The 71423-nt window shown below is 43.2% G+C and overlaps 5 protein-coding genes and 1 long non-coding RNA gene across 6 annotated transcripts in view; 5 read left to right on the forward strand and 1 right to left on the reverse strand.

Annotated features, from left to right (window-relative positions):
* Window positions 1-85: 85 nt before the first annotated feature.
* LOC123743803 (uncharacterized) lies at window positions 86-6706 on the forward strand. The gene is made up of 7 exons (XR_006770698.1): window positions 86-275; window positions 391-468; window positions 563-1538; window positions 1651-1740; window positions 1970-2056; window positions 2167-2187; window positions 5705-6706. It is a non-coding gene; the product is annotated as an uncharacterized lncRNA (long non-coding RNA).
* Window positions 6707-18050: 11344 nt separating this feature from the next.
* On the forward strand, window positions 18051-24291 carry LOC106609803 (23 kDa integral membrane protein). Its single transcript, XM_045722420.1, has 9 exons — window positions 18051-18249; window positions 18565-18624; window positions 18883-19005; window positions 19848-19922; window positions 20034-20129; window positions 20457-20594; window positions 22611-22685; window positions 22920-23003; window positions 23704-24291. The coding sequence occupies exons 1-9, from the start codon at window positions 18190-18192 to the stop codon at window positions 23821-23823; spliced, it is 831 nt and encodes a 276-aa protein (XP_045578376.1). The 5' UTR covers window positions 18051-18189; the 3' UTR covers window positions 23824-24291.
* A 5647-nt stretch (window positions 24292-29938) lies between these two features.
* LOC106609724 (tetraspanin-9-like) lies at window positions 29939-41113 on the forward strand. Its single transcript, XM_045722421.1, has 9 exons — window positions 29939-30457; window positions 30687-30743; window positions 30842-30961; window positions 31232-31306; window positions 31621-31716; window positions 32493-32624; window positions 34074-34115; window positions 40470-40553; window positions 40739-41113. The coding sequence occupies exons 1-9, from the start codon at window positions 30398-30400 to the stop codon at window positions 40841-40843; spliced, it is 771 nt and encodes a 256-aa protein (XP_045578377.1). The 5' UTR covers window positions 29939-30397; the 3' UTR covers window positions 40844-41113.
* Window positions 41114-54194: 13081 nt separating this feature from the next.
* Window positions 54195-59378, reverse strand: LOC106595720 (tetraspanin-8). The gene is made up of 9 exons (XM_014187079.2): window positions 59092-59378; window positions 58671-58739; window positions 57928-58044; window positions 57489-57563; window positions 56529-56624; window positions 55934-56050; window positions 55678-55734; window positions 55266-55349; window positions 54195-55132 (listed from the first exon to the last, which is right to left on the reverse strand). The coding sequence occupies exons 1-9, from the start codon at window positions 59149-59151 to the stop codon at window positions 54965-54967; spliced, it is 843 nt and encodes a 280-aa protein (XP_014042554.1). The 5' UTR covers window positions 59152-59378; the 3' UTR covers window positions 54195-54964.
* A 1057-nt stretch (window positions 59379-60435) lies between these two features.
* Window positions 60436-64036, forward strand: LOC123743804 (uncharacterized). Its single transcript, XM_045722422.1, has 2 exons — window positions 60436-61864; window positions 63789-64036. Exons 1-2 carry the CDS (start codon window positions 60536-60538, stop codon window positions 63819-63821), a joined length of 1362 nt encoding a protein of 453 aa, XP_045578378.1. The 5' UTR covers window positions 60436-60535; the 3' UTR covers window positions 63822-64036.
* Window positions 64037-70095: 6059 nt separating this feature from the next.
* Window positions 70096-71423, forward strand: part of LOC106609810 (protein tyrosine phosphatase receptor type R) — a 117833-nt gene continuing 116505 nt past the window's right edge. Inside the window, 2 exon segments of the mRNA XM_045722423.1 lie at window positions 70096-70247; window positions 70350-70509. Coding sequence (XP_045578379.1) covers window positions 70497-70509 — 13 coding nt within the window. The 5' untranslated portion in view covers window positions 70096-70247; window positions 70350-70496.

Genomic DNA, 71423 nt, shown 5'->3' on the forward strand with positions numbered 1-71423 from the left:
TAACAACCTGGGAGGGACTAACTGAACCTGTCCAATAAAAAAACACTTTAGTTTTTTCTATGATTTGCACCAATGAATACCATCCTGATGTCTGAGGAACTCAGTAAAATCACTGTCAAGACACCTGTCAGTTACAGGAAATGACATAAAACCCAGAGTTCTTCTTTCAATGCACATTCTCTCAGAGAGCGAGTCAGAGGTGAGACCAGAGCTACAACATGTGTTGTTCCTGCTCTGCTTGAGGCTGGCTGCTTTTCTTCACAATCCTACAACTGGTAATGCAACACTTTAATATGTTATTGTATTTATTTTAATCAATCTATAACGGATACTTTTTTTTTAAATCTAAAAGTGGTGTCCAATATTTTGAATATATTTATTTTATAATAGTTATTCTCCCAGAATGTCCTTCAGATTGATGGCATGGGTTTCATTGTCACCCTTTGGATGTCTTGCAGCAGTGAAAATGTAAGCAACATTTTCTAACCTGATATTTTAATCTTGTATTAACTGTATTGTAACAAACTACAACTGTTGATTTCACTGTGTGTTAATGTTGAAGGACCTAGATGAACGTCTGTCTCCAGTCAGATGGGTGTGTGTTAATGGTGAAGGACCTAGATGAACGTCTGTCTCCAGTCAGATGGACTATCTTCACAGCAGGTGTGGTCTCCTTTCTCCTTGGCATCACGGGTCTGCATGGAGCTCGTAAGAAGAACAAGAACTTCCTGATCATGGTACGTTCAGTTCTTAAAGGGGCAATCTGGGATTCAAACATTGCCATCATCCTTCTGCTATTTTGTAAACCGCTGAGGGATGGGGCTTGAAAAATGTAACCACACTCAAACCCTAAGATGGTTGAACTACGCTCCTGAGGCCTTTATAAATTACATTCTTCAAGAATAAATAGCTACATATCATTAATTTGAAAGTCCAAAATCTGGTTTATCAATCCCAGATATCCCCTTTAATAAAGCCCAAATTTCATTGGTAATGTCAACAAATGAAATACTTTATTATTTGATCCGTTTATTACTAAGACCAAGTTAAGTATACTGTATCACTTAGTACAGTGTATTTCCCCCAATATAATGTTTATTATTTACTATATTCATGTGGTGTCACGTCCTGACCAGCAGAGGGAGGTAGTGTATCAGTTGTGGTCAGGATGTGGCAGGTGGTTTGTGTTTGTTAAATGTTGTGTGGGTGATTGGACTCCCAATTGAAGGCAGGTGTGTTGAGTTGCCTTTGATTGGGAGTCCTATATAGGAGTGTGTGTTTTTCTTTGGGGTTGTGGGTAGTTGTTTGTGATCACTGCTTGTTTAGCCTGTCACACTGTTGCTGTCGTGAGTATTGTTTTGTTGGTTTTCATGTGGATGCTCTACTTGTTTCTCATCAATAAACATGAGTATCCACATTCCCGCTGCGCCTTGGTCCATTCGTAACGACGGTCGTTACATGTGGTGATGTAGTATTCTGTTGGATCTTGTCTTGGATGCATTGGACTCAGGTTTCTGGCCTACTACCTTCCACCACAGGTAGGACAGAATTACAAGTTAGGCCATAACATTTTTATTAAACAAATATTTAAAAACAATGTTGGTATTTATTTAATTCTGTGTCCCATCTCTCCTTCCTAAAAATCCTCAGCTTCCAAATATAAAAGCCTTGTATGAAGAGTACATCCCATTGCACACAAATGGAAGAGATCTGGTAGGACTGACGGTACTGCAAACCATTGTAAGTTATTTTCTAACAGGATGTGGTTTTATATGATCAGTTAAACTGGTCTAAACTAGATCTTAACAAACCGTCCACAGCCATGTAATTAAATGTTTCACTTTAATCAACAGCAAACAATCAGAAAAACTGAAAAGTTCTCCTGAAAGTACTTTTCAAATACTTCTGTTAAATATTTAATGAAACGTGTATTGCCTTGCCGTTTGTCTTGTTTCACTCGTCTGAACAGGGGGGATGCTGTGGATTGGTCAACGTGTATGAAGATTGGGGTTCTAAATGCTATCCTCTCTGACTAGAGTCCTGTGTTCTTACTGAGGTCAGACTGGGTCTTACATGTACAGAAATTACACTAGGACTGTCTGTACATTCACTTTATACTTGTATGGACTGAACACTGAAATGCATGTATTTTCTCCCTATATACAGTATGGCTATGTGTACAAACAAGTGAGTATTGGTTTTCCTGTACATACAGTAGTCTAGTTATTCTAATTTAACAGCTATACATAGAGCTGTTGGTGTTATTATTCATTTTTGTAATTCCTTTGTTGGTATTATTTCAGCCTTGTCTTGATCTAGTTGTGAAGATTTACATGAATATTGTGAGGAGCATCTATATTTGCCATGTGGTCTTCACAGTGAGTGCTGGACTTGTACCGTAGAAAAACACCATTGTTCTCCCTCACTTCACATGGATCAAATCCACCATATTGAATCAGTGATTTAGTGCTCAATTTCAGAACCCTAACGCAATGGTCAATCTAAGCGTAGGTGTTAGCGCTATAGGTTCGATGACACAGTTGCTGGGTTTTGATGAATTAACAAGTCTTGCCTTGGAATCAACTCCAATTCCAATGTCTAAATACACTTACAGGCACAATATAGTAAATTCAGAAAGTGTTCAGATCCCTTGACTTTTTCCACATTTTGTTATGTTACAGCCTTATTAAAACATGGATTAACCCCCCCTCAGCAATCTACACAATACCCCATAATGACGAAGCAAACAGATTTTTACAATAATAAAAAAAAATCTAAATGAATGTATTCAGACCCTTTACTCAGTACTTTGTTGAAACACCTTTGGCAGCGATTACAGCCTAAAGTCTTCTTGGGTATGACACTACAAGCTTGGCACAACTGTATTTGGGGAGTTTCTCCCATTCTTCTCTGCAGATCCTTTCAAGTTCTGTCAGGTTGGATGGCGTCACTGCACAGCTATTTTCAGGTCTCTCCAGAGATGTTCAATTGGGATCAAGTCCGGGCTCTGGCTGGGCCACTCAAGGACTTTCAGAGACTTGTCCTGAAGGTACTCTTGCATTGTTTTGGCTGTGTCCTTAGGGTTGTTGTCCAGTTGGAAGGTGAACCTTCACCCCAGTCTGAGGTCCTGAGCACTCTGGAGGAGGTTTTCATCAAGGATCTCTCTGTACTTTGCTCCGTTCATCTTTCCCTCGATCCTGACTAGTCTCCCAGTCCCTGCCGCTGGGAAACATCCCCACAGCATGATGCTGCCACCACCATGCTTCACCGTAGGGATGGTGCCAGGTTTCATTAAAACGTGACGCTTGACATTCAGGCCAAGAGTTCAATCTTGGTTTCATTAGATCAGAGAATCTTGTTTCTCATGGTTTGAGAGTCTTTAGGTGCCTTTTGGCAAACTCCAAGCGGGCTGTCATGCCTTTTACTGAGGAGTAGCTTCCGTCTGGCCACTCTTCCATAAAGGCCTGATTGGTGGAGTGCTGCAGGGATGGTTGTTCTTCTGGAAGGTTCTCCCATCTTCACAGAGGAACTCTGGAGTTCTCTACTTTATTGACGGTCTTGACTAGCTTTCTTAATTACATTGGGCAGGAAAAAAAGAAACAGCCTTCACTCCAGAGTGACCATCGGGTTCTTGGTCACCTCCCTGACCATGGCCCTTCTCCCCGATTGCCCAGTTTGGCCGGGCAGCCAGCTCTATGAAGAGAAACATCTTCCATTTAAGAATGATTGAGGCCACTGGGTTCTTGGGGACCTTCAATGCTGCAGAATTTTTTTGGTACTCTTCCCCAGATCTGTGCCTCGACACAGTCCTGTCTCGGAGCTCTACAGACAATTCCTTCGACCTCATGGATTGGTTTTTGCTCTGACATGCGCCGTCAACTGTGGAACCTTATAAAGACAAGTGTGTTCCTTTCCAAATCATGTTCAGTCAACTGACTCTACCATAGTTGGACTCCAATGAAGTTGTAGAAACAGCTCAAGGATGATAAATGGAAACAGGATGCACCTGAGCTCAATTTTGAGTCTAATAGCAAAGTGTCTGAATACTTATGTTAATAAGGTATTTCTGTTTCTTTTTTTCCATTCATTTTCAAAAATGTCTAAACCTGTTTTCGCTTTGTTATTATGGGTATTAAAACAATTTAATAAACTTTAGAATAAGGCTGTAACGTAACAAAATGGTGAAAAAGTCAAGGGGTCTGAATATTTTCCGAACACACTGTAATTGCTCCCTGAGCTGACAAGGTAGAAATCTGTCGTTTTGCCCCTGAACAAGGCAGTTAACCCACTGTTCCTAGGCTGTCATTGAGAATTTGTTCTTTACTGACTTGCCTAGTTAAAGGTAAAATACAAATAAATACAAAATAACATTAAAATAACGTAGACTACGGAGAGTTTTGTTCACAGTAGCTGGACAAAGATCCAATATAAAGAGAAAGGGAGAATGTCCACTCACACTAATACTGCTTCCAAATATAATGTTTTATAGACATATCTTGTTACAGATCTCATTCACACTTCTCCATGCACGCCACGGATATTCTCACCCTAATACCAGGACAGTGAATCATTCTAATAAGTTTGCTTGTTTTTTGTAGAATTTGATTAAAACCAATTTAAAAAATCATTTCAACAACAATAAATACATGTAAAATGTAGCCAAATGATGTCATAAAATGTCTGTTGAACCAGCCTTTGTTATAGTAGGCCTAAGGTCAGGGGTTTTTGACTTTTTAAATATGAAATGGTTAATAAACAAGAAAAATAACTTCTAAATAGAGGTGGTATTCACCAAGATGTTCATCTGTCGTTTCATGATGGGCAATGACACGTGTAGTCTACATCATGGAGGGGGTTTTACACACGTCCAAAACAGGAGCTGCAGTGCTAAAATAATGTAGACCTGCCTACAACACATAGATACACAGGTAATGTCACTGTTCTGCTCCTCTCAAACTTGATATTGTAATGAAGCTTTGATGATGAAGAATAATTTCCAAGTAGTGTCACGAGCTTGACTAGCCTACTTGATTAGCAGGATAAAAAGGAAACAGCCTTCATTGAGAGGAAGGGAAGCTATGCTTGGTTTTTAATAAAATAAAATAAAGGGGGGGGAATTGTTCTGTTTCTAAATATGAAGTATACAGGCACCAAATCACATCTTGTTCCATACACATGTTGGCAGTGTGCGTCCGGCTGGATAGGATGCGTTTCCTGCGTTACCGCTAAAATATTGCCACCCCTCCCACCTGAGCGCAAGCTATCATGATGTTAGACGTGGAAATAGCTGAACCTGGCGTTAGGGCTGGAAAATGCCAGGGCGACAGTTTTTACATGGCGGAATTACAAACTAAAATGCATTTGACACTAGCAATGCCTTAAAGGAAAATTCCAGCCAAAAACGATATTTTGATATTTGTTTCATTTGTCCTTTGTTGACATAGTCACAAAAATGTTTTGCGTATCAGCTCTCAAGTTAAGATATGTAACTTTCAAAATAGAGAAATCATCCCCTTACGATGCATATCTTGAAAACTTGAGTGCTTTATCGCCAGCCGAAAATAGACCCCCATAGTGGATATATTGTGTCTGTTCTTTGAATACTGCTTAGGCAATGAGTATTAAATAAAACCTTTGCTTAAAATATACAAGCCATGTCTCATCGGTTAAATATAAAACTAATTTCATTGTCTCTTACTTGCAGGCCATTGAAATGCTTCTGGCGTTGGTAATGACCCGTAGAATCCAAAAAGCCTCCTCGGCTGAGGTGACCGTGGCTCTTACTTATAGAAACGCAACCAACATGGAAATGGCAACTACTCCTCATCTTTACACCAGCGCTTATTATCCACCACCTCCGTACCAGTACGATGGGAAAACTAGAGGGACGTGACTGACCAGTGAACCCATGTTGAATTTCCTCATTGGTAACGGCTGGACTAGGGCTGGGTTTAAGACTAGGGGTAAAGTTAGGGTTGGGGTCAGTTTTAGTGTTTTCCTTCTTCAGACTGCCAATGTGTTGCACTCCAATATGCCTTAATAAAGGCTGAGCACTGCTGTTTAATGTGAGACAATGTAGAAGTTTGTGGGTTCTGGAAATAACGTGGCCGAGGGAAGGGGTCCATTACATTGTCAAACAATCACCCACGTGAAGCACCAGTTTTCCTGTCTGGTAACTCCAATAACATCAAATAAACTTGGTCTCATTTTCTAAAGTTCTAAACTCTAATGTTTAATTCAGTTAATCATTTGTTGGCTTTCAGTGATGTGTATAAAGGGTTAATTCTTTTTTTTCTTGTGGAGGTTGTCAGGGCTGCTTTGTAATTTCCCATCATCCTGTTCCAACAGTATTATGCCTCGCATGCACGTATACACAGTACGTGCAGATCAGTGCTGTAAAAAATACAAAACCACAGTACAGCACATTGTTTTCAAAGGAATGGAAAACTATGCTTGTCGTGAGAATTGTAACCACAAGAGTGTAGATGGGACACACTTCCAACTATTGAAAAAGCCCCTTTGTTTTTACTCTGTTTAAATGTAAGACTGTATAACTGAACTGCAACCTGGCGGAAGTGATTACTGTGGTCATACTAAAATGCAGGTGTCACGTCCTGACCAGTAAAAGGGGTTATTTGTTATTGTAGTTTGGTCAGGGCGTGGCAGGGGGTGTTTGTTTAGTGTGTTTCAGGGTTTTGGTTTATGTTCTATGTTTTCTATTTCTATGTGGTTTTTCTAGTTTTCTATGTCTATGTTGTGTTTTTTCAATGACCTCCAATTAGAGGCAGCTGGTTGTCATTGTCTCTAATTGGAGGCCATATTTAAGTGTGTTTGTTTTCACTTGTGTTTGTGGGTGGTTGTTTCCGGTTTAGTCTGTGCACCTTACTGGACTGTTATCGTCGTTATTTTGTTTAAGTGTGTTTACCTTCAATAAATACGAAGATGAGCAATATAACCGCTGCATATTGGTCCGATGATTTCTCCTCTTCAGAAGAGGAAGAATATGACAGCAGGGCTGCATCCTAAATTGTACCCTATACCCTACATAGTGCCCAATGGGCCCTGGTCAAAAGTAGTGTACTACAAAAGTATTTGATCCCCTGCTGATCAGTCTATCATTTTAATGGTAGGTTTATTTGAACAGTGAGAGACAGAATAACCACAAACAAATCCAGAAAAACGCATGTCAAAAATGTTATAAATTGATTTGCATTTTAATGAGGGTAATAAGTATTTGACCCCATCTCAATCAGAAATATTTCTGGCTCCCAGGTGTCTTTTATACAGGTAACGAGCTGAGATTAGGAGCACACTCTTAAAGGGAGTGCTCCTAATCTCAGCTTGTTACCTGTATAAGACACCTGTCCACAGAAGCAATCAATCAATCAGATTCCAAACTCTCCACCATGGCCAAGACCAAAGAGCTCTCCAAGGATGTCAGGGACAAGATTGTAGACCCACACAAGGCTGGAATGGGCTACAAGACCATCGCCAAGCAGCATGGTGAGAAGGTGACAACAGTTGGTGCGATCATTCGCAAATGGAAGAAACACAAAAGAACTGTCAATCTCCCTCGGCCTGGGGCTCCATGCAAGATCTCACCTCGTGGAGTTTCAATGATCATGAGAACAATGAGGAATCAGCCCAGAACTACACGGGAGGATCTTGTCAATGATCTCAAGGCAGCTGGGACCATAGTCACCAGGAAAACAATTGGTAACACACTAAGCCGTGAAGGACTGAAATCCTGCAGCGCCCGCAAGGTCCCCCTGCTCAAGAAAGCACATATACATGCCCGTCTGAAGTTTGCCAATGAACATCTGAATGATTCAGAGGACAACTGGGTGAAAGTGTTGTGGTCAGATGAGACCAAAATGGAGCTCTTTGGCATCAACTCAACTCGCCGTGTTTGGAGGAGGAGGAATGCTGCCTATGACCCCAAGAACACCATCCCCACTGTCAAACATGGAGGTGGAAACATTATGCTTTGGGGTGTTTTTCTGCTAAGGGGACAGGACAACTTCACCGCACCAAAGGGACGATGGACGGGGCCATGTACCGTCAAATCTTGGGTGAGAGCCTCCTTCCCGCTGCCAGGGCATTGAAAATGGGTCGTGGATGGGTATTCCAGCATGACAATGACCCAAAACACACGGCCAAGGCAACAAAGGAGTGGCTCAAGAAGAAGCACATTAAGGTCCTGGAGTGGCCTAGCCAGTCTCCAGACCTTAATCCCATAGAAAATCTGTGGAGGGAGCTGAAGGGTCGAGTTGCCAAACGTCAGCCTTGAAACCTTAATGACTTGGAGAAGATCTGCAAAGAGGAGTGGGACAAAATCCCTCCTGAGATGTGTGCAAACCTGGTGGCCAACTACAAGAAACGTCTGACCTCTGTGATTGCCAACAAGGGTTTTTCCACCAAGTACGAAGTCATGTTTTGCAGAGGGGTCAAATACTTATTTCCCTCATTAAAATGCAAATCATTTTATAAAATTTTTGACATGCGTTTTTCTGGATATTTTTTGTTGTTATTCTGTCTCTCACTGTTCAAATAAACCTACCATTAAAATTATAGACTGATCATTTCTTTGTCAGTGGGCAAACGTGCAAAATCAGCAGGGGATCAAATACTTGTTTCCCTCACTGTACATTGGGAATAGGATGTCATTTTGGATGCAGGTGTAGTCTTCGTGTGACCTAGATGAGCATTTGCATGTTTTCCAATAAAGAAGGAAGTGGTTGGAATGTTGACTGTCGTCTCGCTCAGGGTGAAGTTTCCCCTAGGTACAGATCTAGGATCAGCTCCCCCTCCCCCAATCCTAACCTTAACCATTGGTGAGGAAAATGCTAAACAGACCCAGGATCGGAGTCTCGAGGTAACTTCACCCTACAGCCTGTAATCTCTATGAGGGGCACACTCCAACACTCCAACATCATTTACATACAAAGCCTTTGTGTTTAGTGAGTCCACCAGATCGGAGGCAGTAGAGATAACCAGGGTTGTTCTCTTGATAAGTGTGTGAATTGGACCATTTTCCTGTCCTGCTAAGCATTCAAAATGTAATGAGTACTTTTGGGTGTCAGGGAAAATGTATGGAGTAAAAAGAACATTATTCTCTTTAGGAATGTAGTGAAGTAAAAGTTGTCAAAAATATAAATAGCAAATGTGAAGTACAAAAAACAACTTAAGCAGTACTTTAAAGGGTTTTTACTTTTATATTTTATATTTCTCCTTTATTTAACCAGATGGGCTAGTTGAGAACAAGTTCTCATTTACAACTGCGACCTGGCCAAGATAAAGCAAAGTAGTGTGACACAAACAACACAGAGTTACACATGGGATAAACAAGTGTACAGTCAATAAAACAATACAAACAAAAAAAGAATAAAGTCTATATACAGTGTGTGAAATTGTGTGAGGAGATAAGGCAATACATAGGCCATAGTAGCAAGTAATTACAATTTAGCAAATTAACGCTGGAGTGATAGATGTTCAGATGATGATGTGCAAGTAGGAATACTGGTGTGCAAAAGAGCAGAAAAGTAAATAAAAACAATATGGGGATGAGGTAGGTAGATTGGTTGGGCTATTTACAGATGGGCTATGTACAGCTGCAGTGATCAGTTAGCTGCTTGGATAGCTGATGTTTAAAGTTAGTGAGGGAAATATAAGTCTCCAGCTTCAGCGATTTTTGCAATTCGTTCCAGTCATTGGCAGCAGAGAACTGGAAGGAAAGGCGGCCAAAGGAGATGTTGGCTTTGGGGATGACCAGTGAGATACACCTGCTGGAGCGCGTGCTACTGGTGGGTTTTGTTATCGTGATCAGTGAGCTGAGATAAGGTGGAGCTTTACCTAGCAAAGACTTATAGATGACCTGGATGGAGCCAGTGGGTCTGGCGACAAATATGTAGCGAGGGCCAGCCAATTAGAGCATACAGGTCGCAGTGGTGGGTGGTATATGGAGCTTTGGTGACAAAACAGATGGCACTGTGATAGACTGCATTCAGTTTTCTGAGTAGAGTGATTGAGGCTATTTTGTAAATGACATCACCGAAGTCGAGGATCGGTAGGATAGTCAGTTTTACGAGGGTATGTTTGGCGGCGTGAGCGAAGAAGGCATTGTTTCGGAATAGAAAGCCGATTCTAGATTTAATTTTGGATTGGAGATGTTTAATATGAGTCTGGAAGGAGAGTTTACAATCTAGCCAGAGACCTAGGTATTTGTAGTTGTCAGGGAATCAGGGAATCACCCACAGCAAGAGCAACATTGTTGATATATACAGAGAAAAGAGTAGGCCCGAGAATTAAACCCTGTGGTACCCCCATAGAGACTGCCAGAGGTTCAGACAACAGGCCCTCCGATTTGACACACTGAACGCTGTCTGAGAAGTAGTTGGTGAACCAGGCGAGGCAGTCATTTGAGAAACCAAAGCTGTTGAGTCTGCCGATAAGAATGTAGTGATTGACAGAGTCGAAAGCCTTGGCCAGGTCATTGAAGACGGCCGCACAGTACAATCTTTTATTGATGACGGTTATGATATCGTTTAGTACCTTGAGCGTGGCTGAGGTGCACCCGTGACCAGCTCGGAAACCGGATTGCACAGCGGAGATTCGAAATGGTCAGTGATCTGTTTATTAACTTAAGTTAGCTTTGCAACCAACATGGAAATGGGAATTATTCCTAAAGCTCCTCCCATGCTGCCTTCAACACATGCTCCTCCCCTACGCCAACGTTTATCACCCGCCACCTCCTCCGTACCAAGATGTCGGGAAAAACTAAAGGGACATGACTGACCAGAGAACTAATATTGAATTTCCTCATTGGTTTAAAATTAAGGTAGGGTTTGGGGTTAGGAAGTGTCACATGTTTCCCAGTGGAAACAGTTTGCGCATATATAATGACAACATTTTGTTACGTTTCTCTTCTTTTTGGTGTTTGGCAGGGATTTTTTCCGGCTGTACAGGCACACAACATTTTTTCTTGAGGCAAGTTGAAGTTCGGTAGCCGAAGTCTACGCCCCTTCATTGGTGATTGGTCAGCAGTAGTACTCCTAGTAGGAGTGGATGGGATTCCTCAATTAAGTGTTTGTTGTCATTTACGGAGTGATGGCTAGTTTTCATGCACATTTTTTCATTGAGAAATACTGCAACAAACATCTTAGATAGATGTAAAATTGTGTGACTAAGACCTCTGCAAAAATGTCTAAATGCATTACAGATTTCTTGGCTATGAGTCAGAAAGTTACAGGCACACAAATATCATAGCCCCAAGACATGCTAACCTCTCACCATTACAAAACTCGGTTAGATCTTTTTCAGAGCTGATCTGAAAGGTCAAAAGCATTGGGCTGCCTGTGTAAACACACCCAAAGTGCTGCAGTGGCCTTGACTAATCTTATCCCACCCCTACACATACTCTCAAAGAGGTGTCTGTCTGCACTTGTGGCGTTGATCCGGAAAAATCTAAAACTTCACTTCAATGCTACTGAATTTGGCTACTATGACTGAAATATGAATCTTTTAGAAAATAATTAAATTGAAGGGTGTTTATGTTTCTGTTTAATGGCAGTGCCTTGACTTGGACGTCTGATTACAAATGACATTCCTATCTGAACTCGTCAGCTCATTGTTATGCTGTGCAGAGCAGAGTGAAGGATCCAGCTTCTTTACAGAGTACGGTACTGGACTTGTATATCCACTGAAAACAAATATTTGCTTTTTCAACTTACTATTTTAAGTTATTGTGCTGCATCATGTATTCTGAGTTATATCAACTTTAAATGTTCAGATATCCTAACCTACACCACATTTAGTTTGATTAATATAGAGTACCAGTCAAAAGTGTGAACACATGTCACAACTTCCGGCGAAGTCGGTTCCTCTCCTTGTTCTGGCGGCGTTCGGCGGTCGACGTCACTGGTCTTCTAGCCATCGCCGATCCACTTTTCATTTTCCATTTGTTTTGTCTTGTTTTCCCACACACCTGGTTTACATTTCCATCATTACTTGTCGTGTATTTAACCCTCTGTTCCCCCCATGTCTGTGTGTGAAATTGTTTATTGTTGAGGTTGGCACGCTTCCGGCTGGCTTGCACCGGGTTCTGTTTTATACCCGTGCTTTGTGGCAGCCTGTACTTTGTACTTGGGTTTTTGTACTTTGTGCTGCCTCACTTGTTCATTAGGCATTTGTTTTGTTGACGCGGTAGCGTTCTGTGCAAATGATTGCCTAAGTAAAGTGCTTTGCCCACTCATCTCTGCTCTCCTTCGCCTGACTTCTATGCACCAGCTACACTCACCCCTTGACAGAATTTCACACCCACAATATGGAGTCAGCAGGAGAAGGTGCCCCTGGTATGGAGGTTGAGGAGCACGTCCAGGAGCACACGGCGATGCTCCACCATCTCGGCGCCGCCATGGACCGCGTTGTCCAAACCATGGACCGCTGGGAGAGACAGAGAGTTCCTCCAGCGCCTCCACCAGCACAACCAGGGTCTCCACTACTCGCCCCCCCTTCACCCGGTCCCAGTGCGATTCGTCTCGCCCTTCCCCGGGAGTACGACGGGACGGCTACGCGCTGCCAGGGTTTCCTGTTGCAGCTGGATCTCTACCTGGCAACCGTCCACCCGGCTCCTTCGGGCCGTGAGAAGGTGTCCGCCCTCGTCTCGTGCCACTTGGGGAAAGCCCTAGAGTGGGCCAACGCCGTGTGGGGAGAAGGAGATGCGGCGTTGAACCATTTCGAGGATTTCACCCGGGCGGGTGAACGCCTCTTCCATCTGAGGCAGGAGACGAGGAGCACCCAGGAGTTCGCGATGGACATTCGCACCCTGGCCGCCGGCGCGGGATGGAACGACAGGGCCCTGATCGACCACTATCGCTGCAGTTTGCGCGAGGACGTCCGTCGAGAATTGGCCTGCATGGACATCACCCTCACTTTCGACCAGCTGGTGGACCTGTCCATTCGGCTGGATAACCTGCTGGCTACCCGCGGACGTCCAGAGCGGGGTCTGTCGGTTCCATCCCCCAGCACCACCGCTCCGATGCCCATGGAGCTGGGAGGTGCTGCGCTCAGGGAGACCGGAGGAGGTTCCGTCTCGTGCACCATCTGTGGCCGCAGAGGTCACACTGCCGGTCGGTGTCGGGTTGGTCCCTCTGGGAGTTGAGGCAGCAGGCAGGGCACTCTGGCGTCACCCCAGGTGAGAAGGCATCATTCTCACCCAGAGCCCTCTGTTGCACACATATTTTTGTTTGTTACTTTTCCTGAGTTTTCCCCGCATTCCCAGCATAAGGCGCTCATCGATTCAGGCGCGGCTGGGAATTTTATAGACAGACACCCATAGTTTAGGGATCCCCATCGTTCCAGTGGCTATGCCCTTCCCAGTTCATGCCTTAGACAGTCGACCATTAGGGTCAGGGTTGATTAGGGAGGCCACCGGTCCTCTGGGCATGGTGACGCAGGGGGGTCACATGGAGAGAATCAGTCTCCTCTTCATTGACTCTCCTGCGTTTCCCGTGGTGCTAGGCCTACCCTGGTTAGGTTGTCATGACCCCACTGTTTCATGGCAACGGAGGGCTCTCACGGGGTGGTCGTGAGAGTGCTCGGGGAGGTGTTTATGGGTTTCCATTGGTGCTACTACGGTGGAAAGTCCAGACCAAGTCTCCACCGTGCGCATTCCTCCTGAATATGCCGATTTGGCTCTCGACTTCTCCAAAAAGAAGGCGACTCAATTACCACCCCATCGTCAGGGGGATTGTGCGATAAATCTCTTGGTAGACGCCGCACTTCACAGGGGTCACGTGTATCCCCTGTCACAGGCGGAGACGGCGGAAACATATGTCTCCAAATCCCAGTTTATTTTTTGTGAAGAAGAAGGAGGGAGGTCTGCGCCCGTGTATTGACTATCGAGGCCTAAATCAGATCACTGTGAGGTACAGTTACTCGCTACCTCTTATCGCCACAGCGATTGAATCAATGCACGGGGCGCGCTTCTTCACCAAACTAGATCTCAGGATGGCTTACAACCTGGTGTGTATCCGGGAGGGAGACGAGTGGAAGACGGCGTTCAGTACAACCTCAGGGCATTATGAGTACCTCGTCATGCCGTACGGGTTGATGAATGCTCCATCAGTCTTCCAAGCCTTTGTAGACGAGATTTTCAGGGACCTGCACGGGCAGGGTGTAGTGGTGTATATTGATGACATTCTGATATACTCCGGTACATGCGCCGAGCATGTGTCCCTGGTACGCAGGGTGCTGTGTCGACTGTTGGAGCGTGACCTGTACATCAAGGCTGAGAATTGCCTATTCTTCCAACAGTCCGTCTCCTTCCTAGGGTACCGCATTTCCACCTCAGGGGTGGAGAAGGAGAGTGACCGCATTTCAGCCATGCGTAATTGGCCCGACTCCTTCCATGGTAAAGGAGGTGCAGCGGTTTCTTAGGTTTGCCAATTACTACCGGAGGTTTATCCGGGGTTTTGGTCAGGTAGCGTCTCCCATTACCTCACTGCTGAAGGGGGGACAGGTACGTTTGCAGTGGTCAGCTGAGGCGGACAGGGCTTTTGGTCACCTGAGGGCTCTGTTTACCTCGGCTCCCTTGCTGGCCCATCCGGATCCCTCTTTAGCATTCATGGTGGAGGTGGACGCGTCCGAGGCTGGGATAGGAGCCGTGCTCTCTCAGCGCTCCGGTACGCCACTGAAGCTCTGCCCTTGTGCCTTCTTCTCGAGGAAGCTCAGCCCGGCGGAGCGAAACAATGACATGGGGGACCGGGAGCTGTTGCCTGTCGTCAAGGCCTTGAAGGCGTGGATGCATTGGCTTGAGGGGGCTAAACACCCTTTTCTCATTTGGACTGACAATCGCAATCTGGAGTACATCCGGGCAGCGAGGAGACTGAACCCTCGCCAGGCAAGGTGGGCCATGTTTTTCATCCGTTTTGTTTTCACCCTTTCTTACAGACCAGGTTTCCAGAACATGAAGGCAGACGCACTGTCCCGGCTGTATGACACAGAGGAGCGGCCCATGGATCCCATCCCCATACTCCCGGCCTCCTGCCTGGTGGCGCCCGGTAGTGTGGGAGCTGGACGCGGATATTGAGCAGGCGCTACGTGCAGAGCCCACTCCCCTCCAGTGTCCCGCTGGGCGTCTGTACATTCCGTCTGCTGTCCGTGACCGGCTGATCTATTGGGCCCACACGTCACCCTCCTCTGGTCATCCAGGCATCGGTCGAACGGTGCGCTGTCTGAATGGGAAGTACTGGTGGCCCACGTTGGCTAAGGACGTGAGGGTTTGTGTTTCCTCCTGCTTGGTGTGCGCCCAGTGTAAGGCTCCTAGGCACCTGCCCAGAGGTAAGCTACACCCCTTACCCGTTCCACAACGGGCTTGGTCGCACCTGTCGGTGGATTTCCTTACAGATCTTCCTCCTTCACAGGGTAACACCACGATCCTGGTCGTTGTGGACCGGTTTTCTAAGTCCTGCCATCTCCTCCCGCTGCCCGGTCTCCCTACGGCCCTACAGACTGTGAAGGCCTTGTTTACACACGTCTTCCGGCACTACGGGGTGCCTGAGGATATAGTGTCTGATCAGGGTCCACAGTTCACGTTGAGGGTCTGGAGGGCGTTCATGAAACGTCTGGGGGTCTCGATCAGCCTTACCTCAGGTTTCCACCCCGAGAGTAACGGGCAGGTGGAGAGAGTAAACCAAGAGGTGGGTAGGTTTCTGAGGTCTTATTGCCAGGACTGGCCGGGGGAGTGGGCGGCGTTCGTGCCTTGGGCAGAGATGGCCCAGAACTCGCTCCGCCACTCATCTACTATCATCTGCCCTTTCCAGTGCGTACTGGGGTACCAGCCGGTTCTGGCGCCATGGCATCAGAGTCAGATCGAGGCTCCTGCGGTGGACAACTGGTTGAGGCGCACGGAGGAGACATGCGACGCTGCTCATATTCACCTCCAGCGGGCAGTGCTTCGCCAGAAAGCCAGCGCAGACCATCACCGCAGTGAGGTCGGGTCTGGCTCTCGACCTGAATCCTGCCCCTCTGCCTGCCCTGCCGGAAGCTGGGGCCGCGGTTTGTGGGGCCATTTAAAGTCCTGAGGAGACTGAACGAGGTTAGTTACAGGTTACAACTTCCCCCCGATTACCGTATTAACCCCCTCGTTCCATGTGTCTCTCCTCAGGCCGGTGGTGGCTGGCCCACTCCAGGAGTCTGAGGTGCGGGAGGTTCCTCCGCCCCCTCTGGACATCAAGGGGGGCCCCGGCGTATTCCTTTCGCTCCATACTGGATTCAATGCGTCGGGCGAGGGGCCTTCAGTACCTCGTGGAGTGGGAGGGGTACGGTCCGGAGGAGAGATGCTTGGTTCCGGTGGAGGACGTGTTGGACCCTTCAATGCTGCGGGATTTCCTCCGTCCGGATCGCCCTGCACCTTGCCCTCCGGGTTGTCCCCGAGGCCGGTGTCGGCGCGCTGCTGGAGCCGCGTCAAGGAGGGGGTACTGTCACGACTTCCGCCGAAGTCGGTTCCTCTCCTTGTCCGGGCGACGTTCGGCGGTCGACGTCACCGGTCTTCTAGCCATCGCCAATCCACTTTTCATTTTCCATTTGTTTTGTCTTGTTTTCTCACACACCTGGTTTACATTTCCATCATTACTTGTCGTGTATTTAACCCTCTGTTCCCCCCCATGTCTGTGTGTGAAATTGTTTATTGTTGAGGTTGGCACGCTTCTGGCTGGCTTGCGCCGGGTTCTGTTTTATACCCGTGCTTTGTGGCAGCCTGTACTTTGTACTTGGGTTTTTGTACTTTGTGCTGCCTCACTTGTTCGTTGGGCATTTGTTTTGTTGACACGGTAGCGTTCTGTGCAAATGATTGCCTAAGTAAAGTGCTTTGTCCACTCATCTCTGCTCTCCTGCGCCTGGCTTCTATGCACCAGTTACACACCCCTTGACAACACACCAACTCATTCAATGGTTTTTCTTTATTTTTTACTATTTTCTACATTGTAGAATAATAGTGAAGACATCCCAACTATGAAATAACACATATGGAATCATGTAGTAACCAAAAAATGTTAAACAAATCAAAATATATTTTATACTTGAGATTTTTGGTTCCAACCGCCGTGTCTTATTGAGACGCAGAGGAGGTGAACGGCCAATCTCCGCATGTGTGGTTCCCACCATGAATCATGGAGGAGGAGGTGTAATGGTGTGATGGTGCTTTGCTGGTGACACTGTTGGTGATTTATTTAGAATTCAAGGCACACTTAACCAGCATGGCTACCACAGCATTCTGCAGCGATACGCCATCCCATCTGGTTTGCGCTTAGTGGAACTATCATTTGTTTTTCAACAGGAAAGTGACCCAACACACCTCCAGGCTGTGTAAGGGCTATTTGACCAAGAAGGAGATTGATGGCGTGCTGCATCTGATGACCTGGCCTCCACAATCACCCGACCTCAACCCAGTTGAGATGGTTTGGGATGAGTTGGACCGCAGAGTGAAGGAAAAGCAGCCAAAGTGCTCAGCATATGTGGGAACTCCTTCAAGACGGTTGGAAAAGCATTCCAGGTGAAGTTGGTTGAGAGAATGCCAAGAGTGTGCAAAGCTGTCCTCAAGGCAAAGTGTGGCAACTTTGAAGAATCTAAAATCTAACATCTATTTTGATTTGTTTAACACTTTTTTTGTTTACTACGTGATTCCATATGTGTTCTTTCATAGTTTTGATGTCTTCACTATTATTCTAACAATGTAGAAAATAGTAAAAATAAAGAAAAACCCTTGATTGAGTAAGTGTGTCCAAACTTTTGACTGGTACTGTAAGTACAGTGTATCTACTCTGTTTTCATGGAATTCACTAGGAAGAGGAACCTACAGATGCTGTACTCTCCAATCCCACCCAGACAAGTGCTGTGCTTCCCTTAGGCCAAATGAAGCCTAAGTGTTTTCAACTGGCAAGAAGAAAAGAAAACTCCTTATTTTGATACATTTCTTCTGCTGTAGTTGGTGACCAAGGGCTTTCAGCCAACTAACGTAGTAGTTAAAGAAACAACCTTCCAAACTTGGTCATTTTCCACCCTCCAACAGAAACAAGTTGAAGGATCCTCTTTAAACACAGTAAATCACCCCAGGGTCTTGTGTTCAGTCCATTATCCGTCCAGTTATAGTTTGAAGCAACTGTTTGGGATCGAGGACTTATTTATCGCACTATGGGGAATGGCAGAATGTACATGAGAGGACTATGCATCACTTTCAATGTCCTGCTTCTGGTACGTACTGGTTTGACCTGCCAGGTCTGACCTTTTCTTGTTAATTAGTTATTTAGTTAATTAGTTATGTTATGGATTCATCATTATAACAGTGTATAAATCATATTAAAAACACCTGTGTTACATTTAGTATCTAAAAAGGGTAATATTAAAAACAAAATGTTAGTCTAAAATACAATAACAAAATGTAAAACATATTGAAGTATATCTATATTGTGTAATATGCAGTGTAGTATGTTTCCAATAATGGCATCATACAGTATCTTAATACATTTGTAACATACCGTAACAGACCTAAAATATCTATACTTGCAGGTATCTGGGTTATTTCTGTTTGTAGTTGGGGTGTCATACAGCTTCCAACACCCTCCTGAGGTAACAACTGTAAAAATGTTTTATAACTCAGAGAGTTTCTTCTTATGTAATAAAATAATAACACAATTTACAATTAATTGTAAATTACCAAAGTCGTCAGGTCATTTAACTGACCTTTAAATGACCTGATGTGAAATTAGATTGTAAAAACCTACAGTACGTCACCTAAAGTGATGTTAACAGCATCACAAAGATGCACAATTATTTAATTGACCTTTATTGTTTTTTCATTGGCCTGTATTATTTGTGTGAGTGCAGTTTGACCATCGGAGTACCCTCCATGAGATGTACATACTAAATGTGTTTGGACCCATTACTGTACTGTTCTCCATCCTGGGAGGCTACGCTGCCTACAGAGACAAGAGAATACTGCTGATCCTGGTAAGTGTCTCTAAGGCTCCGTTTACACAGGCAGACCAATTCTGATCTTTTGCCCAATTATTGTCAAGAGATCTGATCTGATTGGTCAGAATTGGGCTACCTGTGTAAATGCAGCCTAACAGGATTGGGATCAATTCCATTTCAATTCCTGTCAATTCAGGATGTAGAATGACATTCCAATTCCAAGTCTTTTCAATGCTTTTTAATGAGGAAAAGTTTGATTTTGGAATTAGAATTTGGTTTATTTCTGAATTGACTGGAAATGAAATGGAATTGGCAACAATCCTGGTTTCTAACAGCTTAGTCTCATAGACAACAACCCTGGTTTCTGACAGCTTAGTCTCATAGACAACAACCCTGGTTTCTAACAGCTTAGTCTCATAGACAACAACCCTGGTTTCTAACAGCTTAGTCTCATAGACAACAACCCTGGTTTCTAACAGCTTAGTCTCATAGACAACAACCCTGGTTTCTAACAGCTTAGTCTCATAGACAACAACCCTGGTTTCTAACAGCTTAGTCTCATAGACAACAACCCTGGTTTCTAACAGCTTAGTCTCATAGACAACAACCCTGGTTTCTAACAGCTTAGTCTCATAGACAACAACCCTGGTTTCTAACAGCTTAGTCTCATAGACAACAACCCTGGTTTCTAACAGCTTAGTCTCATAGCTCAGAGTAATATGATTGATTTGTGTTATTATTCAGATTCATCTGATTATTTTCAAATCAAATCTAAACTATCTATAATCAATGATAAGGACAGGGGTTTTGGAGGGGGGGGGATCTGCATGTTGTTAACCTGTCTCTGTCTGTCTATCTGTCTCTATATCTTTCTACAGTATGTTGTCTTCATGACCTGTGAATTCATAGCCATCGTAATCATCGCTGTGCCGATGGTTCGTGCCCAACCAAAGGTATCCACTTCCTCCCCTAAAAATGTCATTGAGTTTTTAACAATTCCAAACTGTTGTTATGTTAATAAACAGTGTGTGATGTTATAATAAAGTGTTATTTATTCATTTAAGATGGAGGAGATTCTGGACAGAAGGTTTCACTCTGTGACTCCTCTTCACGATACTGAACCACAGGTCCAGAGGGAGCTGAACAAACTCCAGGCATCAGTAATAATCAATCAATCAATCAATCAATCAATCAATCAATCAATCAATCAATCAATCAATCTGGCTTCAATCTGTATTATCTTCAGCCAACGTATTTAATATTGTTAACATTGCCACATCTGTATCAACTTTAACACCATCATTATTGCCATAAATCAATATATTGACAATGGTAGACAGAATAGTTGGCAAAAACATAGAGAGGGGACCAGACTAATTGTTTGTTGTTGTACAATATTGTTGTTTGTAGTTGCACAATCAAACAAATATATACATTTGGAGATGAGTGTTTTTTTGGTTTGTTTGTTTATGTTGTTTGTCCATTAGGATCAATGCTGTGGACTGCGTGGCCACTCAGACTGGGGTTGTCACATTCCACCCTCCTGCTACTGTCCTCCACTCCCTCCAGACAACTCATTGGACAGTCTATGTGAGACTGTAAATCTAGGCCTACAGAACACTACGGTGAGCTTACCTACAGTTCCTTCCTGTTAGGAGATGGACAAGTAGAGCTAAGGCTGTCTTAACATTGAAGACATTTTACATGCACAGAGATGACTAATAGCAGCAGCCAACGGATTGAGATAAACAAAATATGAAACGGAGAAACAAGACAGCCTTGGGGCCAACCTTTAGTCATTTACATTATAAACAGCTGAGGGATGGGGCTGGAGAAATGTAACCCCTCTCCAATTCATAGACAGAGCTATGGATGCAAGGACTGACCATCCATGATATCAACATTATAGGCTATACAGTGTTTGTCTACAAACATTGGAGTAAAACAAGCTTATGTTTGGGTTTCTGATGGGGTACGACAGTTGAACTAAGCTCATGAGAAATTTGTACGTTTATTCTTGAATAATTTATTTTTATTTTACCTTCATTTAACTAGGCAAGTCAGTTAAAAAACAAATTCTTCTTTTCAATGACGGCCTAGGAACAGTGGGTTAACTGCCTTGTTCAGGGGCAAAACGACAGATTTATACCTTGTTAGCTCAGGGATTCAATCGAACAACCTTTCTGTTCCTGGCCCAACGCTCTAACCACTAGGCTCCCTGCTCTAACCACTAGGCTCCCTGCTCTAACCACTAGGCTCCCTGTTCTGACCACTAGGCTACCTGCTCTAACCACTAGGCTACCTGTTCTGACCACTAGGCTACCTGCTCTAACCACTAGGCTACCTGCTCTAACCACTAGGCTACCTGTTCTAACCACTAGGCTACCTGTTCTAACCACTAGGCTCCCTGCTCTAACCACTAGGCTCCCTGCTCTAACCACTAGGCTCCCTGCTCTAACCACTAGGCTACCTGCTCTAACCACTAGGCTACCTGTTCTAACCACTAGGCTACCTGCTCTAAACACTATACTACCTGCTCTAACCACTAGGCTACCTGTTCTGACCACTAGGCTACCTGCTCTAACCACTAGGCTCCCTGCTCTAACCACTAGGCTACCTGCTCTAACCACTAGGCTACCTGTTCTGACCACTAGGCTACCTGCTCTAACCACTAGGCTACCTGCTCTAACCACTAGGCTACCTGCTCTAATCACTAGTCTACCTGCTCTAACCACTAGGTTTCCTGCTCTAACCACTAGTCTACCTGCTCTAATCACTCGGCTACCTGCTCTAACCACTAGTCTACCTGCTCTAACCACTAGGCTACCTGCTCTAACCACTAGGCTACCTGTTCTGACCACTAGGCTACCTGCTCTAACCACTAGGCTACCTGCTCTAACCACTAGGCTACCTGCTCTAACCAATATGCTCCTTGCTCTAACCACTAGGCTACCTGCTCTAACCACTAGGCTACCTGCTCTAACCACTAGGCTCCCTGCTCTAACCACTAGGCTACCTGCTCTAACCACTAGGCTACCTGCTCTAACCACTAGGCTACCTGTTCTAACCACTAGGCTACCTGCTCTAACCACTAGGCTACCTGTTCTGACCACTAGGCTACCTGCTCTAACCACCAGGCTACCTGCTCTAACCACCAGGCTACCTGCTCTAACCACTAGTCTACCTGCTCTAACCACTAGGCTACCTGCTCTAACCACTAGGCTCCCTGCTCTAACAACTAGGCTACCTGCTCTAACCACTAGGCTCCCTGCTCTAACCACTAGGCTACCTGCTCTAACCACTAGGCTACCTGTTCTAACCACTAGGCTACCTGCTCTAACCACTAGGCTACCTGCTCTAACCACTAGGCTCCCTGCTCTAACCACTAGGCTCCCTGCTCTAACCACTAGGCTACCTGCTCTAACCACTAGGCTACCTGTTCTGACCACTAGGCTACCTGCTCTAACCACTAAGCTCCCTGCCTCTGTGATGTCAGTGGGTATATATAATACATATACAAGTCCAAACTGGATGTATCAACTAAGGATAGAAGCTTTAAACAGACTTGAAACGTTACAGAGGCTTGTGGTGACCTATAAAGGTGTTTGATCCTGTTTCTCTGTCTCTGTGTTTTTCTGAAGCTAGACTGCCAGCACAATAACACACACGGACAAACTACAACTTCAGTGTCCCAGGAGCGCTGGGTGTACAGCAAGGTATAGCAGTCTTATTTAAACATTGTTCATTTTTTATTTTGATGCAACAATTTTCAGTGAAAGCTAGCTAGCATTGGGCTAAACTGACTCCAAAGTTACAAGATAAATCACAAAGAAATTAAGAGATCTGTTACCACAGAGATCCTATTCAATTATTAATATGTAATTGTAATACATAAAGAGTTCTAATATCTAATTCTATGGCTGTTACAATGCCATCTCTATCTGTTCCAGCCTTGTGGTCCCATCCTGAAGAGACACATGAACTTCCTGATTCAGATCATGATCGGGTTCATCTCTACATTTGCCACCATTATGGTATGACCACTGACTTAATGTTTTAGTGTAAAACTACTATTATTGTTTTCATGTTTAATGTTGATTCATGTCTTATTGTGAAGCTACTGTTATTGTTTTCATGTTTAATGTTTATTCATGTCTTATTGTAACGCTGCTGTTATTGTTTTAATGTTGATTCATGTTTTATTGTGAAACTACTATTATTGTTTACATGTTGAATGTTGATTCATGTTTTATTGTGAAACTACTATTATTGTTTACATGTTGAATGTTGATTCATGTTTTATTGTGAAGCTACTGTTATTGTTTAACGTTGATTCATGTTTTATTGTGAAGCTACTATTATTGTTTACATGTTGAATGTTGATTCATGTTTTATTGTGAAGCTACTGTTATTGTTTAACGTTGATTCATGTTTTATTGTGAAGCTACTATTACCTCCCCAGGTGTAATGTCTTTAGATGCAAGACAAGTGTAGCATTTAGCACAACTATGGTTCAATACCACAATGTGGACTCGTTGTTGTGGATATGAGTGGAAAAAAAGCACATTATTCTGTGCACATTTCTATATATTATATCATGTTTTGTTATTTCTTTTTTTTACTGTTAAAACAAAGGTAAAATCAAAATACTGTGAAAGTGAATAACATTTCCAACGTTTATACATTGTAAATGAACTGGAACATTGAAACTTGATCTGTTCCACTGTATTCCAGATTGCTGCCATAGTGATGTCTCTGGTACTGCTGGCCCTCCAGATTCGGTCCACAGAGCCACCGCTCAACGACAGCCTCGACAGAGTCAAGTACCAACTCAGTCCTCTAGCTGTCACCTGACCTCAGCGTCAACACCACAGATAACCATGCTCTGCATGAGGACGAGAACATGATTCATATATACCAAACTGTTATCCTCCTGCTGGTCTTTTGTTTGGAACACTAGCTACAGTGAAAATCAACACACGGCTAAATTCCAAGTAAAAAACGCATGGTGTGGCTCTCATACCAGCTCTTCCCTGCTGTACAGTTTGGTTCAAGTCTGGCTTTTGTTTGATTTCCTGTACATGATAAATGCCAATTATTCCCCTCAGATCTAACTATTGCACCTTGTTGTTAAAGTGCATTAAAAAATATGAAACGCATGTTAATAATGAGTGTATAAGTGTGGTATGACAATGGTGAATGAACAAGCCATTATGAATATCTGTCCAACATGGTGAAACGTTTTTCATCCTCGCAACAACAAGTATCATGCCAGTAAACAACCAGCTCAGAGTTAATAAAATCATATGATTTAAATCATTACTGCTCGTTGTAATTGTGTCAGAATAATTTCCCGAGAAGAGCAATGTTGCAATGGCACCGCCAATGTAGTAAGTGGAAACTGGCAGTTATGATTGGACAATGTGATTGGATGAACATAACCTGAAAGAGAGTCCATATAAGAAGATACACAGGGGAATGGAAACACTTTAGGAAGTACATCTGAGCAAAGAGATATATTCAATCCACTAATACTAAAAATGTGCATTTAACATAAAAACATATTTATATTTAGTGTTTTGATCTTCGACATGGTTAATTTGCGCCATTTTACATTGCCATAGAAACGACTGCCGCCGGTGCGTCACTGTCTGTTGAGTGAATCGAACAGAGGTGCCGTTAACCGGTCATGACTGTTGTTGACTAGGCCAACGTTAGACACGGGTAATACGCTAATTGCGTCTGAAGTGTTTTGTGTAACACCCCTCAGCAAATAACGTTAGCGAAGCAACTAAAATTGCAACACAGTTTATACGTGTACCCATATTAGGTACCGTGAGTTACTGTAACGCTAGCTAGCTTCCACCTCAGATAGTCAAGTACTGTAATACATTTCATATTAGGTACCGTGAGTTACTGTAACGTTAGCTAGCTTCCACCTCAGATAGTCAAGTACTGTAATACATTTCATATTAGGTACCGTGAGTTACTGTAACGTTAGCTAGCTTCCACCTCAGATAGTCAAGTACTGTAATACATTTCATATTAGGTACCGTGAGTTACTGTAACGCTAGCTAGCTTCCACCTCAGATAGACAAGTACTGTAATACATTTCATATTAGGTACCGTGAGTTACTGTAACGTTAGCTAGCTTCCACCTCAGATAGTCAAGTACTGTAATACATTTCATATTAGGTACCGTGAGTTACTGTAACGCTAGCTAGCTTCCACCTCAGATAGTCAAGTACTGTAATACATTTCATATTAGGTACCGTGAGTTACTGTAACGCTAGCTAGCTTCCACCTCAGATAGTCAAGTACTGTAATACATTTCATATTAGGTACCGTGAGTTACTGTAACGCTAGCTAGCTTCCACCTCAGATAGTCAAGTACTGTAATACATTTCATATTAGGTACCGTGAGTTACTGTAACGCTAGCTAGCTTCCACCTCAGATAGTCAAGTACTGTAATACATTTCATATTAGGTACCGTGAGTTACTGTAACGCTAGCTAGCTTCCACCTCAGATAGTCAAGTACTGTAATACATTTCATATTAGGTACCGTGAGTTACTGTAACGCTAGCTAGCTTCCACCTCAGATAGTCAAGTACTGTAATACATTTCATATTAGGTACCGTGAGTTACTGTAACGCTAGCTAGCTTCCACCTCAGATAGTCAAGTACTGTAATACATTTCATATTAGGTACCGTGAGTTACTGTAACGCTAGCTAGCTTCCACCTCAGATAGTCAAGTACTGTAATACATTTCATATTAGGTACCGTGAGTTACTGTAACGTTAGCTAGCTTCCACCTCAGATAGTCAAGTACTGTAATACATTTCATATTAGGTACCGTGAGTTACTGTAACGCTAGCTAGCTTCCACCTCAGATAGTCAAGTACTGTAATACATTTCATATTAGGTACCGTGAGTTACTGTAACGTTAGCTAGCTTCCACCTCAGATAGTCAAGTACTGTAATACATTTCATATTAGGTACCGTGAGTTACTGTAACGTTAGCTAGCTTCCACCTCAGATAGTGAAGTACTGTAATACATTTCATATTAGGTACCGTTAGTTACTGTAGCTAGCTTCCACCTCAGATAGTCAAGTACTGTAATACATTTCATATTAGGTACCGTTAGTTACTGTAGCTAGCTTCCACCTCAGATAGTCAAGTACTGTAATACATTTTGTTGACAGATTTGTTTTTGTAATGTTTTGTTAGCTCCACCTCATTTAGCTAGACTGAAATTGTCATAGCTGATGTTTGCTGAAAAATAAATGTCCCTCTATTGTGTCTTGTGTAGTGTGTGTGTGTGTGTGTGTGTGTGTGTGTGTGTGTGTGTGTGTTGACAAGGCATACAAGACAGGTAGCTTGTTAATGCCAACTGATATATTTGGGTTCAGTTGTCTTAAAACGTTTGTTTGTTTTCAGGATGACATCTTCATCCTTGAGGAGACTGTGCAGGAGGCAGAGGTGGTACATGCAAATCCATGTTATTTCTAAGACTATTGTTTATTTCAAGTATCTGCAGTGATTCTTGAATATAACTATAGCCTAATAGATGCCTTAATTGTTTTCTACCAACAGGAAAGAACGGTTGGTACATTATGCCAAACCGACCCCTAGGTGCCAGTGTTCCTGTGCTGCGGTGAAGAAGAGGTCCATCGGGACCATCACTAAAGAGCTCGGGGCCCAGCTAGATTGAGCTCACGACCATCAGTATACAACAGAGTCCTGCCCCTCTACGCCACAGAGTCCTGCCCCTCTACGCCACAGAGTCCTGCCCCTCTACGCCACAGAGTCCTGCCCTCTACGCCACAGAGTCCTGCCCCTCTACGCCACAGAGTCCTGCCCCTCTACGCCACAGAGTCCTGCCCCTCTACGCCACAGAGTCCTGCCCCTCTACGCCACAGAGTCCTGCCCCTCTACGCCACAGAGTCCTGCCCCTCTACGCCACAGAGTCCTGCCCCTCTACGCCACAGAGTCCTGCCCCTCTACGCCACAGAGTCCTGCCCTCTACGCCACAGAGTCCTGCCCCTCTACGCCACAGAGTCCTGCCCCTCTACGCCACAGAGTCCTGCCCCTCTACGCCACAGAGTCCTGCCCCTCTACGCCACAGAGTCCTGCCCCTCTACGCCACAGAGTCCTGCCCCTCTACGCCACAGAGTCCTGCCCCTCTACGCAACAGAGTCCTGCCCCTCTACGCCACAGAGTCCTGCCCCTCTACGCCACAGAGTCCTGCCCCTCTACGCCACAGAGTCCTGCCCCTCTACGCAACAGAGTCCTGCCCCTCTACGCCACAGAGGAGCTGACAGAGGGAGATCACTGTATGAACCTGAGAGCTCAGAATCACAATCAACTCAGTGCCAAGATATACTATCGATCACTCTGGGGGAACAGGATGGTGTTCTGAAAATGGAGAAGGAGCAGGCCATTCAACAGCCAATTCAAAGATAAAGGGAATTGGAGTGGAATTGTTTTTCCACTGATTATTTTTTTTTTTTACCTGTTTCAATGGTTGTGCAACCTTGTCCCAGTCCTACTGTTTCAACTGTCTCTTTCAACCTATCAATGCTCAGCTATGAAAAGCCAACGGACATTTGCTTCTGTGGTGTTGAACTGTTGCACCCTCTATAACCACTGTGGTTATTATTTTGATGTAAAAAGGATTTTTGTAAAATACATTTGATTGATTGTTTGCTGTGCTGGATACTGTGTATTCACTAACTGAGTGATTGATTGTTTGCTGTGCTGGATACTGTGTATTCATTAACTGAGTGATTGATTGTTTGCTGTGCTGGATACTGTGTATTCATTAACTGATTGATTGATTGTTTGCTGTGCTGGATACTGTGTATTCATTAACTGATTGATTGATTGATTGATTGCTGTGCTGGATACTGTGTATTCATTAACTGATTGATTGATTGTTTGCTGTGCTGGATACTGTGTATTCATTAACTGATTGATTGATTGTTTGCTGTGCTGGATACTGTGTATTCATTAACTGAGTGATTGATTGTTTGCTGTGCTGGATACTGTGTATTCATTAACTGATTGATTGATTGTTTGCTGTGCTGGATACTGTGTATTCACTAACTGAGTGATTGATTGTTTGCTGTGCTGGATACTGTGTGTTCATTAACTGATTGATTGATTGATTGATTGTTTGCTGTGCTGGATACTGTGTATTCATTAACTGAGTGATTGATTGTTTGCTGTGCTGGATACTGTGTATTCACTAATTGTCTGAGTGATGGGGTTTTTATATAGTATCTGTAACATGTTGGTGTGGATTTAATCTGCATCTTAACTTCTTAAAGTGCCAATCAGCAGTAGAAACAATAACAAAGTGTCTCCCTGCTCCTCTTTGGGTAAAAAGCTGAGGGATGGGGCTGGAGACATGTAACCGCTCTCAAATTCATAGACAGAGTTATAGATGCAAGGACTGACCATCCATGATATCAACATTGTTATCCTGTTTCTATGATCTGTTTCCTCTACCATATAACACAGTTCGCTCTGGATGAAGGTGTCTGCTAAATGGCATATATTATTAACGTCTACGTTGACTCTGCCAACTAGTTGCTGAGTGCAGTTACCATTCCTTTCCAATAATAGCAGCCAAAGCTTGTTGAAGTCACTACTCTAGCGACAGGGACACCGGGATTAGTGCGCACTGAAAGTAGTATTATCTTCAAAGCAACTTCATCTGGTTACGCTTGAACCTGTTGTTATGGTGGACAAGCTAACTAATACAATGTGTACATGTCTTAGGCTAGAGTTACTAAATGAATTGTATTCAGTGCCTTTTCGTCGGTGTATGCGCGCTTTATGGAAGAAACGGCACACGCAGGGATGAGACGCTGTACACCTCGTCCAATTCTCCCTTGTGCAGATGGGGTGAACTGGCGATAAACTTTGCTCGTCAAACAAAATCATAAGAAAAGTTAGTCTGATACCGAAACCAAGTCACAATGTATTTATAAGGAGCATGCCCCATTATTGGTTAGAATGAGATTTCATGAATCATGATGCCGTCTGCGATTCAAACTCCTGTCGTCTAATCTAATGGTAAATGTGTTACCAAAGTGCCAAACAGCGCTGATAATAAACATCGATATAGGATACTTATATAGTGTAACGAACCTGGGTTTATAAGCACGGATATCTACCCTGCAGCTCGGGCTTGTTTTGGGGCACAGTCGATAGCACGCTGGACTTCGGGCTAGAAGGTCGAGGGTTCGAGACCTGCTCCCTGCCTGTTTCATTACAATATATTGAACACCTACCCACTACTGATATTAACTTTAAACAATTTATAGTCAAGCAACATTTCACCAATTATTTAGCTGGCAAATCGCCTGTTGACTGGTCAAGTAACCTCTTCGGCCAGGAAGTCCTTCATAAGGATTAGTCTGACAGGAGCCTCTGACTGGATGTACAGTTATACAGCCACCATCCGCTGGGATTTTGTGCTGTATCGCTACAATCTCTCTACAACACACACTCATACTCTAGCCATTACCAGTTTGTGTTAGCTACGCCAACCCTCTAGCTGAGCTGTTTCAGGCGGCATGGCTGTGTTGTTACTGCTACTAGAAATAACTATTTCATCTGGGGGCAACGATAGGCTCAAACATGAACGGTTTCAGTTGGTTTATTGGCTCCCTAACTAACAATTATTTCCTTCTCTGTAATAAACTAATTCTCAGACTTGGCGCTACTCAGTAAATTCAGCCATTTTGGGGAGTTCCAAAATGTTCTCGCCTGCCAGTGACAGCAATGCCAATATGGCCATTTACAGTTAGAGTTAGCTGGCTTCTAAATCCGTGTTTCCATTCACCTTTATATAAGAGGTGGTTCCCCTACAAACGCCTGATCATCTTAGTTTAGCATGCCATTGCTGCCAAGCTAGCTGCGTAGAACCATGTCGTCGCATTCAGTGCATACAGTGCAGTACAGCACTTCCTTTGTCATGCAGTTATTTATGACAAATATGGACATGTGTCAGTTTGTCACTTTCATGGTCATGTAGTGAAGATCTATTCAGCTACTGCAGAAACTGTCTTGAAGATAGCTAATGTTTTGCGATTTAGAGAAAACGTGCCAACAAGGGACGACGAGTTTGTCACTTTCCCCATTGACAAGCAGTTTGCCCAAATCCTGCCCTGCTCTGCTAAACATCATGTAAACGGCCGTCACAGAACGTTCCTGTCAGAAACCCTGCCTGTTTTAACGTCATTTACCGTAGATATACAGATGAAAGACCGCCCTCCTCACAAGCGGTGGTATTATTAAAGCAGGGTGTGCCGTTGAAACAGTCTGATTTGAGAACAGGGGCTAGATAAGCAAGTAGATACTCTGTGTGCCCAGCATCATTTTAACAGCTTGTTTTGCTCTTTGATTCTGTTCACAATGGCACAGGTCAACAGATGTCTGAAACAGCTGTTCTTTGGATTCAACATGTTGTCAGGGGTAAGCAATATTAACATGAGATAACCTCATACATTTTATTGTTCATTAAGTGTACCTGTTGGTTTATTCATAGATTTTTCTCCCTGTGTGTCTTTTAACCTCTTTATTTGGTATTTTTTTTATAAAGTAGTTCTGTTGTTTGACTACTTTCATTGTGTATGTTTCTAACTTTTCTTGATGTATTAATTGATGCATTCTAAATTGTGACCCGTTTTTCATGGTGTTTTAGATTGCAGGGTGTGTCCTATTGGTTTTGGCAGTGATCGCAGCACCATATAATACAGAGGTGAAATGATCCAACTAATTAACAACACAAACAACAACTGTAAAACTGAAGTCTTTGACTCACCCCCCAGTGACAATGCTTGTGATCATGTTTTCCAGCATGACCAAGGAGAGTCAATTGGCTTGACATGGATTATATCGACTGCAGTTGTTTCTGTGCTGCTCTCTTTACTTGGAGCATATGGTGCATACAAAGAGAACATTGTGATACTGCGAGTGGTAAATACTTGAATCTCATTGACACAATACAAAACAGTTCAAAAACATCACATTATTAACCTTTATTAACCATAGTGTTTCTATAAATCAAATACAAAATCAAACTTTTCCTGCAAGAGACAATAATATGGTTGCATGGTAACATTATTTAATTCAATGTGGCAGAAAATATATATAATAACATTTTAAAGAAATGTATTAAACAAAACTGTATCATTATGTATGATTTACTAATTGTTTGTTTGCCGAAAATGTGTGTTTTATTTTCAGTTCCTTGGAATAATAGGCTTTGGAACAATCTTCTTTCTTATTGTTGGATTTCAAATGGCTCGTTCAATGCCTGAGGTAAACTTTTCTTTAGATATTTAAAAGTCCTGTGAAATTAACATCATAATTTGTCAATAGTTGCATTATTCTTTTAAAAAAATGCATTGATTTTATGCCGATATATCACTTACACTGTTTATCTTAAACTAAGCTGTTATACGGCCGGGTTTGAAAGTTCTGTAGACACAAGCTATTGCTATTATTTATTATTATTTCACAGTTTATATTTTGTACATTTACTTTGTGGCTTAATTAACACTTTAAATTAAATATAAAAGCATCTTAAATTGATGAATCGTCTCAAAATGTGTATTTTTTCCTCATTATTTAAGGCCATGCAACTGATTAAAGAAAACCTCCCTGCAATTACATCAGAAATGATGGCTGATGCGGAGCACCGACAAACTATCATGGCTCTACAAGTACAAGTACTGTGGAAGTCTACATATTGTCCACAATTACTAATATTCATAAATAGGTGGCAAAATTTGAATAACTTTCCCTAAATTCACAGGTTTTCCATAAATCCTGGATTCTGCATTCTGGATTTCATGCTCATTCCCTTCGTAATCTGGGAATCTGTCAGACAGGATTTCTGGAAAACCTGTGAATTTTTTTAAAGTTACCAGAATTTTGCAACCCAATTCATAAAGAAGTCTTAATGTGTCATGATCAATTTGTAAGACTAGCAATGTAAATTTCTCACTGTTTCTCACCTTGTGTTCACTGTTTCTCACCTTGTGTTCACTGTTTCTCACCTTGTGTTCACTGTTTCTCACCTTGTGTTCACTGTTTCTCACCTTGTGTTCACTGTTTCTTACCTCGTGTTCATCTTGTGTTCACTGTTTCTCACCTTGTGTTCACTGTTTCTCACCTTGTGTTCACTGTTTCTCACCTTGTGTTCACTGTTTCTCACCTTGTGTTCACTCTTTCTCACCTTGTGTTCACTGTTTCTCATCTTGTGTTCACTGTTTCTCACCTTGTGTTCACTGTTTCTCACCTTGTGTTCACTGTTTCTCACCTTGTGTTCACTGTTTCTCATCTTGTGTTCACTATTTCTTACCTCGTGTTCATCTTGTGTTCACTGTTTCTCACCTCGTGTTCATCTTGTGTTCACTGTTTCTCACCTTGTGTTCACTGTTTCTCACCTCGTGTTCACTGTTTCTTACCTCGTGTTCACTGACAACTGTGTTTGCTGTTGCAGGGTAAGTGTTGTGGAATAATGAGTTACAGAGACTGGGATAGCAAGATTCCAGAGACCTGTAAATGTTCTAGTTTCAAGTCAGACCCGTCCCAATGTATGGAGGTGCAAACGACTAAAGATGGCGGCAACTGGGTGAGTAAAAAAAACACGTCGGCTGTTTTAAATGGGGCTAGGAGTTTTTAATCCTAACTATGTGATTTGAGCAGGAATAACTCCCGGCAACCAACTAATTCAATTACGAGGAATATTACAAGAAGAAAATGTTACATATAATAAAAACAATTTACAGTACCAGTCAAAAGTTTGGACACACCTACTCATTCAAGGGTTTTTCTTTATTTTTACTATTTTCTACATTGTGAAGACATACAAACTATGAAATAACACATGGAATCATGTAGAAACCAAAAAAGTGTTCAACAAATCAAACTACGGTGAAAAACAAGCGCAAACCAGATGGGATGGCGTATCGCTGCAGAATGCTGTGGTAGCCATGCTGGTTAAGTGTGCCTTGAGTTTTAAGTAAATCACTGACAGTGTCACCAGCAAAGCACCCCCAAACCATCACACCACCTCCTCCATGCTTCACGCTGGGAACTATACATGCAGATCTCATCCATTCACCTACTCTGCGTCTCACAAAGACACAGCGGTTGGAACCAAAAATCTCAAATTGGAAATCATCAGACCAAAGGACAGATTTCCACCAGTCTAATGTCCATTGCGCATGTTTCTTGGCCCAAGCAAATCTCTTCTTTTTAGTGGTTTCTTTGCAGCAATTCGACAATGAAGGCCTGATTCACATAGTCTCCTCTGAACAGTTGATGTTGACATGTGTTACTTGAACTCTGTGAAGCATTTATTTGGGCTGCAATTTCTGAGGCTGGTAACTCTAATGAACTTATCCTCTGCAGCAGCGGTAGCTCTGGGTCTTCCTTTCCTGTGGCGGTCCTCATGAGAGCCAGTTTCATCATAGCGCTTGATGGTTTTTGCGACTGCGCTTGAAGAAATTTCTTGACATTTTCCAAGTTGACTGACCTTCATGTCTTAAAGTATTGATGGACTGTCGTTTCTCTTTGCTTATTTGAGCTATTCTTAACATAATATGGACCTGGTCTTTTACCAAATAGGGCTATCTTCTGTATACCACCCCTACCTTGTCACAACACGACTGATTGGCCCAAAAGCATTAAGGAAAGCAATTCCACAAATTAACTTTTATCAAGGCACACCTGTTCATTGAAATGCATTCCAGGGGACTACCTCATGAAGCTGGTCAAGGGAATGCCAAGAGTGTGCAAAGCTGTCATCAAGGCAAAGGGTGTCTACTTTGAAGAATCTCTAATACAAAATATATTTTGATTTGTTTAACACTTTTTTGGTTACTACGTGATTCCATATGTATTATTTCATAGTTGTGATGTCTTCACTGTTATTCTACAATGTAGAAAATAGTCAAAATAAAGATAAACCCTTGAATGAGTAGGTGTCTCCAAACTATTGACTGGTACTGTATGTCAAAGAAATTTCAATCCAATAATGTTATTTTAAACGTTTTTCTTGCGTTCTTTGTTACTTCAGGGAAGATCTGACAAATCTGAAATGATGTGGATCTACAGAGAGGTAATGCTTCTTTATGTCAGCCAAAACAACACTATGCAACGCAATCGGAAAGTATTCAGAACCCTTCCCTTTTTCCACATTATGTTACATTAAAGCCCTATTTTAAAATGGATTTAAATAAAACAATTTACTCGTTAATCTACACACAATACCCCATAATGACAAAGTGACAACAGGTTTGTAGAAATTTTGGCAAATGTATTAAAAATAAAAACAACAGAAATACCTAATTTACATAAGTATTCAGATCCTTTGCTATGAGACTTGATATTGAGCTCAGCTGCATCCTGTTTCTTTTTTAAAATTTAACTGGGCAAGTCAGTTAAGAACAAATTCTGATTTACAATGACGGCCTCCCACGGCCAAACTCAAACCAGTATGACGCTGGACCAATTGTGCGCCGCCCTATGGGTCTCCCAATCACGGACGGTTGTGATACAGCCTGGAATCGAACCAAGGTCTGTAGTGACACTTTTAGCACTGAGATGCAGTGCCTTAGACCGCTGCACCACTCGGAAGCCCATTGATTATCCTTGAGATGTTTCTTCAACTTGATTGGCGTCCACCTGTGGTCATTTCACCTAATTGGACATGATTTGGAAATGATTTGGAAACTTCCAGGAGGACAACCATCTCTGCAGCACTCCACCAATCAGGCCTTTATGGTACAGTGGCCAGACGGAAGCCACTCCTCAGTAAAAGGCATATGACAGCCGGCTTGGAGTTTGCCAAAAGGCACCTAAAGGATTCTCAAACCTTGAGAAACAAGATTCTCTGGTCTGATGAAACCAAGATTGAACTGTTTGACCTGAATGCTAAGTGTCACGTCTTGATGAAATCTGGCACCATCCCTACGGTGAAGCATGGTGGTGATAGCATCATGCTGTGGGGATGTTTTTCAGAGGTAGGGACTGAGAGATTAGTCAGGATCGAGAGAAAGATGAATGGAGCAAAGTACAGCTAGATCCTTGATGAAAACCTGCTCCAGGGCGCTCAGGACCTCAGACTGAGCGCCTAAGGACAACGGGACAACGGCCCTAAGCACACAGGACAACGGCCCTAAGCACACAGTCAAGACAACGCAGGAGGGGCTTTGGGACAAGTCTCTGAATGTCCTTGAGTGGCCCAGCCAGAGATTGGAATTGAACCTGATTGAACATCTCTGGAGAAACCTGAAAATAGCTGTGCAGCAACGCTTCCCATCCAACCTGACAGAGCTTGAGAGGATCTTCAGAGAACAATGAGAGGATCTCCCCAAATACAGGTGTGCCAAGTCTTACCCAAGAAGACTCAAGGTTGTAATCGCTGCCAAAGGTTCTTCAATAAAGTCTTCAGTAAAGGGTCTGAATACTTATGTAAAAGTGATATTTCTGGGTTTATTTTTTTATATAAATTTGCTAACATTTCTAAAAACTTTTTTTTGCATTGTTGTTATGGGGTAATGTGTGTAGATTGATGAGAAAAAATGTTATCAATTTTTTCTCTGAATACTTTCCGAATGTACTGTATATTAATTATAAAATACGGTACATTTTGAGGAATCATTCTCTACTGAACCCTACACCACTGTACCCTACTCCACTGTACGCTAATCTACTGAACCCTACCCCACCATATCCTACTCTACTATACCCTACTCTACTGGACCCTACCCCACCATATCCTTCTCTACTGTACCCTACTCTACTGCACCCGACTTTACCCCACCCTACTCTACTGCACCCTACTTTACCCCACCCTACTTTACTGCACCCTACTTTACCCCACCCTACTCTACTGCACCCTACTTTACCCCACCCTACTTTACTCTACCCTACTTTACTGTACTCTACTGTACCCTACCCTACTGTTCCCTACTTTACTGTACTCTACTGAATCCTACCCTACTAAACCGTACTCTACTGTACCCTACTCTACTGCACCCTACTCTACTGTACTCTACTCTACTGTACCCTACTCTACTCTACCCTACCCTACCCTACTTTACTACACCCTACTCTACTGAACCCTAACCTACTGTACCCTAACCTACTGTACCCTATTCCACTCTACCCCACTCTAATCTACCCGACTTTACTGTACTCTACTGCATCCTACACTGCTGTATCTTATTTTACTGCACCCCTACCCTACTGTGCCCTACTTTACTGTACTCTACTGTACCCTACACTACTGTACCCTACCCTAATTAGCCTTACTTTACTGTACTTTACTGTACCCTACCCTACTGCACCCTACTTTACTGTAGTCTACCTAACCCTACTTTACTGTACCCTACTTTACCGACCTTACTTTACTGTACCCTACTTTACTGAACCCTACTCTACTCTATTGTACGCTACTTTACTGGACCCTACTTTACTGTACCCTTCCCTACTGTACCCTTCCCTACTCTACTTTTCCCCTACCCTACTGTATCCTTCCCTAATCTACTCTACCCTACCCCACCCTACTATACCCTACTGTGCCCTACCCCAACCTACCCTACCCCACCTTACTCAACCTAACCCTACCTGACTCAACCCTACTCTACTGTACCCTACTCTACTCTACTCTACTCTACTCTACTCTACTCTACTCTACTCTACTCTACTCTACTGTACCCTACCCTCATCACTGTTTCCTACCCTACCTACCCTACCCTACTCTACTCTACCATACCCTACCCTACTCTACTATACCCTACGCTACTCTACTGAACCCTACCCTACCCTACTCTACTGTGCTCTACCCTACTGTACTCTACCCTACGCTACTGTACCCTACCCTACTCTACTCTACTCTACTCTACTCTACTCTACTCTACCTGTACCCTACCCCACCCTACCCTACCCCACCCTACCCTACCCTACTCTACTCTACTGCACCCTACCCCACCCTACCCTACCCTACCCTACTCTACTCTACTCTACTCTACTCTACTCTACTCTACTCTACTGCACCCTACCCCACCCTACCCTACCCTACCCTACCCTACTCTACTCTACTCTACTCTACTGTACCCTACTCTACTCTACTCTACTGGACTCTACCCTACCCTACTCTACTCTAACCCACTCTACTCTATTGTACCCTACTCTACTCTACTCTACTCTACTCTACTCTACTGCACCCTACCCCACCCACCCTACCTTACCCTACACTACTCTAATCTACTCTACTCTACCCTACTCTACTGTACCCTACTCTACTCTACTGGACCCTACTATACCCTACCCTACCCTACTCTACTCTACTCTACCCCACTCTACTCTATTGTACCCTACCCTACTATACTCTACTCTACTTTACTCTACCCTACTGTACTCTACTGTACCCTACTCTACTCTACTCTACTGTACACTACGCTACTCTACTCTACTGTACCCTGCTCTACTGTACACTCACGCTACTCTACTCTACTCTATTCTACTGTACACTACGCTACTCTACTTTACTCTACCCTACACTACTGTACTCTACTGTACTCTACCCTACGCTACTGTAACCCACCCTACTCTACTCTACTCTACCCTACCCTACTATACTGTATCCTACTCTCACGCTACCCAACCCTACTCAACCCTACCCTACTATACTGTATCCTACTCAACCCTACCCTACTATACTGTATCCTACTCTACCCTACGCTACTGTAACCCACCCTACTCTACTCTACTCTACCCTACTCTACTCTACCCTACTCTACTCTACTCTACTGCACCCTACCCCGCCATACCCTACTCTACTGCACCCTACTCTACTGCGCCCTACTTTACTGTACCCATACCCTACCCTACTCTACTGTACTCTACTGTACCCTGCTCTACTGTACTCTATTGTACCCTACCCTACTCTACTGTACCCTACTCTACTGTACTCTACTGTACCCTACTCTACTGTACTCTACCCTACTGTACCCTACTCTACTGTACCCTACTCTACCCTACCTTTCTCTACTGTAATCCTCTGTACCCTACTTTACTGTACCCTACCCTACTGTACTTTACTGTACCCTACTCTACTGTACTCTACTGTACCCTACCCTACTCTACTGTACCCTACTCTACTGTTTCTACTTTACCCTATCAATGAACACAGTTTATTTATAACGTTTTTTACATCAGCAGATGTCACAAAGTGCTTATACAGAAACAAAGTCAAAAACCCCAAAAAGCAAACAATGCAGATTTATCCCTACTCTACTGTACCCTACTCCACTGTACCCTACTCCACTGTACCCTACTCCACTGTACCCTACTCCACTGTACTCTACTGAACCCTACTCTATTGTACAATACTGTAACACAATATACTGTACCTTACTGGTCCCTACTCTGCTGTACCCCACTCAATCCTACTCTACTGTACCCTACTCTACTGTACCCTACTGATCCATACAGTACTGTACCCTACTCTACTGTACTGCACCCTAATTTACTGTACACTACTGTACCCTACTCTACTGTACTGTACCCTACTTTACTGCACCCTACTCTACTGTACCATAACCCTACTCTACCATACCATGCTCTACTCTACCCTACTCTAATGAACCCTACTCTACTGCACCCTACTGTATCATACTCTACTGTACGGCATCACTACTCTAATGTGCTCTGCTCTACCCTAATTTACTGTACCCTACTCTATTAACCCTACTCTATTGTACCCTACTGTACTGTACCCTACTCTAATGTACTCTACGTCACTGTACCCTAATCTACTTTACCATACTCTACTGTAGTGTACCCTAGTATACTATACCATAATTTACTCTACCCTACTCTACTGTACCCTAAACTGTACTGTAATCCACCCTAATTTACTGTATTCTGCTCTATTGTACCCTACTCTACTGTGCTCTATTGTACCCTACTCTACTGTACTCTACTGTACCCTACTCTACCGTAGTATACTCTACTGTACTGTACTGTACTGTACTGTACTCTACCGTACTCTACTGTACTGTACTCTACTGCACCCTACCGTAGTATACTCTACTGTACTGTACTGTACTGTGCTCTACTGTACCCTACTCTACTCTACTCTACCGTACTGTACTGTACTGTGCTCTACTGTACCCTACTCTACTGTACTCTACTCTACCGTACTGTACTGTACTGTACTCTACTGTACCCTACTCTACTGTAGTATACTCTACTGTACGGTACTGTACTGTACTCTACCGTACTCTACTGTACTGTACTCTACTGCACCCTACCGTAGTATACTCTACTGTACTGTACTGTACTGTGCTCTACTGTACCCTACTCTACCGTATTATACTCTACTCTACTGTACTGTACTGTACTCTACTGTACCCTACTCTACCGTAGTATACTCTACTGTACTGTACTGTACTCTACTCTACCGTACTGTACTCTACTCTACTGTGCTGTACTCTACTGTACTGTACTCTACTGTACTGTACTGTACTGTACTCTACTGTACCCTTCTCTACCGTAGTATACTCTACTGTACTCTACTGTACTCTACTCTACCGTACTGTACTCTACTGTACTGTACTATACTGTACACTACTCTACTGTAGTATACTCTACTGTACTCTACTCTACCGTACTGTACTCTACTGTACTGTACTCTACTGTACCTTACTCTACTGTAGTATACTCTACTGTACTCTACTGTACCCTACTCTACCGTAGTATACTCTACTGTACTATACTCTACCATACTGTACTCTACTGTACTGTACTCTACTGTACCCTACTCTACCGTAATATACTCTACTGTACTCTACTGTACTGTACTCTACTGTACCCTACTCTACCGTAGTATACTCTACTGTACTGTACTCTACCGTACTGTACTCTACTGTACTGTACTCTACTGTACCCTACTCTACCGTAGTATACTCTACTGTACTGTACTGTACTGTACTCTACCGTACTGTACTGTACTGTACAGTACTGTACACAAGTTTACTCTACTTGAGTTTCTTACAATTGAAGAAAAGGCCCATGAACTCTTGATCTAGTGATCTTGGTCTTGCGACCATCAAGACCACATAAATTCAGTCTTTAACTTGTCATGGTCTCAACTCACTGGGTCTGGGTCTTAGGACCAATGTCCTGGTATACATCTTGGTCTTGGCTCCTGGATATTACCTTAGTCTTTGTTTTACAAACCACAGGCAACCCAATTTGATGAAAGCAACGCTCTCTGATCACTGGCAAATCACTCTCGACCCATAGAAATCCCCACCCAGTTGACTACTTTTAAATGGTGGAAGCAATGTGGCAATGTCTATACCAAAACAAAGTGATATCCTTCTAGACTAGAGTCCTCCTTTTACTGTATATCTAATGGACCAATGAATGTAAATATCAATGGATGTGTCTCTCCTCTCAGCCCTGTGGTCCTCTCATCTTGAAGAACTTCGACTCTGCTTTTAAGACCGGACTTGGATTCTTCTTGGGATTTGGTGTTTATTCTGTATGGAATTATTTATAATAATTTTTCTAATACATTATACATAACAAATATTCAACCAAACTCAATTTAACTCCTTTGTAATTTTTTTGTTGTTTATCCCTGATTTACCCGTCCCTCCCATGTTTGATTGAATTCCAGCCATACTGTGTTATGGGTAATTTAATTTTGTAACATCCTTCCCACAGTTGATTGGGCTAGTGTTATCCGGCATGATGATTCGTCAGATCAAGAAGGTGCAGTCTACTGAAGTTCCTGAGACTATAGACGATGGATATCGTTTCACACCTTAATTCCAGGCAATTCGCCATGTGGAGGGAGTTGTGGGAGTTGTGGGAGTTTAACCGACGACCTTACACCCATAACCAGGGATGAGGTCAGAGTTTCAGTTTTGGCATCCTGGCAAGAGGCGAGGAGTAGAAGGTGCTCGAACAACGTGAGACGAGGTGCAACCAAAAAAAAGAATATGAGCGTTCGGAATGAAAAGGCCCAACTCACTGCTCACCGTTCATTTCATTTGTGTATAACCTTTTCTTTTTTATCATAATAAAGTTTCGTCTGTCCATGGCTTTTCTGGTCATTCTGATGGTCCATTAAAACGGACAAAACGTCATGATTTTAACTGAAAATAGATTAGTAACGTATCAAGCTTTTAACTGAGAACGAGAGTCATGCCTTTTTTTACCTTTAAATTCAGGCTAGAAGAGTAAGAAGTGTCCTTAGGATGACCTTAGTATGACCTTTAGAGTGAGACATTATGAAGCACTGTAATAGGGAAGTTCTGCTCTAGACGCACTGACAAAAACAATTAATGGCTGTGTCCCAAATGGTACCCTCTTCTCTACTACCCCATAAGCCTCTGGTCACAAATAGTGCACTACATAGGGAATAGGGTGCCGTTTGGGAAGCAAGCCAACGTAATAAGGAAGCTCTGCTCTAGCCCCACACTGACAATATCATTCCCTCTTCTGTCTTCTGTCAATATGGCTTGTAATCAGCTTTCTGAGATGAGCTTTATTGTTTACATTGTAAATCATGTCTTATTGTACACAGATAAATTGCTAGATTGTATTTCCACAGTAAAGTGTCGTCCGTCCAGAAACCAAACGTCTAGAGACTAAACTTCCATGCAAGCAGCACTGTAGACTGCATTTACTAACATCCGCTATAGTGAACTCCTAAAGTATTGGGACAGTGACACAATAATGTATTCTGTCATTTTGGAGTCACTGTTATTGTAAAGAGAATATGTTTTAATGAATAATCCTGAATGAATCGTGAGTAACGATGAGTGAGAAAGTTACAGAGGCACAAATACCTCCTCAAATAGGCACAAATACCTCCTCTCTTTCTGCTCTCTTCCTCCTTTCTTACTCCTCTCTTCCTCCCTCTCTTCCTCCTCTATTTCCTCCTCCCTTCCTCCACTCTTCCTCGACTCTTCCTCCTCTCTTCCTCCTCTATTCCCTCCTCTCTACCTCCCTCTCTTCCCCCTCTATTCCCTCCTCCCTTCCTCCACTCTTCCACGACTCTTCCTCCTCTCTTCCTCCTCTATTCCCTCCTCTCTTCCTCCTCTCTTCCTCCCTCTCTTCCTCCTCTATTTCCTCCTCCCTTCCTCCACTCTTCCTCAACACTTCCTCCACTCTTCCTCCTCTATTCCCTCCTCCCTTCCTCCACTCTTCCTCGACTCTTCCTCCTCTCTTCCTCCTCTCTTCCTCCTCTCTTCCTCCCTCTCTTCCTCCTCTATTTCCTCCTCCCTTCCTCCACTCTTCCTCAACACTTCCTCCACTCTTCCTCCACTATTCCCTCCTCTCTTCCTCCTCTCTTCCTCCTCTATTTCCTCCTTGACTCTTCCTCCACTCTTCCTCCACTCTTCCTCCTCTATTTCCTCCACTCTTCCTCCTCTATTTCCTCCTCTCTTCCTCCACTCTTCCTCCTCTATTTCCTCCTCTCTTCCTCCACTCTTCCTCCTCTATTTCCTCCTCTCTTCCTCCACTCTTCCTCCTCTATTCCCTCCACTCTTCCTCCACTTTTCCTCCACTCTCCCTCCTCTCTTCCACCTCTTTTTCTCCTCTATTCCCTCCTCTTTTATTCCTCTGTTCCCTCCACTCTTCCCCCTCTCTTCCTCCACTCTTCCTCCTCTCTTCCTCCTCTATTCCCTCCTCTTTTCTTCCTCTATTCCCTCCTCTCTTCCCTCCTCTCTTCCTCCACTCTTCCTCCTCTCTTCCCTCCTCTCTTTCCGCTCTCTTTCTGCTCTCTTCCTCCTTTATTTCTCCTCTCTTTCTGCTCTCTTTCTGCCTCTCTTCATCTCTTCCTTCTCTCTTCCTCCTCTCTTCCCTCTATTCCCTCCTCTATTTCCTCCACTCTTCCCCCTCTCTTTCTGCTCTCTTTCTGCTCTCTTCCACCTCTCTTCCTCCTCTCTTCCTACTCTCTTCCACCTCTCTTCCTCCTTTTCTAATTACTTCTGCTTCACTTCACTACAACTGTTCACTGTCTGATAGAAAGAAAACTCACAGAAGAACTGCAGATTGCAACTGACATATTTCACTACAATGCCGATAAAAAGTATTTGCCCCCTTTCTAATTTTCTCTACTTTTGCATATTTTTGATAGTGAATGTTATCAGATCTTCAACCAAACCTGATATTAGATAAAGAACCTGATATTAGATAAAGAACCTGATATTAGATAAAGAACCTGATATTAGATAAAGAGAACCTGATATTAGATAAAGAGAACCTGATATTAGATAATGAACCTGATATTAGATAAAGAACCTGATATTAGATAAAGAACCTGATATTAGATAAAGAGAACCTGATATTAGATAAAGAACCTGATATTAGATAAAGAACCTAATATTAGATAAAGAACCTGATATTAGATAATGAACCTGATATTAGATAAAGAACCTGATATTAGATAAAGAACCTGGTATTAGATAAAGAACCTGATATTAGATAAAGAACCTGATATTAGATAAAGGACCTGATATTAGATAAAGAACCTGATATTCGATAAAGAACCTGATATTAGATAAAGAACCTGATATTAGATAAAGAACCTGGTATTAGATAAAGGGAACCTGATATTAGATAAAGAACCTGATATTAGATAAAGAACCTGATATTAGATAAAGGACCTGATATTAGATAAAGAACCTGATATTAGATAAAGAACCTGATATTAGATAAAGAACCTGATATTAGATAAAGAACCTGATATTAGATAAAGAACCTGATATTAGATAAAGAACCTGATATTAGATAAAGGACCTGATATTAGATAAAGGGAACCTGATATTAGATAAAGGGAACCTGATATTAGATAAAGAACCTGATATTAGATAAAGAACATGATATTAGATAAAGGGAACCTGATATTAGATAAAGAACCTGATATTAGATAAAGAACATGATATTAGATAAAGAACCTGGTATTAGATAAAGAACCTGATATTAGATAAAGAACCTGATATTAGATAAAGGGAACCTGATATTAGATAAAGAACCTGATATTAGATAAAGAACCTGATATTAGATAAAGGACCTGATATTAGATAAAGAACCTGATATTAGATAAAGAACCTGATATTAGATAAAGAACCTGATATTAGATAAAGAACCTGATATTAGATAAAGGGAACCTGATATTAGATAAAGAACCTGATATTAGATAAAGAACCTGATATTAGATAAAGGGAACCTGATATTAGATAAAGAACCTGATATTAGATAAAGAACCTGATATTAGATAAAGAACCTGATATTAGATAAAGAACCTGATATTAGATAAATAACCTGATATTAGATAAAGAACCTGATATTAGATAAAGAACCTGATATTAGATAAATAACCTGATATTAGATAAAGAACCTGATATTAGATAAAGAACCTGGTATTAGATAAAGGACCTGATATTAGATAAAGAACCTGATATTAGATAAAGAACCTGATATTAGATAAAGAACATGATATTAGATAAAGAACCTGATATTAGATAAAGAACCTGGTATTAGATAAAGAACCTGATATTAGATAAAGAACCTGATATTAGATAAAGAACCTGATATTAGATAAAGAACCTGGTATTAGATAAAGAACCTGATATTAGATAAAGAACCTGATATTAGATAAAGAACCTGATATTAGATAAAGAACCTGGTATTAGATAAAGAACCTGATATTAGATAAAGAACCTGATATTAGATAAAGAACCTGATATTAGATAAAGAACCTGGTATTAGATAAAGGGAACCTGGGTGAACGAATAACACAACAATAACACTTATTTTATTTATTTAATTAACAAAGTTATGCAACACCTAATTCCCCTGTGTAAAAAAGTATTTGCCCCCTTACACTCAATAACTGGTTGTGCCACCTTTATCTGCAATGACTGCAACCAAATGCTTCCTTTATTTGTTGATCAGTCTCTCACATCGCTGTGGATGAATTTTGGCCCACTCTTCCATGCAGAACTGCTGTAACTCAGTGACATTTGTGGGTTTTCAAGCATGAACTACTCGTATAAAGTTCTGCCACAACATGTCAATTGGTATTAGGTTTGGACTTTGACCAGGCCGTTCCCAATCTTCAAATGTGTCGCTTTATTAGCCATTTTCATGTAGACTTGATTGTGTGTTTTGGATCATTGTCTTGCTGCATGACCCAGCTGTGCTTAAGCTTCAGCTCACAGATGGATGGCCTGACATTCTCCTGTATGTCGTCCAGAAATGTATACATTTAAACCGTCTGTTTTTTGGCAAACTTGAGTCAGCTTTTTGGATGACATGAGTCCCATTTATGCCTGGTCGAAAACCAAACACTGCATTCCACAGTAAGAACCTTATACCAACGGTCAAGCATGGTGGTGGTAGTGGGATGGTTTGGGGATGCTTTGCTGCCTCAGGACCTGGACGACTTTGCCTTAATAGAAGGAACCATGAGAATATCAGAGAATTCTACAGGAGAATGTCAGGCCATCTGTCTGTGAGGTGAAGCTTAAGCACAGCTGGGTCATGCAGCAAGACAATGATCCAAAACACACAATCAAGTCCACATGAAAATGGTTAAAAAGCGAAACATTTGAAGTTGTGGAACGGCCTTGTCAAAGTCCAGACCTAATACCAATTGCTTGAAAACTTGAAAAACCACAAATGTTGCTGAGTTACAACAGTTCTGCATGGAAGAGTGGGCCTAAATTCCTCCACAGAGATGTGAGAGATTGATCCACAACTACAGGAAGCATTTGGTTGCAGTCACTGCAGATAAAGGTGGCACAACCAGTTGTTGAGTGTGAGCAGTGGTGGAAAAAGTACTCAATTGTCAGAAAGGTGGCAAATACCTTTTTCACGGTAATGTATGTTTGCCTGTGACTGCATTTAGTGTCTTAAATCTCTATTTGCTAGGTCCACATCTCTATTTTGTTTTATCAACTAACCGCAGGGGTTCTCATACCTCTCCTCGGGGAACCTGAGGAGAGGTATGAAAACAGATGGGGATCCCTGAGGAGAGGTTAGAAAACAGATGGGGATCCCTGAGGAGAGGTTAGAAAACAGATGGGGGTCCCTGAGGAGAGGTATGAAAACAGATGGGGAGCCTGAGGAGAGGTTAGAAAACAGATGGGGATCCCTGAGGAGAGGTTAGAAAACAGATGGGGATCCCTGAGGAGAGGTTAGAAAACAGATGGGGGTCCCTGAGGAGAGGTTAGAAAACAGATGGGGATCCCTGAGGAGAGGTTAGAAAACAGATGGGGGTCCCTGAGGAGAGGTTAGAAAACAGATGGGGATCCCTGAGGAGAGGTATGAAAACAGATGGGGATCCCTGAGGAGAGGTGTGAGAGCCATTAAACTAATGCATCATTGTGGAATAATACTTTAATTAACTTTTCCAACTCTAACTAACATATACTGCTACTCAGTTATCACTAACTACCTGGACAGCATTACAAAGCAGCCTGATGTATTTAGTTGTGTGACTGCGGTGGTCTCAGCAACTCCTTGCTTAGTCTTTGCCCAGTTGACCCACTCTGTAGGGGCTTCCTGTTGACTGCAATTACCTTTTCCGACCACAAGAGGGAAGTAGATATCACTTTATAAAGCCTACACGTCAAACTGATCAACAACTAGCCATGTTTACTATGCAAGTAATCGCTTGTGGACAGATGCAGGTGATTTTATTTCTGAGTGTCAGAGATGACTTTATAAGTAGAAACCTCTACCCTGGTAGGCCAGTCTCTTAGTGAGTTCCTGTCTGTCTCTGTTCATTGCCATGGTAACGTGATAGAATAATTGGTCTCCAACTAAAAAGACAAGTCTGAAACGTCTTTATGGGCCTGTGGCGTTACCATTCCAGCTCCAATATCTCAGTCCCAAATAGCACCCTATTTCTGACATAGTGCACAATTTTTGCTCTGGTCAAAAGTAGTGCACTGTGTAGGGCAAAGGGTTCCATTTTGGGAGGCCGATACAGTCTCACCTTCTTCCCTGTGATGTCACATGTCTCACCAGGCATGATCACACCTGCATGGCCATGAACCGGCCTCATCTCCTTCTGAAGGATACCAATGGTCTCCCTCAAATGCATGTCTTCTGCTCTCATTCTTCCTCTCTCTGGGGTCATCCTCTCTCTGGGGTCATCCTCTCTCTGGGGTCATCCTCTCTCTGGGGTCATACTCTCTCTGGGGTCATCCTCTCTCTGGGGTCATCCTCTCTCTGGGGTCATCCTCTCTCTGGGGTCATCCTCTCTCTGGGGTCATCCTCTCTCTGGGGTCATCCTCTCTCTGGGGTCATCCTCTCTCTGGGGTCATCCTCTCTCTGGGGTCATCCTCTCTCTGGGGCCATCCTCTCTCTGGGGTCATCCTCTCTCTGGGGCCATCCTCTCTCTGGGGTCATCCTCTCTCTGGGGTCATCCTCTCTCTGGGGTCATCCTCTCTCTGGGGTCATCCTCTCTCTGGGACCATCCTCTCTCTGGGGTCATCCTCTCTCTGGGGCCATCCTCTCTCTGGGGTCATCCTCTCTCTGGGACCATCCTCTCTCTGGGGTCATCCTCTCCCTGGGGTCATCCTCTCTCTGGAACCATCCTCTCTCTGGGGTCATCCTCTCTCTGGGGTCATCCTCCATCTCTTTCTCCCTTTCTCTGTCCTCTCTCCTTTGTCTCTGTCTCACACTGTCTCCCACAACTGTCCTCCTAACGCTTGTCTATCTCTCTCTCTCTCTCAACACCACTCTCTCCACTGTCGCTTTCTTACTACGCTCTCTTATCTTCCTCCTCTCCTCCTTCAGGCCCTTCATCTCTTTCTCCATCTGTCTCTCTCTCCATCTTTTATTCTTTATTCTTATTCTCTGCCATAACCTCATTCATCTTCCTCCTTTCATTCTCCATCATCGTCTTTCTCACTTTGTATATTTTATTCATAAAGTTGATCTCACAATTTTCATATTTAAAGAACTTCCTCTCAACCTTCATCCCCCACTGTTAAGCCTCTCTCTCTTTCTGCAGTCTTGTCCGTTGCCGTCTCGCCCCCTTCAACTCTTTCTCCTTCTCTTCTTTCTCTACGTACTATTCTCTCCATCTCTGATTCTATCCTCTCCATCTCTGATTCTAACCTCTCCATCTCTGATTCTAACCTCTCCATCTCTGATTCTATCCTCTCCATCTCTGATTCTAACCTCTCCATCTCTGATTCTAACCTCTCCATCTCTGATTCTATCCTCTCCATCTCTGATTCTAACCTCTCCATCTCTGATTCTAACCTCTCCATCTCTGATTCTAAACTCTCCATCTCTGATTCTATCCTCTCCATCTCTGATTCTAACCTCTCCATCTCTGATTCTAACCTCTCCATCTCTGATTCTAAACTCTCCATCTCTGATTCTAACCTCTCATCTCTGATTCTAACCTCTCCATCTCTGATTCTAACCTCTCCATCTCTGATTCTATCCTCTCCATCTCTGATTCTAACCTCTCCATCTCTGATTCTATCCTCTCCATCTCTGATTCTAACCTCTCCATCTGTGATTCTATCCTCTCCATCTCTGATTCGAACCTCTCCATCTCTGATTCGAATCTCTCCATCTCTGATTCGAACCTCTCCATCTCTGATTCTAACCTCTCCATCTCTGATTCTAACCTCTCCATCTCTGATTCTAACCTCTCATCTCTGATTCTATCCTCTCCATCTCTGATTCTAAACTCTCCATCTCTGATTCGAACCTCTCCATCTCTGGTTCTAACCTCTTCATCTCTGATTCTAACCTCTCCATCTCTGATTCTAACCTCTCCATCTCTGATTCTAACCTCCCCATCTCTGATTCTATCCTCTCCATCTCTGATTCTAACCTCTCATCTCTGATTCTAACCTCTCCATCTCTGATTCTAACCTCTCCATCTCTGATTCTATCCTCTCCATCTCTGATTCTAACCTCCCCATCTCTGATTCTATCCTCTCCATCTCTGATTCTAACCTCTCCATCTCTGATTCTAACTTCTCCATCTCTGACTCTATCCTCTTCATCTCTGATTCTATCTTCTTCATCTCTGATTCTAACCTCTCCATGTCTGATTCTAACCTCTCCATCTCTGACTCTATCCTCTTCATCTCTGATTCTAACCTCTCCATCTCTGATTCTATCCTCTCCATCTCTGATTCTAACCTCTCCATCTCTGATTCTAACCTCTCCATCTCTGATTCTAACCTCTCCATCTCTGATTCTAACCTCTCCATCTCTGATTCTAACCTCTCCATCTCTGATTCTAAACTCTCCATCTCTGATTCTAACCTCTCATCTCTGATTCTAACCTCTCCATCTCTGATTCTAACCTCTCCATCTCTGATTCTATCCTCTCCATCTCTGATTCTAACCTCTCCATCTCTGATTCTATCCTCTCCATCTCTGATTCTAACCTCTCCATCTGTGATTCTAACCTCTCCATCTCTGATTCTAACCTCTCCATCTCTGATTCTAACCTCTCCATCTCTGATTCTAACCTCTCATCTCTGATTCTATCCTCTCCATCTCTGATTCTAAACTCTCCATCTCTGATTCGAACCTCTCCATCTCTGGTTCTAACCTCTTCATCTCTGATTCTAACCTCTCCATCTCTGATTCTAACCTCTCCATCTCTGATTCTAACCTCCCCATCTCTGATTCTATCCTCTCCATCTCTGATTCTAACCTCTCATCTCTGATTCTAACCTCTCCATCTCTGATTCTAACCTCTCCATCTCTGATTCTATCCTCTCCATCTCTGATTCTAACCTCCCCATCTCTGATTCTATCCTCTCCATCTCTGATTCTAACCTCTCCATCTCTGATTCTAACTTCTCCATCTCTGACTCTATCCTCTTCATCTCTGATTCTATCTTCTTCATCTCTGATTCTAACCTCTCCATCTCTGATTCTAACCTCTCCATCTCTGACTCTATCCTCTTCATCTCTGATTCTAACCTCTCCATCTCTGATTCTATCCTCTCCATCTCTGATTCTATCCTATTCATCTCTGATTCTAACCTCTCCATCTCTGATTCTAACCTCTCCATCTCTGATTCTAACCTCTCCATCTCTGATTCTATCCTCTCCATCTCTGATTCTAACCTCTCCATCTCTGATTCTATCCTCTCCATCTCTGATTCTATCCTATTCATCTCTGATTCTAACCTCTCCATCTCTGATTCTAACCTCTCCATCTCTGATTCTAACCTCTCCATCTCTGATTCTAACCTCTCCATCTCTGATTCTATCCTCTCCATCTCTGATTCTATCCTCTCCATCTCTGATTCTATCCTCTCCATCTCTGATTCTAACCTCTCCATCTCTGATTCTAACCTCTCCATCTCTGATTCTATCCTCTCCATCTCTGATTCTATCCTATTCATCTCTGATTCTAACCTCTCCATCTCTGATTCTAACCTCTCCATCTCTGATTCTATCCTCTCCATCTCTGATTCTATCCTATTCATCTCTGATTCTAACCTCTCCATCTCTGATTCTAACCTCTCCATCTCTGATTCTAACCTCTCCATCTCTGATTCTAACCTCTCCATCTCTGATTCTAACCTCTCCATCTCTGATTCTAACCTCTCCATCTCTGATTCTAACCTCTCCATCTCTGATTCTAACCTCTCCATCTCTGATTCTAACCTCTCATCTCTGATTCTATCCTCTCCATCTCTGATTCTAAACTCTCCATCTCTGATTCGAACCTCTCCATCTCTGGTTCTAACCTCTTCATCTCTGATTCTAACCTCTCCATCTCTGATTCTAACCTCTCCATCTCTGATTCTAACCTCCCCATCTCTGATTCTATCCTCTCCATCTCTGATTCTAACCTCTCATCTCTGATTCTAACCTCTCCATCTCTGATTCTAACCTCTCCATCTCTGATTCTATCCTCTCCATCTCTGATTCTAACCTCCCCATCTCTGATTCTATCCTCTCCATCTCTGATTCTAACCTCTCCATCTCTGATTCTAACTTCTCCATCTCTGACTCTATCCTCTTCATCTCTGATTCTATCTTCTTCATCTCTGATTCTAACCTCTCCATGTCTGATTCTAACCTCTCCATCTCTGACTCTATCCTCTTCATCTCTGATTCTAACCTCTCCATCTCTGATTCTATCCTCTCCATCTCTGATTCTATCCTATTCATCTCTGATTCTAACCTCTCCATCTCTGATTCTAACCTCTCCATCTCTGATTCTAACCTCTCCATCTCTGATTCTATCCTCTCCATCTCTGATTCTAACCTCTCCATCTCTGATTCTATCCTCTCCATCTCTGATTCTATCCTATTCATCTCTGATTCTAACCTCTCCATCTCTGATTCTAACCTCTCCATCTCTGATTCTAACCTCTCCATCTCTGATTCTAACCTCTCCATCTCTGATTCTATCCTCTCCATCTCTGATTCTATCCTCTCCATCTCTGATTCTATCCTCTCCATCTCTGATTCTAACCTCTCCATCTCTGATTCTAACCTCTCCATCTCTGATTCTATCCTCTCCATCTCTGATTCTATCCTATTCATCTCTGATTCTAACCTCTCCATCTCTGATTCTAACCTCTCCATCTCTGATTCTATCCTCTCCATCTCTGATTCTATCCTATTCATCTCTGATTCTAACCTCTCCATCTCTGATTCTAACCTCTCCATCTCTGATTCTAACCTCTCCATCTCTGATTCTAACCTCTCCATCTCTGATTCTATCCTCTCCATCTCTGATTCTATCCTCACCATCTCTGATTCTATCCTCTCCATCTCTGATTCTATCCTCTCCATCTCTGATTCGAACCTCTCCATCTCTGATTCGAACCTCTCCATCTCTGATTCTAACCTCTCCATCTCTGATTCTAACCTCTCCATCTCTGATTCTAACCTCTCCATCTCTGATTCTAACCTCTCCATCTCTGATTCTAACCTCTCCATCTCTGATTCTAACCTCTCCATCTCTGATTCTAACCTCTCATCTCTGATTCTATCCTCTCCATCTCTGATTCTAACCTCTCCATCTCTGATTCTATCCTCTCCATCTCTGATTCTAACCTCTCCATCTCTGATTCTAAACTCTCCATCTCTGATTCTATCCTCTCCATCTCTGATTCTAACCTCTCCATCTCTGATTCTAACCTCTCCATCTCTGATTCTAACCTCTCCATCTCTGATTCTATCCTCTCCATCTCTGATTCGAACCTCTCCATCTCTGATTCTAACCTCCCCATCTCTGATTCTATCCTCTCCATCTCTGATTCTAACCTCTCCATCTCTGATTCTAACCTCTCCATCTCTGGTTCTAACCTCTTCATCTCTGATTCTAACCTCTCCATCTCTGATTCTAACCTCTCCATCTCTGATTCTAACCTCCCCATCTCTGATTCTATCCTCTCCATCTCTGATTCTAACCTCTCATCTCTGATTCTAACCTCTCCATCTCTGATTCTAACCTCTCCATCTCTGATTCTATCCTCTCCATCTCTGATTCTAACCTCCCCATCTCTGATTCTATCCTCTCCATCTCTGATTCTAACCTCTCCATCTCTGATTCTAACTTCTCCATCTCTGACTCTATCCTCTTCATCTCTGATTCTATCTTCTTCATCTCTGATTCTAACCTCTCCATGTCTGATTCTAACCTCTCCATCTCTGACTCTATCCTCTTCATCTCTTATTCTAACCTCTCCATCTCTGATTCTATCCTCTCCATCTCTGATTCTATCCTATTCATCTCTGATTCTAACCTCTCCATCTCTGATTCTAACCTCTCCATCTCTGATTCTAACCTCTCCATCTCTGATTCTATCCTCTCCATCTCTGATTCTAACCTCTCCATCTCTGATTCTATCCTCTCCATCTCTGATTCTATCCTATTCATCTCTGATTCTAACCTCTCCATCTCTGATTCTATCCTCTCCATCTCTGATTCTAACCTCTCCATCTCTGATTCTATCCTCTCCATCTCTGATTCTAACCTCTCCATCTCTGATTCTAACCTCTCCATCTCTGATTCTAACCTCTCCATCTCTGATTCTATCCTCTCCATCTCTGATTCTATCCTCTCCATCTCTGATTCTATCCTCTCCATCTCTGATTCTAATCTCTCCATCTCTGATTCTAACCTCTCCATCTCTGATTCTATCCTCTCCATCTCTGATTCTATCCTATTCATCTCTGATTCTAACCTCTCCATCTCTGATTCTAACCTCTCCATCTCTGATTCTAACCTCTCCATCTCTGATTCTATCCTCTCCATCTCTGATTCTAACCTCTCCATCTCTGATTCTAACCTCTCCATCTCTGATTCTAACCTCTCCATCTCTGATTCTATCCTCTCCATCTCTGATTCTATCCTATTCATCTCTGATTCTAACCTCTCCATCTCTTGCTCCATCTCACTAAGTTCAGTGTTCTATTTTCTCCATAATTGTATAGTTTGACTTCTAGATTCGTCTCCTCCCTATTTTTTCAGATCTGTAAGGATATTCTCAATGTCTGTTTAACAGATGCAACAACCTCTCACTCCATCCACTCTTTTGCCATCTCTGTCCGGGCTAACTCTCTCTCCAGCCTCTCTCATCCCCCTCCAGCTTACTGTCTTCCAACTTCCTCTTTCTCCTCTGCTCCCTCCCTCCCTCCCTTCATCTTTCTCCTCAGCACCCTCCCTCCCTTCCTCTTTCTCCTCAGCACCCTCCCTCCCTTCATCTTTCTCCTCAGCACCCTCCCTCCCTTCATCTTTCTCCTCAGCACCCTCCCTCCCTTCCTCTTTCTCCTCAGCACCCTCCCTCCCTTCATCTTTCTCCTCAGCACCCTCCCTCCCTTCATCTTTCTCCTCAGCACCCTCCCTCCCTTCATCTTTCTCCTCAGCACCCTCCCTCCCTTCATCTTTCTCCTCAGCACCCTCCCTCCCTTCATCTTTCTCCTCCCTCAGGTGTTTTGGTCGGGGTTCTCTCCTCTTCTCTCACTCAATAGCTCCAATTTTATAAAGAACTTCTAGTGTTTTTATTCAACTGAATTGGAACTTAATATGCAAAGCTTCTAAAATTGAATGTTTTCTCAAAAGAGGAAATCATTTCAAAATTCTAATATATTCCTCAAAAGAGTTGTAAATAAGTTCCAAATTATAATATATTTGTACAAAAGAGACATGTAGAAGACAGATGTTTTATTTAGAAAAAGAGAGCAAGACAGTTGGCATGTTGTATATTTCATGTAAGGATTTACAGTTCATAGCAAAACATTAAAAAAATGTCATTTCATTGCAAAAAACAAAGGACGTCAGCTACAGATATTTATTTTCCCGTATCTCTCTGTCAACCTTCACTTTCCTTTCCCTTTATTATTGCAGTTACAACGCAAATGATTTGACATTCAAAGTCATATGGAAATAACATTCTGTCCTTACTATCTCAGAGTTGTACTCTCTTTGCATTATCCTCTTTTCAAAACACCCTGCCAATTCATTGTGTCTCATTCTGCAAATAAAAAGGAACGTTTCGCAACCATTTTACTAAGAACTCCCTGCATATGTATAAAACCACCTGTGGTGATTTTCTTAAACGTAGAACTCAAATCAAAGCAAATGACATACAGAAGGAAGTAGCACCTTCCTTTTGGTTTGACAGTCAGGAAGAGAGTTAAGGAGACCTCTCGTTGAAAAACACACAACAACCATAAGAAGATGTGGAAGGAAAACAGTGCGAGTCTGGACACCATAGAAATAGATCACTAGAAAGACAATCCCCATTCAACTATATTGATCATACCCCATGGTGGTGCAGTCATAGTGCCGAGGTCTGTGGGGCTTTAACCATTCTAGTAGTTATATTTCTATGCTGAGCCAGACTGAACAACAGCCTAAACCATGTCATCTAACTAACCACATCCTGAACCTCAGCATCCTGAACCTCAGCCTGCTTTTCACTTCTCGTGCTTCTCAGGCTCGTTGTAAAGCTCGCTGTACTTGGGCGGGTGGGAACTGAAGCTGAACTTGGACGGGTGAGAGCTGACACTGAACACCACAGGAACAGCTACGTTAGAGCTCCTCAGCTGAGCCAGCAGGACGGCAGACATCACCACTCCCAGGAGCTGGAGAACAACACAACAACATCAATTAAAAACAACGACGTGGGTGACAGCAAGCCAGGGACTAGTAGAGATATTCAACTGACAGTTTGATGTGTAAGGTGTGAAATGTGCGCTGTAAAGAATGCATGCTCACAGCCAGAGCAGCGAATCCGAAGAAAACGCCCAACACGATGTCCAGAACTTTAGCCACGTAGCCCTCGATGATGGGGAAGCAGGGCTGTGGGACAGAGGTCCGTTAATGCTCAATGGAACACAGATCAGAACTCAATCATGGTCCTGTCTGGCTCAGATGGTTACAGTGTGGTGCAAGCTATGCCAAGGTCACAGGTTCAATTCCCGCAGGGATCACAAGCTAAAATGTGCAGATGGAAAAAGACATTGGTATTTCATATCTGTGTAATAACGTGACTCAGATCACGGCTCAACAGAAGAGCTTCATTCTCGACGGTGTGCTGCTCTCTGTGACAAAACCAACCGGTTCTGTCTAGGAATGTAGACGACAACAGGGTTGATCTAAAGATAACAGAAAAGGTCCCTGGTCCGACCTGTTTGTAGATCAGCTTCTGGTGTCCAGTCATCCTGAACTCTGAAAGGATCAACAACTGAAAAACAGAAGAAGAAAACTGATGTGGCATATTCCTTTATTAATGTATCTAACAGACATAATGTACGGAAGGGTTAAAAGGTGTTCTCATGGTAGACCAGGATGTAAACCTATGTGCATACGAACTGAGAAGAAGGAGCCTATTGACTATTAAGCTACATCATTAGTCCTGTCATGTAGAGTTGATCTGAACTCACCTGGTATGGAATGTTCTGGCATGTACCCTCTATCAGATCTTCCTCACCCTGACAGAGACAGGAGTCAGGGACGTTGTCGCCCCAGTCTGTGTAACCGAACAGCCCACAGCACTTCAACTGTTAAAACACACACACACACACACACAGTCAGCGTATTGGGCAACGGCACGTTGAGAACAGTAAACTACCTGAACCACTAGGTCAACCTCTTCCTCATTACTGCTGGTTAGAGTCAACAAAACAAGTCTGTTATGCCCAGCAGTGTCTGGACCTATTTGGAAGGAACACTTCATTTTTGGGGTTTGGGAGGATAGCAGACTCATTGGTCAAGGATAGGGATCAAGTGAACACTACAGTGTGTAGTTACATGAAGTTAACATTGCTGAGGTACATGTTGTACACACAACTAGAATGTAACTTCTCAAAACTATTAAGTATATAATGAATGATATTATTGTAAACCTTAGTGAAATATTCCCTGCTGATGTTTCATGGAAAAGACAGAATAGATCCCAAGCGAGATCCTTTGATATAATGAATGCTATGGACATGTCAAGTATATTCTGGTGAAATGATTCATGGAAAAGTTCCATACATTCAGCTGAAACTTCTCAGTGAGCTGTCTAACATCAGGGGAGGCTTCGTTCAGAGGCAGGACCTCACGGAACTTCTCCTCCACAATCCTCTCTACCTGCAAAACAAACCAAACAACCAGTTGTCAACAATGGCCCTACGAAATGCACACATCTAAATCTGAATGGATGGATATAGGTCATGTTGTGTTGTGCCTTGTGTGTGAAAAATCCACTGAATAAATCAAATGCATTATGATTATTATCAGGTTGCCTCATCAGAAAACAGATATAGTGTGGGCCGCTAGCTGCTGGAAGACATTCTGCTGAGAGACTGTAGCTCCTATAGCAAAAGTTCAGTATTTATATAGCATACTATATCCATCCCTTGGGGAAAGGAAACATAAAGAAACTGGGGAATTATAATAGACAGTTGATACTACAGTACCACTGGCTGTAGGCCTGTCTACCAGTATAGAACATAAAGTATTACAGTACCACTGGCTGTAGGCCTGTCTACCAGTATAGCACATCAAGTATTACAGTACCACTGGCTGTAGGCCTGTCTACCAGTATAGCACATCAAGTATTACAGTACCACTGGCTGTAGGCCTGTCTACCAGTATAGCACATCAAGTATTACAGTACCACTGGCTGTAGGCCTGTCTACCAGTATAGCACATCAAGTATTACAGTACCACTGGCTGTAGGCCTGTCTACCAGTATAGCACATCAAGTATTACAGTACCACTGGCTGTAGGCCTGTCTACCAGTATAGCACATCAAGTATTACAGTACCACTGGCTGTAGGCCTGTCTACCAGTATAGCACATCAAGTATTACAGTACCACTGGCTGTAGGCCTGTCTACCAGCATAGAACATCAAGTATTACAGTACCACTGGCTGTAGGCCTGTCTACCAGTATAGCACATCAAGTATTACAGTACCATCATGTACAGACATCATTATTAACAAACAATACCTCAGGACGGTACATGGCTGTGGGCACCGCCACACGCAGGAGGCAGAAGCAGACAATAAAACAGGCTACCAGAAACTAGAGAGAGAAAGTGAAAGAGAGAGATAGAGAGACTTAGTCCATAAACCATTTTCTGTCCATTTACTGTGTGACTCAGTGAATCGTTGAACAAAACAGGTTACGAAATGCTAAGTGTTTTTCCTAACAATGTCGTAACACGATATAAAAAGGAATTCAGGGTTGTTTCCCAGACACAGACTAAGCCTAGTCCTGGACTAAAAAGCAAGCTCAAGTAGGTATCTTCATTGAAAAGCAGTTTGTAGTCCAGGACTAGGGTTAATCTGTGTTTGGGAAACCATGGCATGTTTTATATTGTTCTGTCTCTATGGTCCTAGTTGTCTGAATGAATGTGAACTCAGCTAATAGCAGTAGACCCCCTCACCATGATCAGGGGAATTCTCTTCTCTCTGTGTGCTCCGTACGCCCCAAGCAGAGACATGAACATGGTGATGCCTCCTACCACATACAGCACGACAAACCCTTTGGACTGGTTCTCAAACTGAAAAACAATACAACATCCATTGTGTCTCTCAGTATACCATTATGACATCATAATAGCCTGCGTTCCTTCTGTTTTTCTGGACAAGTTGTTATTCACATGTGGGTTTTTATGGCAGGCTAAAGGTACAAAAAACAAACAAACAAATACCTACATTCCTAATAGGGAAAATCCCTTTTTTTATTTCTCGGTAGACCTATAATTCTTGTATAGGACAGTACTTTAGGAACATTGACTTTGTACACAGGCGTTCACTTTGTATATATAGCTAACCAATAAGGAAGTACAGTTACAGTCTACTACATAAACTGTTGACACATGAACCTGTTTTTCAGATGCTGCAGCATTTAATGCATATGAGTAACTGTTTCTTTCCAATTTTGGTTTTTCAAAATAGAGAAATTATATAATCAAAATTAATTATCTTTGGTGAGAATTCATTCAATATCATTATTATTATTACGACAGGACCTACACTGTAGGTCCTGTCGTAAAATACAGTTTGAATTTAATTTGAACTTTGAGCTCATTTAGCTCTTGTCTAGGGTGTTACGTGTGCGGCTTTAAACTTCTTCAAAGCTCAAACCACATGTAACGCCATGGACCAGAGCTAGATCCCATTTTACCTCTTCAGTACTGCCATGGTAGATGAATTGACCCAGAAGTCCCAGGCCGATAATCACACCTCCAGCAATCTAAAGAAAAACATCCCATCCACTATTAAATAACATGATTTTCATAATTGTACAAGGCATATAGCATAATGTAATAAAACATGTCTTTAAAGCCATATTTAACGGATGTAAAATTGGATTATACAGAGAGACACATAGGTAAGTGGATAGAAAACATAATTTCACACAGATGGACTACAAACATTTTTTAACTAACTTTTATGGGCAGAAAGCAGTGTTTGGTGAAGAAGATAAATTAACTTGTTGTTTTTGCTACGCAGTTGATTAAAATCTAAAGTAACCTTAAAGTATCGCCTACTGAGTTAATCACATGTTCCTACTTGTATTTACAAATAAAGAGTTGCTAACTTACCGCGAACAGCACGTTGAAGAAGATAAAAAGCCGTTGGAAACAGCTACAACGTTTAGCCATTGTCGTGTTTATCAGGTACACACTTCAGCTCTCAGAAAACGAACTCTACCTGTCTGTGCTGCTTGTGTGTGTGTCAGTTTTCCGGGTAGTTTATGTGGTAGGCAGTACTAAGAGTTAGTTCCTGTAAATTACACTGTAACCAACGATGTATATAAACCACAGTTGCATTTGCTATTTATTTCCATTATGAGCCTTTGAAGCCAACGGTCGGCCATATTGGAACTCCACGGTACGGCCCAGTCCTCCATACGAATGAATGGAATTCTACAGTATTCTACAGTAAGGACAGAATTACATGTATTTAATCATTTTTGTTGTTGTAGTTGGGACAGTATCGTTAGTCATACATTTTCCTTAAAGTATATATATATATATATATATATATATATATATATATATACTTTAAGGAAAATGTTTTATATTTTTTTCAGTTTTTATGTGTATGATTAGCTCACATGATTTAATTTGAAAGTATGCATTAAAGTGTCTGTAATGGAATAAATGCATTTCTATAGATTCCAAAATACAATTACAACGGTGGGGGAGAGCCAAGATGGAGGCGCGATGGCTTCAACACAGCGCCCCCTTATAATCATCTAGTGTATATATATATAAATCGCTTATCGTAAGCTTTTTTTATGTGTATTTTTTTTTTTATTACATTTCAAATTACAACACAATAACAACAAAAACATAGGACATCACTACACGTAAGCACAGCCAGAAGGAGTAACCCAGACATGTCACAGGGGCTATAAAGCTGAAGCATCCGTGTAGATTTCTTCTCACCACCAAATGGTAGTCCAGTCGCGGTTATATGAGTGGGAGAGGATGGAACTTCGTGAAACTGGGCCGACATTCTGCAAATTTTCTCATCGATTAAACATTTGATCTCAATATATTTTTCTGTTCCCTAAACTACAATATGTTACGAACACAGTGAAGTAAGTTTTAAAGACTTGACGCTTTACCAAATATTTTAATTGCATTGTTTAGAAAGAGTGCAAGGTCGAATTGAATTTGTGTACAAGCGCGCTTCACAGAGTAGGCGTTTCCTGATGGAAATATGCAAATACATGCTACAACGCGCCAATAGGATCTTGCTTGGCTTTAACCACCTTGCTTGTTCTGCCCACCATGCTTTATTTGCTCCCACTTTAACGACACAGATGAACTATCTTGGGTTAGTTATATTTGTTGGCATGTGGACTAATATGTTGTTGAATTGTGTTCTTACACTGGTACAGTCATGCCCTATGAGAGATGTATGACTGCGCATGTGCGAAAATAAATAAAGTGCATTTCCCCCGTTCTGGTTGAAACACCAATGATGAACATGTGTGTTTATTCCTCCGTTAAGTAAACCGGTATTCCTGTCCTGAAGATGTCAGCACCAACAGGTTATGGGCCCAGGAGGGAACATGGAAGCCGATGGAATAGATTATATTTCGACGGAGATGAAAAAAACTACGAGTTATGGGAGACAAAGTTTTTGGGGCACTTGCGTTTGCTTGGGCTAAAGGCCGCCATATTGAGCGTGGATGAAGATGAAGAAGACGGAGAGAAAAATGAAGAAGCCTACGCCGAATTGATACAGGTTTTGGATGATAAAAGTCTTTCCCTGATAATGAGAGAAGCAGCAGATGATGGGAGAAAAGCGTTGAAGATATTGAGGGAACATTATGCAGGTAAAGGGAAGCCACGTGTGATTAGCCTCTACACTGAACTAACTTCTCTTCAGAAAGCCGCTGACGAAAGTGTTACGGACTATATCATTCGTGCTGAGACGGCTATTACAGCACTGAGAAATGCTGAAGAGACTTTAAGTGACGGGCTGTTGATTGCAATGATTCTGAAAGGTTTGCCCGAATCATTTAAGCCGTTTGCCATCCACATTACGCAGAGTGACGAGCCGACAACTTTTGGCAAGTTCAAAACCAAGTTGAGGAGCTATGAAAGCACCGAGAAGTTTAGCGCCATTTCCACTGACGACAACGTGATGAAGGCAAGTAACATTAAAGTTAGCTGGCCAAGAGGGAGAGATAAAGGGACCGAGATAACCTGCTTCAACTGTGGCCAGAAAGGGCACAAGGCCCGGCAATGTACCGTTACTGGAGAGCGCAAAGAACGGAGACAGTGGTGTAGTTTTTGCAAGAGCTCCACTCATACTGACGCAAATTGCAGACGAAAAAGAAGAGACAATGTGAAACAAGCAACAGATGCTGAAAGCCACACATTTGCATTCAGAATAAGTGACTGTCAGGTTAGTGGACTGAAACAGAAAGGGCTGATGGTTGATACGGGAGCAACGTCACATATAGTCACGGACATCGGGAAGTTTAAGGAGTTTGACGAGACTTTCAAACCGGAAAAACATTCCGTGGAGCTGGCTGACGGAACAAGAACGAATGGTGTCGCGGAGAGGAGAGGTGCAGCGGAGGTTTACCTGAGAGACAACACGGGTCGTCGGGTAAAAACAACGCTGACGAAGGCGCTGTACGTGCCGTCGTTTCCACAGGACATTTTCTCTGTTAAAGCAGCGACAGCCAACGGAGCTTCAGTCAACTTTCGACAGGGGTGTAACAAGCTCATCCACAAGAACGGTACCACTTTTGACATCAAGGAGTACGATAGACTTTACTATCTTAACACTGTAAGTGATGAAAATGATGATGGATGTCATGGGTGCTATGATATTCACACATGGCACAAAATTCTTGGCCACTGTAATTTTGAGGATGTGTCAAAGTTAGAAAATGTGACAGAGGGAATGAAAATCACAGGTAAGATTGACAAATCTACCCTCAACTGTGAAATCTGCACTCAGGGAAAATTTGTTCAGAGCAGAAACAGAGAGCCTGATGAAAAGGTAAAAGCGGCTCATGAGCTTGTGCACACTGATTTGGCTGGCCCTATTGAGCCAGAGGCGAAAGATGGGTTCAGATATACTCTAGCATTTACGGATGATTATTCAGGGGCAGTTTTTGTGTATTTCCTAAAAGCAAAGAGTGATACTGTAAAAGCTACTGAGAAGTTTATTGCTGATGTGGCCCCTTATGGGAAAATAAAGTGTGTCAGGTCAGATAATGGCACAGAATTCACAGCCAAAGAGTTCCAGTCACTGCTCAGTAAGAACGCCATAAGACATGAAACTTCAGCCCCTTACTCACCCCATCAAAATGGGACCGCTGAGAGAAATTGGAGAACACTGTTCGAAATGGCAAGATGCATGCTACTTGAAAGCAACCTACCAAAGAACTTGTGGACATATGCTGTAATGACTGCTGCAGTAATTCGCAATAGGTGTTACAATAAGCGTGTAGGACAGACTCCACACTACATGTTTACTGGGAGAAAGCCTGATCTTTCAAAGATGAAAGAATTTGGATCTGTTTGCTATGCATATAGACAGAACAAGAAAAAGTTAGACTCAAGATGTGAAAAGGGTATTTTTGTCGGGTATGATAAAAATAGTCCAGCATACCTAGTCTACTACCCAGACACTGGGAAAGTTCTTAAAAACAGATTAGTCAAGTGTGTTACAAAAGGTGTAGTCGAACACCAAACTCAGACAGATTTGGAAAACAGTGATGATCTTCATGGGGAGAGATTTGAAAACCCCATGCCGAAAGCCAAGATGGCAGATCAAAACTCAGAAGAGACACAAGATGTGCAAATTGAGACTTCAGATGGTCAGAGTCCACGCTATCCAGACAGAGCGAGGAAGAAACCCCAGTACTTAAAAGACTATGAGTGTAAAGTGAAATGTGATGACCAGATACCACCTAGTGTTGACTACTGCTACAGAGTAATGTGCAATGCACCACAAACCTTCAAAGAAGCAATGATTTCACCAAAATCAGAGATTTGGGCTACTGCTATGAAGGAGGAGATGGATTCCCTTAGGGAAAATGATACATTCACATTAACCACACTGCCAGAGGGTAAAAATGCAGTGGGGGCAGGTGGGTCTATGCGGTCAAAAACAATTCAGATGAGACTGAGACATACAAGGCAAGATATGTTGCAAAGGGGTATAGTCAAGTGGCAGGAATAGACTATAAGGAGACTTTTTCTCCAACTGCAAATATGACATCAGTACGCTGTTTGATGCAGCTAACAGCTCAGTATGACTTAGAGTTACATCAGATGGATGTCAAAACAGCATATCTACATGCTCCTATTGACTGTGAAGTGTTCATGGAGCAACCAGAGGGTTTTGAAGTCAGGTCAGATACAGGTGAGCAACTAGTCTGCAAACTGAACAAGTCATTGTACGGCCTGAAACAGTCAGGAAGGAACTGGAACAAAATGTTGCATGATCACCTTAGTGAAAATGGTTTTACACAGAACCCAGCTGATCACTGTGTTTATAACAAACAAACTGCAACAGAAAGGATCATTTTGATAATTTGGGTCGATGATCTAATTATCGCTGCTAGTGATAGTGACTCACTCACAAGTGTAAAAGAAATGTTAAGTGAAAAATTTAAGATGAAAGATCTTGGGAGGCTTGGACATTTCCTAGGCATTGATTTTACACAAAGTGAAGGGAAAATAAGTATTGAATATTGTCCAATGGCAGACATGGCTGCAGATGTTTTGACTAAACCTGTAACGAAGTTCAAAAATGAAAAATTCTTGGGTTACATGTTTGGAATATAAACTGACATTTGTGAGATGAATAACTGTAAGCTAAATGTGTTGATAAAGTTAGGTTGAATACGACTTGTACAGTATAAGAGCAAGTGGGGGTGTTGGCATGTGGACTAATATGTTGTTGAATTGTGTTCTTACACTGGTACAGTCATGCCCTATGAGAGATGTATGACTGCGCATGTGCGAAAATAAATAAAGTGCATTTCCCCCCCGTTCTGGTTGAAACACCAATGATGAACATGTGTGTTTATTCCTCCGTTAAGTAAACCGGTATTCCTGTCCTGAAGATGTCAGCACCAACAATATTTCGCTGTAACTAGGCCTGTCCTGCATCATCTAAAGTATTTTTCCAGTGTTTACAACTTGCCTACCAACATTTCACTGGATGGATATAGCAGAACGAATATGCAAATCTATTTTAGTTTTTTACAGAGATACATTACAGCAACTCTAGACTCAAATCAAATTTGAAAGTTTATTAAATCAAATGTTATATTATTGCGGGTGTAGCAAAATGCTTGAAAGATATCACAGGCTGGTGAGAGAGAGAGAGAGACCGTGAGTAGAGAGAGAGAGAGGAGAGAGCAAATGAGCAAGCGATAGAAGGCAAGAGAAAGAAAGATTTGGTTTATTGATCCAAACCTGAGCTAGAATAGAGTCTTAGTCTCCTGAGACCCAGGTTATTAACTGACTGTCTGATGTCCATAATGAGAAGAGGCTGGGTCAGAATAGAGTCTTAGTCTCCTGAGACCCAGGTTATTAACTGACTGTCTGATGTCCATAATGAGAAGAGGCTGGGTCAGAATAGAGTCTTAGTCTCCTGAGACCCAGGTTATTAACTGACTGTCTGATGTCCATAATGAGGAGAGACTGGGTCAGAATAGAGTCTTAGTCTCCTGAGACCCAGGTGATTAACTGACTGTCTGATGTCCATAATGAGAAGAGGCTGGGTCAGAATAGAGTCTTAGTCTCCTGAGACCCAGGTTATTAACTGACTGTCTGATGTCCATAATGAGAAGAGGCTGGGTCAGAATAGAGTCTTAGTCTCCTGAGACCCAGGTTATTAACTGACTGTCTGATGTCCATAATGAGGAGAGACTGGGTCAGAATAGAGTCTTAGTCTCCTGAGACCCAGGTTATTAACTGACTGTCTGATGTCCATAATGAGGAGAGACTGGGTCAGAATAGAGTCTTAGTCTCCTGAGACCCAGGTTATTAACTGACTGTCTGATGTCCATAATGAGAAGAGGCTGGGTCAGAATAGAGTCTTAGTCTCCTGAGACCCAGGTTATTAACTGACTGTCTGATGTCCATAATGAGAAGAGGCTGGGTCAGAATAGAGTCTTAGTCTCCTGAGACCCAGGTTATTAACTGACTGTCTGATGTCCATAATGAGAAGAGGCTGGGTCAGAATAGAGTCTTAGTCTCCTGAGACCCAGGTTATTAACTGACTGTCTGATGTCCATAATGAGAAGAGGCTGGGTCAGAATAGAGACTTAGTCTCCTGAGACCCAGGTTATTAACTGACTGTCTGATGTCCATAATGAGGGGACCCAGCTAAAGGAACACAGTCATCACCTCCACTGGACCCAGCTAAAGGAACACAGGCAGCACCTACACTGGACCCAGCTAAAGGAACACAGGCATCACCTACACTGGACCCAGCTAATGGAACACAGGCAGCACCTACACTGGTCCCAGCTCAGGAAGGTATTATTACATTGTAAATAATTGCTGTTTGTGTGATTAGTAGTTGTTTGTGTGATTAATAGCTTTTGTGTGATTAAGGGGAAGTGTTCCTTTAGCTGGGTCCAGTGGAGGTGCTGCCTGTGTTCCTTTAGCTGGGTCCAGTGGAGGTGATGACTGTGTTCCTTTAGCTGGGTCCAGTGTAGTTCCTGCCTGTGTTCCTTTAGCTGGGTCCAGTGTAGGTGCTGCCTGTGTTCCTTTAGCTGGGTCCAGTGGAGGGAGAGAGAGGGAGGGAGGGAGGGAGGGAGAGAGAGAGAGAGAGAGAGAAATGGTAGTGCAGGTGTGGTTAGCAGACTTTATGTCTCAAGGATGTTTTTGTATTGTAGGGTTGTAGTGAAAGAAGGGAAATTGTATGCTAGCCTGTGGTTGGTTCTGGGGAACTGTCTGTAATCGCAGATGTGCTAACAGATAAGAGGAAGTGATGCGAACAGTGGTTGAGAATGTCAAAACACTTGGGCTGTGGTTAGCAGAAAATCATGACCTTAATCAGGGTGAAAGATACTATGGAAAGTGCTGTGTCTTGTTAGTGGAAAACTGCTGAAGTATATCATTGTTTGGACGGGGGAGTTTTGACAGGAGAGAGTGCTGAGGACGGAGGGAGTTTTGACAGGAGAGAGTGCTGAGGACGGGGGGAGTTTTGACAGGAGAGAGTGCTGAGGACGGGGGGAGTTTGGACAGGAGAGAGTGCTGAGGACGGGAGGAGTTTTGACAGGAGAGAGTGCTGAGGACAGGGGGAGTTTGGACAGGAGAGAGTGCTGAGGACGGGGGGACTTTTGACAGGAGAGAGTGCTGAGGACCGGGGGAGTTTTGACAGGAGAGAGTGCTGAGGACGGGGGGAGTTTTGACAGGAGAGAGTGCTGAGGACGGGGGGAGTTTTGATAGGAGAGAGTGCTGAGGACGGAGGGAGTTTGGACAGGAGAGAGTGCTGAGGACAGGGGGAGTTTGGACAGGAGAGAGTGCTGAGGACGGGGGGAGTTTGGACAGGAGAGAGTGCTGAGGACGGGGGGAGTTTTGACAGGAGAGAGTGCTGAGGACAGGGGAGTTTGGACAGGAGAGAGTGCTGATGATGGAGGGAGTTTTGACAGGAGAGAGTGCTGAGGACGGGGGGAGTTTGGACAGGAGAGAGTGCTGAGGACAGGGGGAGTTTTGACAGGAGAGAGTGCTGAGGACAGGGGAAGCTTTGACAGGAGAGAGTGCTGAGGATGGGGGGAGTTTTGACAGGAGAGAGTGCTGAAGACGGGGGGAGTTTTTACAGGAGAGAGTGCTGAGGACAGCGGGAGACTGGACAGGAGAGAGTGCTGAGGACAGGGGGAGTTTGGACAGGAGAGAGTGCTGAGGACGGGGGGAGTTTGGACAGGAGAGAGTGCTGAGGACCGGGGGAGTTTTGACAGGAGAGAGTGCTGAGGACGGGGGAAGCTTTGACAGGAGAGAATGCTGAGGACAGGGGAAGCTTTGACAGGAGAGAGTGCTGAGGACGGGGGGAGTTTTGACAGGAGAGAGTGCTGAGGACGGGGGGAGTTTTGACAGGAGAGAGTGCTGAGGACGGGAGGAGTTTGGACAGGAGAGAGTGCTGAGGACGGGGGGAGTTTGGAAAGGAGAGAGTGCTGAGGACAGGGGGAGTTTGGACAGGAGAGAGTGCTGAGGACGGGGGGAGTTTTGACAGGAGAGAGTGCTGAGGACAGGGGGAGTTTTGACAGGAGAGAGTGCTAAGGACGGGGGGAGTTTTGGCAGGGTATTAGAGAGTATAGAGAGTACACTGAGCTCCACTGGACAGGAAGGTATGCAGCACCTCCACTGAGCTCCACTGGACAGGAAGGTATGCAGCACCTACACTGAGCTCCACTGGACAGTAAGGTATGCAACACCTACACTGAGCTCCACTGGACAGGAAGGTATACAGCATCTACACTGAGCTCCACTGGACAGGAAGGTATGCAGCACCTACACTGAGCTCCACTGGACAGGAAGGTATGCAGCACCTACACTGAGCTCCACTGGACAGGACTGTATGCAGCACCTACACTGAGCTCCACTGGACAGGAAGGTATGCAGCACCTCCACTGAGCTCCACTGGACAGGAAGGTATGCAGCACCTACACTGAGCTCCACTGGACAGGAAGGTATGCAACACCTACACTGAGCTCCACTGGACAGGAAGGTATGCAGCACCTACACAGAGCTCCACTGGACAGGAAGGTATGCATCACCTACACTGAGCTCCACTGGACAGGAAGGTATGCAGCACCTACACTGAGCTCCACTGGACAGGAAGGTATGCAGCACCTACACTGAGCTCCATTTGGACAGGAAGGTATGCAACACCTATACTGAGCTCCACTGGACAGGAAGGTATGCAGCATCTACACTGAGCTCCACTGGACAGGAAGGTATGCAACACCTACACTGAGCTCCACTGGACAGGAAGGTATGCAGCACCTACACTGAGCTCCACTGGACAGGAAGGTATGCAGCACCTACACTGAGCTCCAATTGGACAGGAAGGTATGCAGCACCTACACTGAGCTCCACTGGACAGGAAAGTATGCAGCACCTACACTGAGCTCCACTGGACAGGAAGGTATGCAGCACCTACACTGAGCTCCACTGGTCAGGAAGGTATGCAGCACCTACACTGAGCTCCACTGGACAGGAAGGTATGCAGCCCCTGCACTGAGCTCCACTGGTCAGGAAGGTATGCAGCCCCTACATTGAGCTCCACTGGACAGGAAGGTATGCAGCACTGAGCTCCACTGGACAGGAAGGTATGCAGCCCCTACATTGAGCTCCACTGGACAGGAAGGTATGCAGCACTGAGCTCCACTGGTATTTTACTAAATCATTAGAATTGATGTATTGCTTACTGTTTGACTTAGCACTAAGCTACTGCTGTATTTGAGAGTCCTCTGCAGGCAGAATGGTTATACTGTAGTTCAAAGTGCTCTAAAACGGGAAAGGAAACCCATAGGGAATGACTGGGTTTCTGTAGTTTGGGCTTGCCTGCCAGAGTTACCACTATCTCCAACTACTCAATACATCACAGTGTCAGCTCTGCTTGTTTCCTCTCTCCCTCTCTCTCTTTCTCTCTTTCTCCCTCTCTCTCACACACACGATCTCTGGCTCCTCTCTCTCTCCCTCTCTCTCTTTCTCCCTCTCTCTCTCTCTCTCTCTCTCTCTCTCTCTCTCTCTCTCCCTCTCTCTCTCTCCCTCTCTCTCACACACACTATCTCTCTCTCTCTCTTCCTCTCTCTCACACACACTATCTCTCTCTCTCTCTCCTCTCTCTCTCCTCTCCATGTCTCTCTCAAATCCTTCTCTCTCTCTCTCTCTCTCTCTCTCTCTCTCTCTCTCTCTCTCTCTCTCTCTCTCTCTCTCAATTCAATTCAATTTGCTTTATTGGCATGACGTATCAATGTACATATTGCCAAAGCTTACTTTGGAGAGTTACAATAATAACATAATTAAATGAATAATAATCATTATTGTCAACAGGACAACAGTTACAACAATAATGAAGGGTCAAAATAACCATTCTGTCAGCGGTGTATTGGAGGTGAAGTCAGGTGTAGGAGAGCAGAGTGTAATGAACAGACACACTTTTTTTATAGTTCCATAAACGAGAGCACTACATAAAACAAACACGCTCAAAACACGGAGCATAAAAGTAAAGCGCGTTAACTAACACCACATAACATGAAACAATTCCACACAAAGCATGATGGGAAACAGAGGGTTAAATACAAGTAGATTGATTGGGGAAATGAAAACCAGGTGTGTATGGAACAAGACAAGACAAATGGACATGTGAAAAATGGAGCGGCGATGGCTAGAAAGCCGGTGACGTCGATCGCCGAACGTCGCCCGAACAAGGAGAGGAGCCGACTTCAGCGGAAGTCGTAACATACATTGAACAATAACAATAGCAATGGTATAGAGGACATGTGCAGGTTGATTGGTCTGTCAGACACTGTCCCTCATCTTATGGCAGGCAGCAATGTAGTGCGCTGCCAACACACAGCTCTCTGCGTCCTCCCCCAACAGGACGGGTAGCCTATCCTCATCAGAGGTCTTTGAAACCTTGAATAAGGGTTTTACATTTGGGGAAACGACACTGTAATTGTTTTATATTTTTGACATTTTGTCAGGAAATGCAGCTCTGTCTTCAGTTCTGCTGTGGTGCAGTGGTTGCACAGCCTTTCCTCTACAGGGAGCTGGGCTTGGTAATGATATGAGAGGGGGTCACTGTAATTTACATGTTTCCAAAACTTCATTGTTTAATCTTGTTTTGCAAATGGACCCAACACCTCCCTGCCATAAAGTGCAATTGATTCAATGTGTGTGCGTGCGTGCGTGCGTGCGTGTGTGTGTGTGTGAGGAGAGAATATGACTTTATGCTGGCTAATCTTTACATTGCATTTAGAGGGGGTTGATGGGGTATATAGCTTACTGTTCGAATTTCACATTTTTACAATCTTGCTCATTTCCATTTTGAGCAACCTTAGCGAATGAAAGGCCAAGAATGCAAAACTCTGCCACGCCCACTGTAGCGCAGAGTGGAATCTTGCTTGGCGTTGATGCAGACAACTCGTTCCACAAGACGAACCCGCTCCGAGTAACCGCAGCCTCGAGCCCAGATGCGACTCTGACTCCTCTGGGGCGCGTTGGCCGGGAGGCTATGGTAAAGACTGAAATAGGTAAATACCACACAGTATAACATAAACGCAATTGAATGCAAGTTATAGCAGGGTTGGATTGTTGGAATTCTCGACATTTAACCCTGATATTAACCTCACCAGCAGCCGATACAGACAGACAAAAGGGAGGGAGACCGCTTCTTGTTCCTCCCAACCCGCCTTTGAATGTGAGCTGTCCGCGGTACCTGGACGGGAAAGATGCAGCAAAGAAGATGCGGCTTTTTGATGGTTTTATCCTTTTTACTACAGATGGGGAACGCAGGTAAGTGGCGCAGATTAGGACACCAATAACCCTGCAAGCATTCAAATAGATTAAATGAATGTCATCCCTGACTGGTGTTGTAGCCTATTCTCCAGTTAGTGCACAGAAACACCTATACCATTCAATGCAATTCCATAACCTATGCTTTCAGCATCACACATAGCAGGCACATCTGTACGTGTTTTATACGGGGTTGTAATGGCATTTGTTTTGTAAGGTGCTGCATGCATGTTGTTGCTGCATGCATGGTTTATGCCAATGATGATGAATAGGGCTACGTTCAATATGTAACGGTGCATTAGAAGCATAGCCATCTTATTTTTAATCTTATTTTTCATGCAACATTGCCAGAATCGAAGTTGTTCCGTTTGTGTGGTCCGTCTGCAAATGCATAAAGCAAGAGGCTGAAAGCCGATCGAATAGAATCCCACCTCTAATCCAATAAGGAAGCGTGGTTCAGGACCATGGCTAGCAACCGGCCGAAAACAACGCTACTGTCGTTAGGGAGAAAATGTCTCAACTGTGTTTGTGAAAGAGGAAGGGTCGCGCAGCAGTAAATACCTGGATGAAGGATTTAGCCTATATTGTGGACGGTGTTAATCTAAAGATAATGCCACGTATTATACACGTTGTTTTACAGAGAATGTACAATAAAACAATCTACTGAGTTTACTATTGTGATATTCTACATAGATTTTACAGCTGGCATTACTTTACCATACTGATACACAGTTTATTACAGGTTAAGAGGAAGAAAGAGAGAGAGAGAGAGAGAGAGAGAGAGAGGTAGATAGGCTACATGTATTTATTCTGCTCTTAGTCTATACCAGAAGAGGGTTGATAAACCTGTCATTGTGACTCAGAGAGATACTGTAAAACCAATGCAGCCTGTAAACTAGATGTTCAGAGTAAGG

The sequence above is a fragment of the Salmo salar genome, chromosome ssa07 (genome assembly GCF_905237065.1).
Source record: "Salmo salar chromosome ssa07, Ssal_v3.1, whole genome shotgun sequence".
Lineage (NCBI taxonomy): Eukaryota > Metazoa > Chordata > Actinopteri > Salmoniformes > Salmonidae > Salmo > Salmo salar.

What these genes read in the sequence shown, in the direction of transcription:
- LOC106595720 (XM_014187079.2), bottom strand. Translation starts at nt 59,151, where the DNA reads ATGGCTAAACGTTGTAGCTGTTTCCAACGGCTTTTTATCTTCTTCAAC. An exon ending in TCTTCAACGTGCTGTTCGCG is followed by an intron (nt 58,740 to 59,091) that starts GTAAGTTAGCAA and finishes GTTTTTCTTTAG; the next exon opens with ATTGCTGGAGGTGTGATTAT. An exon ending in AGAGAATTCCCCTGATCATG is followed by an intron (nt 57,564 to 57,927) that starts GTGAGGGGGTCT and finishes TTCTCTCTCTAG; the next exon opens with TTTCTGGTAGCCTGTTTTAT.
- LOC106609803 (XM_045722420.1), top strand. Translation starts at nt 18,190, where the DNA reads ATGGGGAATGGCAGAATGTACATGAGAGGACTATGCATCACTTTCAAT. An exon ending in TGGTTCGTGCCCAACCAAAG is followed by an intron (nt 19,923 to 20,033) that starts GTATCCACTTCC and finishes TATTCATTTAAG; the next exon opens with ATGGAGGAGATTCTGGACAG. An exon ending in AGCGCTGGGTGTACAGCAAG is followed by an intron (nt 22,686 to 22,919) that starts GTATAGCAGTCT and finishes TATCTGTTCCAG; the next exon opens with CCTTGTGGTCCCATCCTGAA.
- LOC106609724 (XM_045722421.1), top strand. Translation starts at nt 30,398, where the DNA reads ATGGCACAGGTCAACAGATGTCTGAAACAGCTGTTCTTTGGATTCAAC. An exon ending in ACATTGTGATACTGCGAGTG is followed by an intron (nt 30,962 to 31,231) that starts GTAAATACTTGA and finishes TTTTATTTTCAG; the next exon opens with TTCCTTGGAATAATAGGCTT. An exon ending in TGGGATTTGGTGTTTATTCT is followed by an intron (nt 40,554 to 40,738) that starts GTATGGAATTAT and finishes TCCTTCCCACAG; the next exon opens with TTGATTGGGCTAGTGTTATC.
- LOC123743804 (XM_045722422.1), top strand. Translation starts at nt 60,536, where the DNA reads ATGTCAGCACCAACAGGTTATGGGCCCAGGAGGGAACATGGAAGCCGA. An exon ending in ATATTCACACATGGCACAAA is followed by an intron (nt 61,865 to 63,788) that starts ATTCTTGGCCAC and finishes CAAAAATGAAAA; the next exon opens with ATTCTTGGGTTACATGTTTG.